General features: G+C 38.0%; 1 protein-coding gene, 1 long non-coding RNA gene and 2 other non-coding genes across 4 annotated transcripts; 3 read left to right on the top strand and 1 right to left on the bottom strand.

Moving 5' to 3' along the window:
- Nucleotides 1–21829: 21829 nt before the first annotated feature.
- LOC133297084 (small nucleolar RNA R71) lies at nucleotides 21830–21936 on the top strand. The gene has a single exon (XR_009749604.1). It is a non-coding gene; the product is annotated as a small nucleolar RNA R71 (small nucleolar RNA).
- Nucleotides 21937–55649: 33713 nt separating this feature from the next.
- Nucleotides 55650–58694, top strand: LOC133297078 (uncharacterized). The gene is made up of 3 exons (XM_061496143.1): nucleotides 55650–55787; nucleotides 55857–56425; nucleotides 58682–58694. The coding sequence occupies exons 1-3, from the start codon at nucleotides 55650–55652 to the stop codon at nucleotides 58692–58694; spliced, it is 720 nt and encodes a 239-aa protein (XP_061352127.1).
- A 2827-nt stretch (nucleotides 58695–61521) lies between these two features.
- Nucleotides 61522–64167, top strand: LOC133297075 (uncharacterized). The gene is made up of 3 exons (XR_009749601.1): nucleotides 61522–62067; nucleotides 63148–63219; nucleotides 63951–64167. It is a non-coding gene; the product is annotated as an uncharacterized LOC133297075 (long non-coding RNA).
- Nucleotides 64168–71473: 7306 nt separating this feature from the next.
- On the bottom strand, nucleotides 71474–71580 carry LOC133297082 (small nucleolar RNA R71). Its single transcript, XR_009749602.1, has one exon. It is a non-coding gene; the product is annotated as a small nucleolar RNA R71 (small nucleolar RNA).
- Nucleotides 71581–72089: the final 509 nt, after the last annotated feature.

The following is a 72089-nucleotide window of genomic DNA, read 5'->3' as shown; positions in this document are numbered from 1 at the left end:
CGACTTCATGGGTATTGGATACCGGTTGTGGTTCTAATAATCTGCAATGTGTTGCAGGTGCTTAGGAGCCCTAGAAGATTGGAGAAGAACGAGGTGGACCTCCGCGTTGGTGATGTAGCAAGAGTTGCTGCTCATGCTGGAGGAGATACCGACCTCATTAGCCTACAGGCCTCTTATTGCATTTGAATAATTGTCTTTATGTTCCCAGCATTCCTAGAAACATTATCTTGTTTAGAACAAGATGGTTTTGCTTTCACTATTAGGGATGGTACATTTTCTATCATTTTGAATGATATTATTTTTGGTACTGCTTCTTTAATAAATGGCTTATATGTTTTGGAAATGGAAACTGAAGTGCTCAATGTAAATGTGAAACAACCTAGGATAGATAATCAATCCTATCTTTGGCACTACAGACTAGGGCACATAAACAAAACAAGATTGTCTAGGATGCATAGAGATGAATACCTAGATTCTAAGGATTTGGAATCCTATGGACAATGTGAATCTTGTCTAGCTGGGATAATGATTCGTCAAAAGCCCAATGGGCTTGAGATTCATAGGGCTAGTGAGTTATTAGAACTCATTCATTCTGATATATGTGACCCAATGTCTATTGAGGCTAGAGGAGGATACTCCTATTTCATTACCTTTACTGATGAAGTAGAGAAACAGCGTGGTAAGATGATTAAGTCATTGCGATCAGATCATGGTGGTGAATATCTGAGCCATGAGTTTCAGGATTATCTAAGAGAAAATGGAATTCTCTCGCAGTTTACTACACTTTACACACCACACCAAAATGGTGTCTCCGAAAGGAGAAACAGGACCTTGTTAGACATGGTTAGGTCTATGATGAATGAGACTCAACTTCCAAAATCGTTTTGGGGATATTTCTTAGACACAACAACATACCTTCTAAATAGGGTACCATCTAAATCTGTTCAGACCACACCATATAAGATATGGAACGGTAAGAGACCAAACCTGAGTTACCTCAGGGTAAGGGGATCGCTGACTTATGTCAAAGCGTTGGCATCCGACAAGCTTAGTGCTGAGAGTACTAAATGTCTATTTGTGGGGTATCCCTAGGTTCTAAGGGATACTGCTTTTACTCCAAGAATGAACACAAGGTATTTGTGTCCAGGAATGCTGAGTTCCTTGAGAAGGATCTGATCTCTCAAGGAGCTAGTGAGAGTAAGATTGATCTTGAAGAAGTACAAGAACCACAAGAACAGATTGAGGAACCCGAGTCTGCTCCGCAGGCGATGTTCTCCAATGGAGAAGTAAACACACAACTCCGTAGATGTACGAGGTCATCCATCCACCTGAGAGGTATGGGTTTGTGATTGAGAATCAGCAAACCGTCGAGGATGATGAACCAAGTAACTACGAAGAGGCAGTCAAGGATGTTGACTCTTCTAGATGGCTTGAAACCATGGAATCTGAAATGGATTCGATGTATCAAAACAAGGTATGGACCTTGGTTCCTAAACTGCAAGGAATAGTTCCTATCGGTAACAAATGGGTCTTTAAAAGAAAGACTAATGCAGATGGCAACATTCAGACCTACAAAGCTAGGTTGGTGGCGAAAGGGTATCGTCAAAGCTAGGTTCTAGGCTACTACAAGCACATGACCATATATCATAGTACCTAGCCAAAACAACATCAACATTGTGCATTTTCAACACATCTCCCACCATAAGTTGCATATACTCCATAAGTCACTCTACCAGTAAAGCAAAGCTATCAACCTTTTATTTAACCGATTGCAATTCCAGTTTCCAGCTATTATTACACATTCGTACTTGACTCCACACAATTAACCTTTCATTAAAGGCTAATAGGTCACCTCCTTAACTTAAAATCCTGATCCTCACTAGCCTTCCTAGAAGGACATTTACTCAATCTGTCAATGCTTAATCAAGCTATTACTTCTTTCACATAGGGCGAGAATCCCATCAAACTTCATAACCGCACTTGAAGCCATCAATTATATCATCGTACTTAATCAACACACACAATAGTGTGCTTCAGAATTCACACCTCAGAGAATACCTCCTTATTATGCCTCACATCTTATATCCAATTTGACATATTATATTCCACTTACAAGTACATGACATTACATCTTGCATTATTCACATGGCACGATCTCAGTTGTGCACTTACGTACGACATCTCACTTATACCAGTCATCTCATCAATTTAGGATACTTCCAAGGATCATAGTCCTTACAGAAGATAATAATAGTCTCCGAGAACGTAATCCGAACAGAGAAAACAACAGTCTCATCTTCGGGCACATAAGCCGCACAGAGAAAATAACATCAAGTCATATAAGGTGCACCCAGTGCATAGGGGAATCCATATTTATAATATCTCCGTATATAACGGCAAAATGTGTTTTGTATAAACACATGAGGCTACCCTCATTATAGGAATAATGGTATACTACACATATTTCGCATATGCATAATTCACTATCACTTCCTGGGTATGTTCCTTTCCACAAATAGTCTACACACGAAGACACACCTACGATTTTACATTAGCTCTTTCGCTAACCACGTAATTTCACACTCTATTGCACATTAGCTCTTCCACTATCTATGGCAATTTTAATTTCTATTGCACGTTAGCTCTTCCACTAACCATGCAAATTTCAATTTCTATTGCACATTAGTTCATACACTAATCGTACAATTTCACATTAAATTATACATTAGCTCTTTCACTAATCATACAATCTCTTTCCTTTAATGGTACCTTAGCTTATTCATTAATCATAACATTTTCACTTTGTTGTTGTGAAGCAATAACTCACATTAATTAGACTAACATGAAGTTTATCGATTTTAACATGCATTAATTCTTTTACAAACATTATATACTTCACGCAAGTATATCCACATAATATACTAGATGAACAATTAGAAAAGAAGTATTTCTTCAATTCATACTTTTTCCAGTCTGAGGGTTTCCCCCTCTATTTAATGACTCTAGGGTATATATTTGATTTCCCTTCTGAGGTTCTACAGTCACTTGAACCATTGCAGCTAGCTCCGCCCTAGTAGTACACTCATTAGTAAAATGGCCTGGCTTGCCACATTTAAAACACACATTTTGTTTATACCAGCAGGTTCCTCCGTGGATCCTCCCACATGTATCACACTTAGACCAAGGAACTTCACTTTTATCAGTATTTTCACTCTTAGGGGCTCCACCCCTGTTGAACCTAACAGCAGATCGCTCGACAAGCCTTAATTTTAAGCGGTGTCCAACTGGGACTTCCAAGAGTCACTTTACTCCAAACCATGTATGTCATCATGTAACTTGTACACCAGGACTCCTTAATGAATCCCATACCAGTTGAGCATTCAATGACACTCCCAAGAGGCAATCTCTTCAGATACTTCCCATCATATGGGACCTCATTCGACATCATTGTCCTATAACCAAAGATTTCAATAGTTTATTACCATATGAACATATAGGCCTTACAGACCCTCCATTCGACATCATTGTCCTTAGGCCATCAAAGGATTATCATCCATCTATTCCTCAGAGTATGTATACTGGCCATCAGGCCATTAGATATCATTCCCTATCCATTATAGGTATTCCCTAGCACTTAGGCCATTTCAAAATATAATATTTATCCTTGGGGATTTTCCAAGACACATCCATCGTGGGTCAATTCTCTTATGCATCATAACACCTGAACCTCTACAAAGTAGCCATTTTCAAGGAAAATCGAACACATCAATGCATACATATAAGCATTTTACATCATAACAAAATTGCAACTATCCGACATTATAAATGCGTCTACTACTCTTAGTACATAACATTTCGTCATACTTTCTTATATCACATTTATTTACTTCATGGCATATCCTTCCAGTTAAACCAATATTTCATTATTGACAATCGCACTTTCAATGAACCTTGTCCAATGCCATCCATGGCAATTCTCTCAACTTTCTCTATTGTACTCACGGTACATCATGATATCCTCACCTATGTCCAATCAATATTGAATCATCTTGGACTAAAATTCCCTATTCCCACATTGAAGTGCCTAACACATCACTGTCATAGTCTTTCCAAGGTACTCATATTCCTCAACTCAGATTTCGAAAATTCAAATTATTTCTACATCCAAACATCTTAATTCATTCAAGTGTATGCCCTTCACAAGGGACTTATAACCTTCTTATCTAACCTTAATGTATCTAAACTTACATATAAGCATACCTATTCAAATTTTCAATAATTCATCGGGGGTTCCAAGTCACCCACCATGTCAAAGTTATACCACTAAATCCATATATACTCAATTATTTAACTACTCCATACACTTGGGGAATATTAACCAACACTATCATCATAATATCAACTCATTTCAATCATACTTACTAACCATAAGATCACACATTCAACTATGGTAGCATTCTACCAATAAAGGTTAGACATACCTCCAAATTGTTCTCACTAAGTCCTCAACTACATATAATTTACTTACAACATCTCTGTTTATGGAGCAGTCAACACTGCAACCACAGCATCAGTCTAAGGACCGACATTAGGTGCTCCAGGGTTGCCATGCAGGCTACTCATGATGACCACACATATAACACAAAGGAATGGGCTGATCAGACCCACACTAAGGAATCACATATGCAGTAATCAATAAGAGTCTACATACAATTATACAGCACTAAACACAATCATATAATAATCAGAGTTCCATAAGAAACTGCTCTGATACCATAAAATATAACACCCTGTTACCGGACCGGTGTGTTATCATCAAATATGATATTAAGCGCAGTTACAATCACAGTAGTTAATTGTAATTACGGGAAAACTTTTTCTTTTTAAAATCGTTTGTACCTTTAAAATAACTGTGATCATAACTCAAAACTTATTGCGGAATTAAGAACGCCATAGCTTAATACCAAGCAAATTACACTTAGAGATGCTAAGTGGTTCCCATAAACCAACAAAGCTTATAACTTATTTTGTTCATGTTCAGTGCTAGTGTATTCACTGTATTTCTTATTACACAATTAATTTAAAACTTCTCTTTTGACTCTCATCTCTTACTATGTTATAGCTCTCTTCGTTAGCTACGCGTGGGTTCAAATTAAACTCAAATCGAAGCTCTGTAGCTCGTGTTATGCCAATTTTACTAACTTATGTTCATGCTGAAAACGGTCTGCGCGCTGAGAGCGCTTACGCACCCTCTTCGAACATGTCATTTTCCCGGCAGAGTGCTTAAGCGCGCTCCAACGAGCTTAAGCGCACACAGGCAGAGGAAAATGGTATTTTTTTGGCCACAAAGAGCGCTTAAGCGCGCTCCAGGGCGCTTAAGCCCCCCTGCACGTGATTAAGCTCCCAACTTAGGCGCTTTAGCCCCCTGGCAGTAAGTTTCTCCACTCACAGGTGCACCAGGGCGCTTAAGCCCCCTGAGCGAGCTTAAGCCCCCTCCACTGGGCAAAATACTATATCTTTATTTTGATGTATCTTTCTTGGGGAATCAAATCTCACACACCATATGACCTAATTAACAATCTTACAACATTAGTGTTTCAATAATTACATCTTCTACACCATTTCATTGTGCAAGTCAAAATGACAAAACATAACCTCACATTCCTTTATTACATCAATATCCCTATTACATCCATGTTCTTCAAAATAAATACATCTCAAAAGACTTAGCTACCAAAATAAACACGATAGAAACAATTAGCCATTCACCATATACCAATTACCACTACAATGATCATGCTCTAAATCCTCCAAAATACATCATGTAGCCTCAAAATATACATATATAATTCTAAATGGCATGCAACTAAAAATGTCCATCTATCAGGTACAATCTACTCATGCTTCTTGTCTCGATCAACTTCAACTCGTCCACTAAGCGGGCCTCTTGCCCGGAGCTCCTCCATGCTCACTATAGCCTGAAATGATGTCCCCAAACGCAGAGTGAGATATACAAATATATCTCAGTAAACCAAGGGTACTAGAGGATCACTCCACCCCATGGCGCACTCAATGTGCAACAATAACATCATGTAAAATGCATAACATACAAAATCACAAAAAACCAGGCACAAATCCAAGAACATCCACATAAGGATTCCGTTCAAGGACCCCATCATATAACTCCCGGGAAGCTTGCTGGTGCCTCTCCCATGGATGAGACGGCCCCATGGCAAAACCCAACTGGAACTCCTCATGATCCATATCCAGCGGAAGTCCCACGTTTGGATCATCCTGGTACCGCTCCCAGAGTCGGCCCCACGGTATAACATCTCGTATTTCTAAATGTATAATTATATATGATAAAGTGATTTAAAATGGAAGGATTAGTGAAAATCCTGAAATTAGGGTCAAATTGCATAAGAAGGGCAAAATGGTAATTTACCAAACATGTGTCCCTAGGCAAGAAAAATTGAGTAGAAGGTCTCAAATGGTAAAAATAATGTCGAAAATGGATTCCAGACGAAAAATCGAGTGGATAGGCAAGTTTCGAAAAATTTGATGAATAATGATTTTTCTTGTGTAAAATACTGCGGTAGAATTGTACCGATTGAAAATAAAATGGCCTTGAAGGCCGTAGCATGTGAGAGGGAAAAACAAAATTTTTCATATGCGGAATTACACATGCAATCAAGAATCATGCTTTATGGCATGTGATGTTACCTTTGTTTGTGAGGTCAAAACTCCAAGACGATCAGTGTTAGGTTTGAAGGGTTCAAACCCTCTAACGTTGATCCACACCACCCACGTCAAGATGCAAGAACGCTTTCTTGAAAGCCACCAATTGACCACCACAGAGAGGCTTGCTATGCGCTTAATAGGTGAAGAAGGAGGCTAGGTATATGTGTTTAGAAGAGTGAAGTCTCCAGCATGAAAACTTCACAAGAGTGGGAATGGTATATAGAAGAATTGGCTAGGTTTTTTTGAAAAACCTTAAAGAGGAACTCACCAACTAGGCGCACAAGAGAGGGAGAGAATTAGTGTATTAAATCAGAATTTTTACTTTACTTATAATGAAAGTGGCGCACAAGTGAGTGAGACAAAGGTGGAGTTGTTGCAATTCAAAAATCCCAACAACCTCCCCTTTGATTCCTCATAAGACTAGGTCTTTATTTAGTCAAAATTTTGACCAATGGTCATCATATGACCAACAATTCATGCGCCCCTATTCAGCCCAAAAAGGGTCCATATACATTTGAGCTGTTGCATTCAAGTTTGAACCAACTAGCTCACTGATTCTCTCAACAACCAAATCTGATTGGAGCTTGTTAGTTTGACAAGATGACAATTATCTCCCACCAAAATGGCGCCCCAAATCAGCCCTTGGAGATCTCCATAGATCTTCTCTTGATACAAGGAATTTGTTCCAACAAGATCTCATCTTATCCTTTTGTTATGAAACAACTTTTCATAGCCAATTCAAATTTGAATTCAAACATTTAAATTCAAACGTTCAAACATTTAAATTCTAAATTCAAATTCAAATTTCAAATTCAAATTCAAATTTCAAATTCAAAATTCAAATTTCAAAATTCAAATTCAAAATTCAAATTTCAAAATTCAAATTTCAAAATTCAAATTTCAAATTCCAAATTTCAAATTCAAAATTCAAATTTCAAAATTCAAATTTTAAATTCAAAATTCAAAATTTAAATATTTGATAATTAATTTAACTAATTAAATTAATTAGTAATGTCTTGGACCATCCAAGCCCATTAACAATACCATGCGCCCTCTCCCTCTTAGGTGGGCTTCCAAACTTCATCTTGGGCTAACAACCATTATTAGGCCCAATAACTTTAATGCTATATCATCATGACATTAAGGTGTTAGTGTGTGACTCATTAGGTCCAACATAGCCACTGACATAAATAGGCTCGGGCCCAACAAGCCCACAACCCATTTAATGACAACACAGAGCACTAGTAATGTTTTGTTGCCCCAGAGCTAGTTAGATTAATGACTTGATCATCCTATTACACATATTTGGTTGCCGTATGTATTTCTTTTCGTCTCGGTTACCTTCCCATAAAACCTAGGGTAAGGAAGCGTATCAACCCTTGCGGTTTAGGGTAAGCTTTATTCGAAATAGGGAATCTTCAATTTACTGACTCTAAAGGCAGATCATCTCATTATCTCTTTTACTATGCATAGATTCCTGAGTCCCTGTAAATGTCATTCCTATTTCTCCGATTTACAGATAACCTAATCTCTCACAGAGATTTGACGAATTCCTTCAGCTTATCACCCTAGCCCTGTGCTCTTTCAGGACAAGCCCAACAGTATACCTATGAGTCTCCATGTTTCAGGCAGACGAGGTATACGGTCAAAGCATGCCTTCTAGAACACAGTCTAGGTAATAACTTCTGGTCTAAGGAAAGACATACCCAAATATAAAGAGACTACTCTAATGATACTCTCTGTGAGATTTCCTCATAGAGTCTCTTTTGTAGGTCTGTTCGGTGCCAGCTATACCCTTATAGATCCACCCACGACTTTAGCTAAGACATCTCCATATCTGTAGCTCATGAGTTCTTTACCTTGCATCTGAATACAAGTATATAAGTCATGCTAGTCTTACCCAAGATCACTGATCCCCATTCTGAGTGTCTCTAGACTAGGAACATAAAATTAGGAATAAATATCCAGTATCCTTGAATCCTCATGATCGTGATCTCATCACAGATACTCAAGAGATACCTATTTTATTCCAAGGGGTTTATCTAGTTACTCATATAAAATATTAACAGTAATATTGAGACAAAATATGAAACAGGATAAATAGTGCTTTTATTTATTTGCGACAATACAAAGGTCCACATATGTCCTAATCTAATTAAAAGATTGTCTCTAGGACATCCATATACTAACAAGCTCCCACTTGGCCTAGAGCCAATCAGACCTAAGTCATATACCCAAAGCCTCATAATGACTATCATGTTTTCTCTGAGAAACAACCTTTGTCCGAGAATCGGCTAGGTTATCATCTGTGGGAATATAATCCATCTTTACATCCATCCTATCAATGATTTCTCTAATCAGGTGATATCTGCGGAGCACGTGCTTAGATCTTTGATGAGACCTAGGTTCTTTTGACTGCACAATGGCTCCAGTGTTGTCGCAAAGCAACTGTATGGGCTCATCCACGCTTGGAACCACCCTAAGTTAAGATATGAACTTCTTGATCCACACGACCTCCTTAGCTGCTTCTGAAGCAGCTATGTATTCAGCTTCTGTCGTTGAATCTGCTGTTGTCTCCTGCTTGAAACTCTTCCAAGATACTGCCCCACCATTTAAGGTGAATACGAACCCTGAATGTGACTTGCAGTCATCTTTGTCACTCTGAAAGCTGGCATCAGTGAACCCTTTCACTGTTAGCTCATCAACCCCACCATAGACGAGAAACATATCCTTAGTTCTTCTTAAGTATTTAAGGATGGTCTTGACTGCTGTCCATTGACCCTCTCCAGGGTTCGACTGGTATCTGCTCGTAATGCTCAAAGCATATGAGACATCTGGTCTCGTACATATCATGGCATACATGATGGATCCAATAGCCGAAGCGTATGAAATTCCACTCATGCGATCCTTCTCAGGCTGTGACTTAGGACACATAGCCTTTGAAAGATGTACCCCATGACTGACGGGAAGAAAACCCCTTTTCGACCCTTCCATGCTAAACCTCTTTAGCATCTTGTCAACATACGTGGATTGAGATAAACCCAGCAGCCTCTTGGATCTATCTCTATAGATCTTTATACCAAGTATAAAGGCTGCTTCTCCCAAATCCTTCATGGTGAAGCTTTTTGAAAGCCACTCTTTCGTTATTTGTAATGTGGTGATGTCATTTCCTATTAATAATATGTCATCTACATAAAGTACCAGGAAGACGACATTACTCCCACTAACCTTCTTGTAAACACAAGGTTCATCCTCGTTCTTGATAAAACTGTTATTCTTAACGACTTCATCAAAACGAATATTCCAACTCCTTGATGCTTGCTTTAGCCCATATATCGACCTTTGAAGTTTGCATATCATATGCTCCTAATCTTTGATTTCAAAGCCCTCAAGTTGTGTCATGTACACTTCCTCCTTCAAGAACCCATTCAAGAAGGCGGTCTTGACATCCATTTGCCAAATTTCATAGTCGTGTTATGCCGCTATTGCAAGCATGATCCTAATAGATTTGATCATGGCAACAGGCGAGAAAGTCTCATCATAGTCAACTCCTTGTCTTTGACGATACCCTTTCGCAACCAACCTAGCTTTGTAGGTCTGAACGTTGCCATCTGCACCAGTCTTTCTTTTAAAGACCCATTTGTTACCGATAGGAACTATTCTTTGCAGTTTAGGAACCAAGGTCCATACCTTTTTTTGATACATCGAATCCATTTTAGATTCCATGGCTTCAAGCCATCTAGAAGAGTCAACATCCTTGACTGCCTCTTCGTAGTTACTTGGTTCATCATCCTCGACGGTTTGCTGATTCTCAATCACAAACCCATACCTCTCAGGTGGATGGATGACCCTCGTTGACCTACGGAGTTGTGTGTTTACTTCTCCATTGGAGAACGTCGCCTGCGGAGCAGACTCGGGTTCCTCAATCTGTTCATGTGGTTCTTGAACTTCTTCAATATCAATCTTACTCCCAGTGGCTCCTTGAGAGATCAAATCCTTCTCAAGGAACTCAACATTCTTTGACACAAACACCTTGTGTTCATCCATGGAGTAAAAGTAGTATCCCTTAGTACCTTTGGGATAGCCCACAAATAGACATTTAGTACTCTTAGCACTAATCTTGTCTGATGCCAACGCTTTGACATAAGCTGGTGATCCCCATACCCTGAGGTAACTCAGGTTGGGTCTCTTACCATTCCATATCTCATATGGTGTGGTCTGAACAGATTTAAACGGTACCGTATTTAGAAGGTATGCCGTTGTGTCTAAGGCATATCCCCAAAACGATTTTGGAAGTTGAGTCTCACTCATCATAGACCTGACCATGTCTAACAAGGTCCTGTTTCTCCTTTCGGAGACACCATTTTGGTGTGGTGTGTAAGGTGCAGTAAACTGCGAGAGAATTCCATTTTCTCTCAGATAATCCTAAAACTCATGGCTCAAATATTCACCAACACGATCTGATCGTAATGTCTTAATCATCTTGCCACGCTATTTCTCTACTTCATTCCTAAACTCCTTGAACTTTTCAAAGGCTTCGGATTTATATCTCATTAGGTACACGTACCCAAATCTTGATTTGTCATCAGTAAAGGTGATGAAATAGGAGTATCCTCCTCTAGCCTCTATAGACATTGGCCCACAAACATCAGTGTGAATGAGTTCTAATAACTCACTAGCCCAATGACTCTCAAGCCCTTTGGGCCCTTGACAAGTCATTTTCCCAGCTAGACAAGATTCACATTGTCCATAGGATTCCAAATCCATGGAATCTAGGTATCCATTTGCATGCATCCTAGACAATCTTGTTTCGTTTATGTGCCCTAGTCTACAATGCCAAAGATAAGATTGATTATCTATCCTAGGTCGTTTCACAGCTATATTGAGCACTTCAGTTCCCATTTCCAGAACATACAATCCATTTATTAAAGAAGCAGTACCATAAACATTATCATTCGAAATGATAGAAAATGTACCATTCTTAATACTAAAAGTAAAACCATCTTGTTCTAAACAAGAAATAGAAATAATGTTTCTAGAAATGTTTGGAACATAAAGACAATTATTCAAATGCAATAAAAGGCCCGTAGGCAAAATAAGGTCGGCATCTCCAACAGAATGAGCAGCAACCCTTGCTCCATTGCCAACGCGGAGGTCCACCTCATTTCTCTCCAATCTCCCTGGGCTCCTAAGCACCTTCAACATATTGCAGATATGAGAACCACAACTGGTATCCAATATCCATGAGGTAGGATTAGCACAAGAATAATTTATCTCAATCATGAAAGTACCTGAGGTAGAAGCATCACCATGCTCCTTGTCCTTCTCACTCTTCAGGTAGTCTGGACAATTCCTCTTCCAATGGCCTTTCTTGCCACAATGGAAGCACTCAGCATCGCTTTTGTCCTTGGATGCACTCTTACCCTTCTTTTTTCCTTTCTTCTTCTTGGGTTTTCCTTTGGGTTTAAGGGAGTCTCCTTTTGCAGGCTCCTTGCCCTTACCCTTTGCCTTGCTAGGCCCACCAATCAGAGGAGCATGTGTCCTATCCTTCTTGATAGACACTTCAGCAGTTGTTAACATGCTTAACAATTCAGGCAAGCTCACAAGAAACTCATGCATGTTGTAATTCATAATGAATTGACTGAAGGAAGGTGGAAGCAAGGTTAGGACTAAGTCATTACTTAGCTCGACATCCATCACGAAGCCTAGATTTCCTAGCTTCTCAATGAGCCCGATCATCTTAAGAACATGACTGCTCACAGACATGTTCTCAGACATCTTGCATGAGAACAATTCTCTAGAGGCCTCATACCTCTCATGCCTGCCTTTAATGTCATATAACTCCTTGAGATGTAAGACAATAGAGGGAGCATCCATATGCTCATGCTGCTTTTGCAGTTCAGGCGACATGGATGCCAACATGATGCAGACAGTCAACACATTGTCATCCATGTGCTGTTTGTGGGCCTCGAAATCAAATTCCGCGAACCCATCTTCCCCTTCCCTAGGAGCTACGGGTAATGCAGCATCCAGGACATAAGCTATTTTTCGGCCCTAAGAACAATTCTTAAGTTCCGATACCAGTCCATAAAGTTTGAACCGGTCAGTTTGTTCGTATCGAGTATTGAGCGCAGTGACAGTGGATTAGTCATACTAAAAACTGAAAAAGATGTAAAGATGATTTAATTAATATATTTAGACATGTTGTATAAACAAATTATTAAAGACTTTAAATAATTTGCCCCTCCCACTATTTTATCTAAGTCAATGACCCTTCCCATTTGACTTAGGGTTAATCTACTTTTAGATTTTACCTTAGTGAGATTAAGAGTGCGATTATCTATTTTAACCCCCGTCTGTGACCGCAAGATTAATTTAAATAATGGGTTGATCCTCATCAACAGTATCTCATACCCTCTCTTAACATTAGGTTGACAACTCCTTGTCACTTAGTGGTGCATCTCATGCAACCAACCTAGCATTATTACCCTAAGCACATAAGCCCGGCTGAGCCTGCAACTTATGTCTCAGTTAAGTATTAACCAGCACCCTAAGTGTCTAACACTTCTAATACTACTCTTACTCAACGAAACAGTGGGTCCCAATTGAGTTTTGGAGCACCACTATGTAGAGGAGGTTCGAGTAATATTGGTGGTGGGAGGTAATCATATGCTTAATAATTTATTCCATTAAGGGTTCTTTTTATTTGGGGTTTATTAGGTCTCATCAAACGCATTTATATTAGTATCATGCTAGTCGTTATCCTATGTCAAACATCTATTAGATTACACTAGTCGTAATTGGACATGCATAATAATACATACAAACGCGATTTGTCCAATTCATGCATATTAGTCGTTCAAAACATAAAAGCATACATGCATATAAAATAGTTTTATTTGAGATGGTCATGGTGCTCGTGCATTTGTCCATCTTGCTTCTTAAGCATCGGCTCTTCGTCGTCTATACGCCACTAGCCTAATTCTCTAATTACATATAATTAAAGAAACTCCAAAACATCTTTGGAGGGACAAATAATAAAAATACAAAATTCAAAATTCAAATTACAACTCTAATTAAAATAGAGCAAAATTACACATTAATTTAAAATTTGAAATTCGAATTTCGGGAACCATGACCATCCCCTTCCAAATTGCACCTGAAAATTTAAACATCTTGCAAGCACATAATATCAAATATTATATAAATATTTCCTCACATATATTTTGATAATTTAACAATTAAAATATCAAAACAAGAATCAAAATTCAAAAAATTTCCAATTTTCTCCCAATGGTCGAATTTTGCATCTTTATGCATAATTCAAATCTTTGTCAAATCTTTCTCAAAGATCACAAAAATTAAACCATTTATTCAACCATAACTCATATGGCCGAACCATACATCATCATATACAAAAATTTTATTAAATAAAATCATCGAGAAAATAATGCATTTGAATATTCACATCATGGCAGAATCATATTTCCTTTTTAAAAAAAAATGTTTCTTTTGAAAACTTTCACAAAGAATCAAAACAAACAAAACTATGAGGTCATGTAGATATATGAACACCATAATCATATTAAACATGTTCATAAAAAAAATCCACATGCAAAGAATTAATCTTTAACAAAAAGACATTTTGACCGTGAGAAAATTAATTTCACAAACAAAGTACCATCACCCGCCGATGGTAAAGCGAACGGGCTCTGATACCACTTCAAAGTAAAATGGCCTTGAAGGCCGTAGCATGTGAGAGGGAAAAACAAAATTTTTCATATGCGGAATTACACATGCAATCAAGAATCATGCTTTATGGCATGTGATATTACCTTTGTTTGTGAGTTCAAAACTCCAAGACGATCAGTGTTAGGTTTGAAGGGTTCAAACCCTCTAACATTGATCCACACCACCCACGTCAAGATGCAAGAACGCTTTCTTGAAAGCCACCAATTGACCACCACAGAGAGGCTTGCTATGCGCTTAATAGGTGAAGAAGGAGGCTAGGTATATGTGTTTAGAAGAGTGAAGTCTCCAGCATGAAAACTTCACAAGAGTGGGAATGGTATATAGAAGAATTGACTAGGTTCTTTTGAAAAACCTTAAAGAGGAACTCACCAACTAGGCGCACAAGAGAGGGGGAGAATTAGTGTATCAAATCAGAATTTTTACTTTACTTATAATGAAAGTGGTGCACAAGTGAGTGAGACAAAGGGGGAGTTGTTGCAATTCAAAAATCCCAACAACCTCCCCTTTGAATCCTTATAAGACTAGGTCTTTATCTAGTCAAAATTCTGAACCAATGGTCATCATATGATCACCAATTCACGCGCCCCTATTCAGCCCAAAAAGGGTCCATATACATTTGAGCTGTTGCATTCAAGTTTGAACCAACTAGCTCACTGATTCTCTCAACAACCAAATCTGATTGGAGCTTGTTGGTTTGACAAGATGACAATCATCTCCCACCAAAATGGCGCCCCAAATCAGCCTTTGGAGATCTCCATAGATCTTCTCTTGATACAAGAGATTTGTTCCAACAAGATCTCATCTTATCCTTTTGTTATGAAACAACTTTTCATAGCCAATTCAAATTTGAATTCAAACATTTAAATTCAAACGTTCAAACATCTAAATTCTAAATTCAAATTCAAATTTCAAATTCAAATTCAAATTTCAAAATTCAAATTCAAAATTCGAATTTCAAAATTCAAATTCAAAATTCAAAATTGAAATTTCAAATTCAAAATTGAAATTTCAAATTCAAAATTCAAAATTTAAATATTTGATAATTAATTTAACTAAGTAAATTAATTAGTAATGTCTTGGACCATCCAAGCCCATTAACAATACCATGCGCCCTCTCCCTCTTAGGTGGGCTTCCAAACTTCATCTTGGGCTAACAACCATTATTAGGCCCAATACCTTTAATGCTATATCATCATGACATTAAGGTGTTAGTGTGTGACCCATTAGGTCTAACATAGCCACTGACATAAGTGGGCTCGGGCCCAACAAGCCCACAACCCATTTAATGACAACACAGAGAACTAGCAATGCTTTGTTGCCCCAGAGCTAGTTAGATTAATGACTTGATCATCCTATTACACATATTTGGTTGCCGTATGTATTTCTTTTCGTCTCGGTTACCTTCCCATGAAACCTAGGGTAAGGAAGCGTATCAACCCTTGCTGTTTAGGGTAAGCTTTATTCGAAATAGGGAATCTTCAATTTACTGACTCTAAAGGCAGATCATCTCATGATCTCTTTTACTATGCATAGATTCTTGAGTCCTTGTAAATGTCATCCCGATTTCTCCGGTTTACAGATAAGCTAATCTCTCACAGAGACTTGTCGAATTCCTTCAGCTTATCACCCTAGCCCTGTGCTCTTTCAGGACAAGCCCAACAGTATACCTATGAGTCTCCATGTTTCAGGCAGACGAGGTATACGGTCAAAGCATGCCTTCTAGAACACAGTCTAGGTAATAACTTCTGGTCTAAGGAAAGACATACCCAAATATAAAGAGACTACTCTAATGATACTCTCTGCGAGATTTCCTCATAGAGTCTCTTTTGTAGGTCTGTTCGGTGCCAGCTATACCCTTATAGATCCACCCACGACTTTAGCTAAGACATCTCCATATCTGTAGCTCATGAGGTATTTACCTTGCATCCGAATACAAGTATATAAGTCGTGCTAGTCTTACCCAAGATCACTGATCCCCATTCTGAGTGTCTCTAGACTAGGAACATAAAATTAGGAATAAATATCCAGTATCCTTGAATCCTCATGATCGTGATCTCATCACAGATACTCAAGAGATACCTATTTTATTCCAAGGGGTTTATCCAGTTACTCATATAAAATATTAACAGTAATATTGAGACAAAATATGAAACAGGATAAATAGTGCTTTTATTTATTTGCGACAATACAAAGGTCCACATATGTCCTAATCTAATTAAAAGATTGTCTCTAGGACATCCATATACTAACACCGATAAGTGTGAAATTATGATCAGTATTTCTATAAAGTAAAAATATGACGTGAACGAGAAAAATATGTAGGTTATGAATTTGTGGGTTAAAATGGATGATGTAAGAAAGTTAAGTGACGTGTGGGACCCACTTAAATGATTTAAGTGCCAAATGGACAAAGTGAGAGACAAATTCTGATTTTTCTCTCTCCTCTTCCTCCCATGGGTTTCTCCGTTGTTAAGGGTTAGAGAGCCTTTCAATTGCAACTCCCTTTTCTAGCCATTTTTGAAAGAAACTTCCAACTACAAAGTTGTTCCCCTTGAGATTGTGAGTGACTTTCATGTAGAGTTCACCTTGTGGGGAGCATTGTGGAGGGGGATTTACCCCTAAAACAACCACGAAAATATTGGGTTTTTGGAGAATCTTTGGGAACTTTTATGTTGAACCATTGGAAGGAGATCATTACCTTGGACCCTAAGAAGCTATTGGTGGTAAGTTTTCTCATTCTAATGGAGTTTTGATTGAGATCATAAAATTAGTGTGGGTTTTGATGAGGTGTGTTGAGTTATGGTAGTTAGAAGCATTAAATGGTATGTCTCCTTTGGAATTAAATACTTAGAATGATAAATGGTGATGATTGATGCAATAAAATTTATGGTGATTTGTAAAATTGTAACTTAGTGAATTTTGAGTTGAATTTCAATACTTTGTGATTTGAGATAATGGTATGATTGAATATTTGAATTGTAGAGCATTGGTATGAGTTAATAATAGGATTGTATGGTATGTGTGAGTGTTGAATTGGATTGAAAACCTTGGAGCATGTGTCATTGAGCAATTCGAACCATAAAGGGTTTGGAGAAAAAAATGATGTAAAAATTTTGTAGTTGGGGTTGTAAATGGTGATTAAATGGATGGTAGGTTGGTATGATGTAATGAAATGGGAAGGAAGAAAGTTGGATGTATTGTGTGTGTGGGATTTCGACCATATGGAAAGAAATAAGGAAAATGACGTGAGAATGTGGTACAACCAATGAGTGATGCCTTGGTGCATAAACGATGAATTGGTTGAATGACTAAAATAGTTGTGGTGATCGAATTAAAGATAAGTTGGCCATTGGCCTAAGTTTTTGTGTTGAGAATTATTTTCTTGACTTGTATTGGTGGTATGCAAGTATTGATGATATTGGTTAATTGTTGAATATAGGTTACCTCGCACGGAATCAATGGAAGTGGAGTAAGCTTGGAGCTTACGTGGAAGAGAAATATTTGCGGAGTTGAGGTAAACCTTTGGAACTTAGGTTTCAATCCCTTGTGTGCTCTACCACACCTAGTGGAAGGTTGTAGTTGGATTTTGTGCCTTTGGCATTGTGTGAATATGTATGTTCATGCATTATTGTTTGATTGTGTGACATGCTTGGAGCATGTTGTGTGTTAAATTTTGTGATCTCTGGCCAGTAGATGTGTGTGGTTTGGACTTCCGCTGGAGATATCCTTTGGGGATTCCGGTCAGGTTTTGCCGTGGGGCCGGCTTTGGGAGCGGCACCAGGTTGATCCAAACGTGGGACTTCCGCTGGATAGGGCTCATGAGGAGTTCCAGTTGGGTTTTTCCATGGGGTCGTCTCATCCATGGGATATGCACGAAGAAGCTTCCCAGGAGTTATATGATGGGGTCCTTGAACGGAATCCTTATGTGGATGTTCTTGGATTTGTGCCCAGTTGTTCTGATTTTTGTATGTTATTCATTTTACATGATGTTATTGTTGCACATTGAGTAAGCCATGGGGTGGAGTGATTCTCTAGTACCCTTGGTTTACTGAGATATATTTGTATATCTCACCCCGCGTTTGGGGACATCATTTTAGGATATAGCGAGCATGAAGGAGCTTCGGGCAAGAGGCCCGCTTAGTGGTGGAGTTAGATCATGAGGAGCATATAGATAGCATGGCATTTTGGAGGAGTTTATTTGATGCACACAGTATGACATGTAGCATCTTGGACTTTGATCATGAGCATATTGCATGTTGAGGTTTCCATGCTTTTGAGGTGTTCATGATTAGATTCTAGGTCTATGTATTTAATGTACATTTATGCCGCTTGTTTCTATTTGTATTTTGAGTGAGCATGGGACATGTCCATGGCCACCTATGTTGTATTTTAGGCATTGGAAAACTTGTGTTGTAAATAGACCATTTGATGTGTAAAATGGCTATGATATTGAGAATATTGTAAATGATGCATTGATTAATGAATATGCATGATGGAAGGGCCTAGAGCCTACATTAGTACTAGTGTAGGATGTATATTAAGTATTAAGGTGTTAGGAGTAAGTCACATCACCCATTTAGTGCATTAAAAGCTGTCAAAATACAATTCTGCAGTTAAGGAATCGATTCCCTCTTGAAAGGAATCGATTCCCAACATCACAGTGGCTTAATTCTATGTTCTTTGCTTCAAGGAATCGATTTCTTTTTGGGAGGGAATCGATTCCTCAAAACAGGGGAGTCAAATTTTAGCTTCCGTGTGTTACTGTAGCTCTGGGAATCGATTCCTTGAGGTTGGGAATCGATTCCCACTGTGCAAGATTTTGAAAAAGTGTTATTTTACAACTTAAAGTGATGGTATTGCTTAGAGGGGTGATAATAAATAAGTTTTATGCTTCCGTGAGTTTTGCATTTATGATTACGGTGATGTTTTATTAATTACGGATATGGTTAATGTTTAAAGTTAAGGATTTAATTAAAGAAAAAGTTTACCCGTAATTTAATTAACTCAATTACTGTGATTGTAACTGTTATGCAATGATAACAATACTGGTACGTAACGGGTTGTCACACACGGCAAAACCCGACCGGAGATCACAGATTAGTGTTCCTCATAATGCAGTAGATTTTCACCTGGAGTACCCACTTGACAGTGGCATCGTGGGTGGAGGGAGTGAGGTTAAAGTTGGAAAACAGAGCCCAGAATCTGGCTTCGTCTCTCATGCTTCCCTTGTAGAGGGATCCTTTTGAGTAGACGGGATTGCTAACGGCGATCAGGTCCTTAACATCCCTTGTGAATGTCAAAACCTCTTTGTTGTCTATGTATTCTTGGTACGGGCAGTTGGAAATGGTGGGGAGGTTGAGTACTTCCTTGATGGCTGAAGGGGAGAATGATACTTTCTTCCCCCTCACCGTCACCTCATCCTTGGTGTTCTCCTTAGGCAGCCTTTTTGCGTGATACAGGAACTCAGCTACCAATGAGATGTTGACTTCTCGTTCGTCAGTGGCAAACGCAAGCCATTTGAGGCTGATCAAGGCTTTCTTCACAAAGGAGAGAAGATGGTCCTTATCTTGTAGGAAGATGTTCCTCCCTGGGTAGAGATGAACAACTTCCTTAGTGATTTCGGGCTCCTGGCCACAGGAATAACAGATACTGAAAGTCTGGTCATGGTTGAAGAAAGAGAAGGTTAGGGCAAAATGTAGAGGGAAGTGAGAATTAGAGCAAAAGTTTCTAAGTTAGCAGAGAATGGTAAAGATTAAAGAAGAAAGGAAATGATTTTAAATAAGCATGCAGAGGAGGGAAAATGAGGAGTTTTTTAGGACGCGGAGGTTGAAGCTAGGGAGTTGAAGAGGTAGTGGTAGGGGAACTTATGGAACGAGTGATGAGGGGTTAGTGGTTTTTAACTGCTGATGATGGTTTTAAGGAGGTGGAACAGTATAGGTTAGAAACGTGGGAGAGAGGGAAATAGGGTAGGAGCATTTGCATTAATGTCTGAGAAGACAGTTGCTTTTTCAGGGCACGTTTTCAAAATTTGCAATGAGTGCAGATTTGATAACGGCTGCGTATATGTAAGTGACTCAGCAGGGACAGGTGTCCTTGTCACTCTTATCTCCTAAGCCAGTGAACGTTCCCTTTGTCTTTTACCTATATTCTAAAATAACAATAATAATATATTAATTCCTAATAACTAAAATGTAAACCTACTTCACAAAAGAACTCGAAAGATAAATTGCATTGTAAAGAAATACTACTTATTTATTAAAATTGCAATAAAATATATATATAAAAAAAGATAATAATTTTTTTTTAAATATGGGAATGTGTGATTATTGAACCACCCCAAAACTACGTTCCTGGAACGGAAATTATTTTATTTGGATTTGGAGTTGAACATCAGACGTTCCCTCAATTTTGGGAGATGTGTGGTTAAGTTTAGCCACCCCAAAACTTTGCTCTTTGTTAAAGGGCAAAAGTATCCACTATGTTGCCTCCCAGTCAGCGCTTAGTTTAATGTCTTTAGCTAGACATGTTACTATCCTCTCATTCTTCTGGAGAAAAGGTTGAGGGAACTTCAGTATCTCCTGGTAGTTTTTCTGGTGTTCTGGTATCGAGGCTAGCAGCTATCTGTCCCAGGTGGGATTCAATATTTCTGACCACAACATCGTTCCTAGTGACATATTCTTTGACATAAATTTCCAGGGTGTTGATGTGTTGGTCATCTCTTTGGAACGGAGCATAATTGGTTCTTCTTTGTGGTTCATATGCTCCATTTCTACTGCCTTGTTGATATTGCTGCTGATTATTGTATGGACCCTGGTTCATGGGTGGTCTCCATTGTGGATTATGGTTATGATCTTTCACTATGGTTCCTCTGGGGTTTTGATTGTTGTTGGTTACTGCATTCTGATTGTCTCTGGCCTAGGTGAAGTTTCTGCTCCCAAACTTTTCTGCATAACACACCAAGGCAGTAGATGGACAGTTTGTTGAATCATGAAGGTCACCACAGGCTGAGCATGGTTCACTCTCAGTTTCTGTGAGTTGTAAGACTTCCACTCTTGGTTGCTCTTGATCAGCTTTCAGATTCTTCACCTCATTCATCAATGTGGCCAGTTGGGATTCCATGGCAGTTTGTTTGTCTAATTCTAGCATGCCTAGCTTCCTTACTGGGCTCATCCCTTCCAGTGGCCATTGGAGACATCTTTCTGCAGTGCCTTCTATGATTTCATACCTGGATTCAAGGGTTCCTGTAAAGAAATATCCTCCTGCAGCAAAGTCTAAATGTGATTGAGAAGTATGATCTATGCCTTTATAAAAAGATTGTAAAACACCCCAACTCTCCACCCCATGGTTTGGACATTTTCTGATGATGTCCTTGTATCTTTCCCAAGCTTCATAAATATTTTCACCATAAAACATTATGAAGTTAGAGAGTTCTTCTCTAACATCAGCTTGGCAAGACATAGGGAGAAACTTTTCTATGAACTTGTTAGAAAGTTCCTCCCAAGAGAGTATGGATCCAGGGGTGAGAGTTTTCATCCATGTTTTTGCTTTTGAGCCTAGGGAATAGGGGAACAGCCTCATTCTCATACTTTCCTCTGTCACACCCTCAGCTTTGAAGTTATCACAGATGTCTTGAAAGTTTATGAGGTATGTGTAAGGATCTTTTGACGGGAGTCCATGAAAGACTCCAGCTCCCCTTATCATGTGGAACATGATGGGTTTTAATTCAAAATTGGGAGCTATAGGAAGGAGGATTACTCCCCTTTCTGGTCTGTTCATGAAAGGAGCAGCCAAAGTTCTAAAGTTCTGTTCAGGAGGGATTCCTTCATTGTTATTGTTATGATCAGCCATGTTTTCAAAAATATTTTCCTTGAGATTTCTTCTCCTTCTATGTAAAGTGTGTTCTAACTCAGGATCAAAGAAAACCTCAAGTATTTCAGTGCAGTGGTGAGAATTTGTTTCAGACTCTTCACTCATAAACCATAAAACAGACAGTATATATCAGCAGAATATGTGACAAAAAATAATAAAATGAAATATACAGAGTATATATGTACTTAAAAGAGTAATAAGGACAAAATTTAGTGTATCTATCCCCGGCAACGGCGCCAAAAACTTGTTGGGTCAAAAGCTGTTGGGTGAAAAATATATATGTTGTAGAAGGTTCCTCATTTCATTAAGAGAAAACACATTTGCTCTCTTAATTTCAACCCAAGTGCGCTTAATTTCAACACATTTGCTCTCTTAATTTCAACCCAAGTGCACGCATCAAGTAATAAATGGAAGTATTAATGCCCAGATTATCGTTCCCACGAGGATGGAAATCTAATTAATGCCTTATACTATTTTACAAAGAATAAAAATGAAAAGAAAAGTTAGTAAGTGACCTATTTGGTCAAACGTTCCCTTACTATCTTGACAACGTTCCTCAAGGATAGTAGGTTCAGTCCGATATGACACCTCACATTTCTAAATCAAATATTAAAATATTAAGTGAGTAATTAAGTGAAGGATTAGTGAAAAATCCTGAAGATTAGGCTAAAATATAAAGAAAGGGCAAAACGGTAATTAGCCAACACGCAGCCCTAGGAAGATAAAAATTGAGTAGAAGGTCTCAGATAATAAAAATAACCCTGGAAATGGATTCAGAACGAAAAATTGAGTGGATAGGCAAGTTTCAGAAAAATCAGTGAATAGTGTTTTTCGCAGGTAAAAATACCGCGGTACGATTGCACCGTAAAACGTGCCAGTGGAGTTTTGAGCTCTAGGTTTCAAATATGAGTTATAAATGGTCTATTGAGTTAGGAAATATGATTTTTGATAAAATCTGATGGAATTAAGTCATTTTGGGGAAGCATGCCAACGCGCATTAGCTTAAAACAGTGTTTTCTCCGAATGACCGGAAAACTCCGAACTCACCTAATCAAGTATAATTAAAGGAGAATGGTTAATGTTAAAAATTAGAGTTTCTAAATAGGTTGTGAATTTACGGACATTTAGTGGAATCGTAGAGAAACCGGATGAGTTTTAAGTCACGTGAGGTGGCGTGGGATCCACCCCACTTGAAATCCACTTAATCCACCTCATCACCACTATTCATCATCACCTTCTCTCCTCTCCCTTCAGCAAAAATCAAGCTGCCCCTCTCCCCTTAGCCATTTTTGGTTCAAACTTTCTTCCTTGCTAAATCAACCAATTCTCAACCACATCATGTGATTTTTGTGTTGAAATTTGTTGGAAACAACCTTCCAAACACATTGGTGGTATCCATTATCCTTGAAACCCTCTCATTGGCGAGTTATTGCCCAAATTCAGCTGCGAAATTTTGAGAAAAATGGAGCTTCATAGAGTCATTTGAGCTTCCATTGCTTGGAGGAGTCTTGGGGTAGCTTCTAGCCTTTGTTGTGAGTATGTTTCCATCCCATTTACATGGTTTAATTGTGATTGAATTTTTGGAAACCTAAAGCTTGATTTTATGATTTGTGATGTTAGAGAGCTCAATTGGAAAATGTGTATTAGATGATAATGCCTTAGAATGATGTATTAAAGCTAGAAATGCAATGAAAATTTTAGGTGAAAAATGTTGATTTTAACTTAGGAAAATTTTGAGTGCTTAAGATGTGGAAATTTAGAGATGTGTTGAGATGTTAGTAATGAGTTGTTGAATGATTGTATGATAAAAATATGAGATTGTAGGTGAAGTGGAATGGTTGAAAATGGAAAGAAATCCTTTGGGATTCCCTAGGGCATAATTCGGCCATTGTGGGAAAAATGAGTAATTGTGTTGGAAAAAATAATTTGAATGGTGTAATGTGTAACTAAATGGTCTTTAGATGGGTTGTGTGATGGATTGATAGTGGAAGAATCAATGGAAATTAATAACTTGTGTTTAGGGACATAATGAACCTAGAGTATGCTATTTGGTAAAACGATGATTAAAAGACGTAAAACGACGAAACAACACTTGAATTAGCCTTATGGCAACCTAAGGATGAGTAATAAAATGAGAAAGAAAATTTAGAAAAATAAATCTCAAATTAACACTACTATGGCCGAACCATCAAGGAGGATGGGGAGGAATTTTGTGATTTTGCATTCTGATGTTATTGGACGCATACTGATGGCTGTACATGGTTGTATAGGTTGTCGTACGTCGACTTGAATCCCGAACCGTGAGTCGGTGGATTGCCCTTGGTCTTGGACCAAGTGGATTGAGGTAAGTGATTGTATTATGCATGTGAAATTGAGAATTGGCATGCATTTTGTGAACTTTGAGTAAGTGGGAACGTCCTATATGTAGGAGTTCTGTTGAGTAGCAGACTTGGAACTTAAGCTGCTGCGGAGCTAAGTGAAGGAACGAATTAAGGTAACCTCTTGGTACTGGGGCTTGTTCCCCTTTTCTGTTCCACCTTGCCAGTTGATGGCAACGGTAGGAAGTGTATATGAGTAGTGTAGAACAACATGAGAATGCATGCATTATCACAGTGGGTACTTATGTACCGAGTCTCTGGCCAGTAGACAGTTTTAGCCTTCGGGCAATTTCGGACTTCCACTGGATAGGTCTCCGAGAGGGAGTTCCAGTTGACCTAGGGTCGTGGTGTGTGATCCGGATATGAGCACACTAGGAATGTCTCGGGTGTTATGGTTGGTTTGGGCATCATGGTTGTGGTTCTTAGAACACACCTTGGATGATACCCGTAGGCTTATATATGCCCAGGGCGTGCGTGGTATTGGTAGCTACCATCCTGCATCGTCGTATTTTGTATCCCGATATTCCCCAGTTTCTCTAAATCCCATTCTATATCCCGTTTCGAAAGTGGTTGTTTTATACTATTTATATGCATCGAAGTGAACCATTGGGCGGAGTTTTCTCCAGAACCTCTGGGTTACTGAGATATATTCGTATATCTCACCCCGTCTCAGGGCATTTATTTCAGGAGGTAGCAGTGGAGCTGGAGCAGCGGGCAAGAGGCCCGCAGAGTGAGCAGTGGAGTGCTTAGTATTTTGCATTTTGTTGGCCATGTGGCCTAGGCTAGACTTAGGGCATGAACATCTCATATGTATGTAGGATGAGTTTCCTTAGCATATTTGTTCATGTCATTTTGCCTAAGTCTAGTAGTTATGTTATTCAGTTTATGTTGTAATTTGTATTTAAGGTGTAATATTGGAAGATTGTAAGTTTAAGTTTAAGTTTTAAGTTGTAAATTGTAAATTGCAAAGCAAATATTGTAATTGTACTTAATGCATGACATGATATGATGGAAGGGCCTTAGGCCTATTTTAGATGATGATTACAAGCATGATAAAAAATGCATGAAAGTGATGTTAGTGATTGCAACTATTTAAGAATGATTAAAGTGAGCTATGTATCTAATAACTATAAACTGGATTGGGTTGTAAGTGCCCCAAGGCGTTGTTGGTCCTTGTGTGTGCCACCCATTGGATTATTACTGTATTATTATGTGATTATTAGGTACATTTGAGGCATAAATGAGCTCGTACAAATTGGGGATTTTAAGGAAAAATAAAGGAAACTCTGGCGAATTTTCTGTAAATTTGGCAGAATTTAGGCGAATTTCGGGAGAGCGTATCTCCCTCTATAGAGGTCTGATAGGGACATTCCATACGCCATTTTGAAGGTTGAGATGTTCTCTACCTTGTGTCAAAATTTGGGAAAAATCTGGGTTGGTCTTCAACCTGAAAAAAATTGAGGAACGCAGACTGCTCATGTGCCTACTGCACATGTGGCAGTTCTGGGCCAGTTTTGGGAAATTAATTCCTGCTTCGTTTCTCTATCAAATTAAGCGTATGATATATCAAATAACAGATTGAAGTGTCTTGTTTATGGTGTAAAAATTTGAGGGCAATTGGATTAGTTGATTCAGTGCAGTAATTCAGAGAGTGAGAGAGGTTTTGAGCTATTTTGGGGTTGATTGGCTGTTTCGCTTATTCAACTTCAAACGGCGATAACCGGAGCAAATGAGCTTCGAATTGAGCGTGTGATAGCTTGTTGAAAAGGGAATTAAGTAAGACAAAAATATAATTTGAGAAGAAGGTCTGGTTGTGAGCGGTGTGTTCGCAGAAAATTAATGAGTGAACCATGTTCGAAAGGGTAAAAACGTACAGTTTAGTAATTGGATAAGTGGGTTTATGGGAACCCCTTAGTAACTTATATTGAGTAAAGTGTAATGTAAAAATAGTTGAAATAAATATTCCGCAAGAGTTAATAGTTATAGTCACAACTTTTAATTATTACGCGTTTTTTTGTTTTAAATGCTCGCGTAATAATCGGAAAAAGTTTATTCGCATTTTTATAAATGAATTGCTGTGATCGTAACTGCGCTCAATATTATATTAATGTTAACAATACCGGTACGTAACAGGATATTACATTTTATGGTATCAGAGCAGTTTTGTTAGGGAACTCTGATAGTGTATAGTTGTGATATGTGCTACATAGTTGTATGTAAATTCTTATCGATTACTACATATGTGATTCCTTAGTGTGGGTCTGATCAACCCATTCCTTTGTGTTACATGCGTGGTCATCGTAAGAAGCCTGCGTGGCAACCTTGGAGCACCGAATGTGAGTCTTTAGCCTGATGTTATGGCTGCAGTGTTGACTGCTCCATGGACATGTGATGGCAATAAGTAAAATAGAAATATTAGAGGACTTAAGGAAAACAGACCTAAATATTTTGTCTGACCCTTTTGTTGAGATTTATAAAGTTGTATTATAAGCGAAAGTTGTGAACAAAACTATGATATGTACGGTATTAGCATGGGCGAACCTTGTAGTACTACGAATGATAAAGATATATAATTGAGATGAGTCCATGGTATGGAAATGGTATTGGTGAAACTTCCAAGTATGTGTGTAGTATAGTATGTACAATGGACTTGGTGAATAGACTTCATCAAGGTGAGAGATTTAGAACCTGTTGGATTATTGAAAATGGGGAACAGGTATGCTTAGATATGAGTTTGAATATTCTATGTCTGATTAGAAGTTATACGCCCCTGATAGATGGTGCACACTTGAAGGAATTAGAATGGTTATGTAGCGAAGTAAATAGAATATTTGATGATTAATCCTATGGGATTTGACCACTTGAAATTATGATGCTGGTGAATTGGTAAAGTGAGAGATATTGAGATATGGGATTGAAATCCATAAGGATTTAGTGTTGAGCAAACATAGGTGAGATGAAATAATTATGTAGTATGAGTAGAAGGAAGAAATTGAGAATATCGCCATGGATGACATAAGATAAATGTACGAGGAAGGCAGTATTGTAATTAATGGGTTCTGATGCAATTTGGCAGACGTGTCAGTGATAAATGAATAGTATGGTTGAATTGTATAGTCAGGTGTAAGACAGTAATGAGAATTGTAAAGAAAGTATAATCTTGTGGTCTATATGTAGATACTACTAATAGTAGTGTGTATGTGAAAGTATTGGTATTTGACATGGATTGATAGACTGAGTAGAGGTATTTTCAAGGTAATGAATATTCTACAACCACCAAGGGTGGAAGTGATCAGGAAAATTGATGGGTTGCTATACAATATTGAGTATATGTTTATGTGAGCCATAGCGGGCAATGGATTAAAACGGTGGCATGATTTCATGGGTTATTGTTGTATAACAATAAGGTGAGATGGTATGATTAGAGAATGAGCTAATGTACAAACTGATGGGAAGTCATGTGATTAGTGTATGAACTAAGTTACAATAAAGTGCAGAATTAAGTGGTTAGCGAAAGAACTGATGTGTAAAATGTGTAATGTCAAAATGAAAATAGATTAGTTAATAAGCTGATGTACAAGTATCAGTGTAAGGACTAATGTAAAATTTTCCAGTGCAAGGATTGAGGTGAAATTAGTCCTCTATGATAGGACAGATATGTTTAGAAGATCCCTGTGTGATGGGAATTATAGGTGGGAAGTATAATACATTATATTTGAGATGTGAGATGTGTACAGAACTTTGAGAAAAATTCCGGATTCACGGAATCGAGATTGTAATATGAACCAGGTCAGGTGACTAGTCTAAGTAAAAGAAGTAAACAATCTTTGAAAAGAATAATCAAGGAAGAATTAAGGGACTATATGTATATGAGATGTGAGTATAAAACTACTGCTACTATGATTATGGGGGACAACCCCATGTGGATATACAAAACATTTTGCCGTTATATACGGGTATGATACAGACACTAAATGGACAGGGTCCAAGTGTGATATGGTGTGTACTGGGTACACGTTGGTTGTGATATACAGATATATTAGGAATATAAATTTCTCTATGCACTGGGTGCATGTGGTACGACATGATATTATGGATATCTCTGTGTGGCTTATGTGCCCGGAGAGTATGGTTATCTCTGTGTGGATTACGTTTCCGGAGACAATTATTATCTTATATGAGTAATGGGAGATGAGGAAGTGTTCCGCATTGATGTGACTGTTACTATAGTTGAGTTGATTTATATAAATGCACAAATAAGAAACGTTGGGAATGCTAATAGAACAGGGTCAGCTGGTGGTAGGTTATCATTACTGCATGGATCATATGGGTGAATTCTCTGATCGGTGGGTCATTACATCTGGGGCCCTGAGGACAGCAAGAGCTCGAGCGGTTAAAACCTAAGAATGTTTTTACCCACTGCATTGGGAGAGTTTTGCCATATGATTAACGCAAAATATGAGGTCAGATATTTGTAAATGGACAATAGTATGTCAGAATTGGATATAAGAGGTGAGGCATAGTGTGTAAGAAATTTGAAGTGTGATAGTGAAGCACTATTGTGGGTGTAAAGTAAGTCTGATGAAATAATTTCGGCTCCAAGTGATGTAGTAAATTTGTTGGAATTCTCGTCTTATGATGAATGAGATAATAGCGAGATTGATGTTGACAGATTGAGTGAGTGTCCTTCTAGGAAGGCTAGTGATGATTAAGAGTTCAGGTTGAAACGGTGACTTATTAACCTTAATAAAAGGTAAATGGTAATAGAGTCAAGTATGAATGGGTAATAATAGCTGAAAACAGGAGTTGTAATTGGTTACCTAAAAGTTGATAGCCTGACTTTACTGGTGGAGTAGAGTGAGGAGTGTTATATATAATCGCATATGCCATTCATAGTGGAAAGTGTGTGGAAAATGCACAATGCTGACGTTGTTTTGGTTAGGTACTAATGATGTTTGGTCGAGTGCTTCTGGTAGCTTTGAATATTCCAAGAGACTGATATACCAACCGATGGTAAATTGTAGAAGTAGTGTCAATGATGGATATAGTTTTATGTGACTTGACAATTAAGTTTCAAAGATTCCTACAGGATGTGACTTGTGTGTGAGAGATATGGCATTTTTAGTGGGCCATCAGTTACTAGTGAAATGGGTTTGGAAAATGATTCGTCCCAAGGTGTTTGGTGAAAGCTGATAAAACTGTAAGGTGATATTGTGTTGAGTTTGACATCCAGGATCAAGTGACGATGATTACGAAAAAGTAGTATAAATAAGTGGAACAAATGGTTAAGTTACAACACCGGAGTGGAATGAAAGTTGAAAATAGTTAGTGGGAGAAAATATTAAGCATGAGGCCTTGATGTGGAGGTCAGTGATGAGTGTTGTGTTTAGATTGTGAGGTCTCTAAATATGGAGTTGAACTGACTGAGTTGATAAAGTTGAGATGGTTAAGTTAATAAAGAGAGTAACAATGAGTGTAAATTATGAATATTAGTTTATAGATGGAAAAATTCAGGAGTGTGTTTGTGGCTAAAGGACCTTAAATGTTTAATCGGAAACATAAACTATTGTGAGAATTGTTAGTTTTGTATCACAAAGAGAAAGATATAGTTGTGAGTACCTAAGAAGAGGTGAAGACACGTGACAAGGAAAAATAAAGTATATGAGTATAGAACTTAATGTGAGTCGGAATTGTAGGACACGACAAAGTGCCTTTGAACTAGAAAGTATGTGCTTAGGTGAAAGCCAAGAAAACAATGAAATGATAAGAGTAGTAACAGTAATGGAAAGAAATGGTTGTTGGGGTATTGTCAAAACAGTGAGGACAACGAAAAGAGTTAAGTACTAAAGAACGTGTGAGTTGGAAATACTCCAGGAATAACTTGTGAATGTGCATGAGAACGGTTAGAGCCTAGTATAAAAACAATTAGATGCTTTTGAGAACGACCATGGGTCAGAAAGATAGATAGAGATGAGAATGAGGTGAATTGATACCAATAAATCTGTAATATGGTTATGTTATTACCTAAAAATCAGCGAAAGTGAAACGGTAGACCAGAGAAAGTTTAAAGTATTGTGAATTAAAAGGTCACAGAACCATGAGAGACGTGTAATTGTGAAGGGTCAAAGGATAATGAGTATCACGAAAAGGAGACTATTTTTATGATAAAAGTAAAATGGTAAAGATACACACTTGAGGTTGCTACTTGGGAACGGGAGGATGAGGTTCTCCGGCTGTATCTTGAGTTAGCGGACGGGCATGAGTTAATTTTTCGGACAAAATTCTAAAAGGTGGGGTGAATATAACACCTCACATTTCTAAATCAAATATTAAAATATTAAGTGAGTAATTAAGTGAAGGATTAGTGAAAAATCCTGAAGATTAGGCTAAAATACAAAGAAAGAGCAAAACGGTAATTAGCCAACACGCAGCCCTAGGAAGATAAAAATTGAGTATAAGGTCTCAGATGATAAAAATAACCCTGGAAATGGATTCAGAACTAAAAATTGAGTGGATAGGCAAGTTTCGGAAAAATTAGTGAATAGTATTTTTCGCGGGTAAAAATATCGCGGTACGATTGCACCGTAAAACGTGCCAGTGGAGTTTTGAGCTCTAAGTTTCAAATATGAGTTATAAATGGTCTATTGAGTTAGGAAATATGATTTTTGATAAAATCTGATGGAATTAAGTCATTTTGGGGAAGCGTGCCAACGGCGCGCGCAGTAGCTTAAAATAGTGTTTTCTTCGAACGACCGGAAAACTCCGAACTCACCTAATCAAGTATAATTAAAGGAGAATGGTTAATGTTAAAAATTAGAGTTTCTAAATAGGTTGTGAATTTACGGACATTTAATGGAATCGTAGAGAAATCCGGATGAGTTTTAAGTCGCGTGAGGTGGCGTGAGACCCACCCCACTTAAAATCCACTTAATCCACCTCATCACCACTATTCATCATCACCTTCACTCCTCTCCCTTCAGCAAAAACTGAGCTTCCCCTCTCCCCTTAGCCATTTTTGGTTCAAACTTTCTTCCTTACTAAATTAACCAATTCTCAACCAAATCAAGTGATTTTTGTGTTGAAATTTGTTGGAAACAACTTTCCAAACACATTGGTGGTATCCATTAACCTTGAAACCCTCTCATTGGCGAGTTATTGCCCAAATTCAGCTGCGAAATTTTGAGAAAAATGGACCATTTGAGCTTCCATTGCTTGGACGAGTCTTGGGGTAGCTTCTACCCTTTGTTGTGAGTATGTTTCCATCCCATTTACATGGTTTAATTGTGATTGAATTTTTGGAAACCTATAGCTTGATTTTATGATTTGTGATGTTAGAGAGCTCAATTGGAAAATGTGTATTAGATGATAATGCCTTAGAATGATGTATTAAAGCTAGAAAAGCAATGAAAATTTTAGGTGAAAAATGTTGATTTTAACTTAGGAAAATTTTGTGTGCTTATGATGTGGAAATTTGGAAATGTGTTGAGATGTTAGTAATGAGCAGTTGAATGATTGTATGATAAAAATATGAGATTGTAGGTGAAGTGGAATGGTTGAAAATGGAAAGAAATCCTTTGGGATTCCCTAGGGCATAATTCGGCCAATGTGGGAAAAATGAGTAATTGTGTTGGAAAAAATAATTTGAATGGTGTAATGTGTAACTAAATGGTCTTTAGATGGGTTGTGTGATGGATTGATAGTGGAAGAATCAATGGAAATTAATAACTTGTGTTTAGGGACATAATGAACCTAGATTAAGCTATTTGGTAAAACGATGCCTAAAAGACGTAAAACGACGAAACAACACTTGAATTAGCCTTAAGGCAACCTAGGATGAGTAATAAAATGAGAAACAAAATTTAGAAAAATAAATCTCAAATTAACACTACTATGGCTGAACCATCAAGGAGGATGGGGAGGAATTTTGTGATTTTATGTTCTGATGTTATTGGACGCATACTGATGGTTGCACATGGTTCTATAGGTTGACGTACGTCGACTTGAATCCCGAACCGTGAGTCGGTGGATTGCCCTTGGTCTTGGACCAAGTGGATTGAGGTAAGTGATTGTATTATGCATGTGAAATTGAGAATTGGCATGCATTTTGTGAACTTTGAGTAAGTGGGAACGTCCTATGTGTAGGCGTTCTGTTGAGTAGCAGACTTGGAACTTAAGCTGCTGCGGAGCTAAGTGAAGGAACGAATTAAGGTAACCTCTTGGTACTGGGGCTTGTTCCCCTTTTCTGTTCCACCTTGCCAGTTGATGGCAACGGTAGGAAGTGTATATGAGTAGTGTAGAACAACATGAGCATACATGCATTATCACAGTGGGTACTTATGTACCGAGTCTCTGGCCAGTAGACAGTTTTAGCCTTCGGGCAATTTCGGACTTCCACTGGATAGGTCTCCGAGAGGGAGTTCCAGTTGACCTAGGGTCGTGGTGTGTGATCCGGATAGGAGCACACTAGGAATGTCTCGGGTGTTATGGTTGGTTTGGGTATTATGGTTGTGGTTCTTGGAACACACCTTGGATGATACTTGTAGGCTTATATATTCCCAGGGTGTGTGTGGTATTGGTAGCTACCATCCCGCATCGTCGTATTTTGTATCCCGATATTCCCCAGTTTCTCTAAATCCCATGCTATATCCTGTTTTGAAAGTGGTTGTTTTATACTATTTATATGCATCGAAGTGAACCATTGGGCGGAGTTTTCTCCAGAACCTCTGGGTTACTGAGATATATTCGTATATCTCACCCCGTCTCGGGGCATTTATTTCAGGAGGTAGCAGTGGAGCTGTAGCAGCGGGCAAGAGGCCCGCAGAGTGAGCAGTGGAGTGCTTAGTATTTTGCATTTTGTTGGCCATGTGGCCTAGGCTAGACTTAGGGCATGAACATCTCATATGTATGTAGGATGAGTTTCATTAGCATATTTGTTCATGTCATTTTGCCTAAGTCTAGTAGTTATGTTATTCAGTTTATGTTGTAATTTGTATTTAAGTTGTAATATTGGAAGATTGTAAGTTAAAGTTTAAGTTTTAAGTTGTAAATTGTAAAGCAAATATTGTAATTGTACTTAATGCATGACATAATATGATGGAAGGGCCTTAGGCCTATTTTAGATGATGATTACAAGCATGATAAAAAATGCATGAAAGTGATGTTAGTGATTGCAAGTATTTAAGAATGATTAAAGTGAGCTATGTATCTAATAACTATAAACTGGATTGGGTTGTAAGTGCCCAAAGGCGTTGTTGGTCCTTGTGTGTGCCACCCATTGGATTATTACTGTATTATTATGTCATTATTAGGTACATTTGAGGCATAAATGAGCTCGAACAAATTGGGGATTTTAAGGAAAAACAAAGAAAACTCTGGCGAATTTTCTGTAGAATTGGCAGAATTTAGGCAAATTTTGGGAGAGCGTATCTCCCTCTATAGAGGTCCGATAGGGACGTGCCATACGCCATTTTGAAGGTTGAGATTTCTCTACCTTGTGTCAAAATTTGGGAAAAATCTGGGTTGTTCTTCGACCTGAAAAAAATGGAGGAACGCAGACTGCTCATGTGCCTACTGCACATGTGGCAGTTCTGGGCCAGTTTTGGGAAATTAATTCCCGCTTCGTTTCTCAGTCAAATTAAGCGTATGATATATCAAATAGAAGATTGAGGTGTCTATTTTATGGTGTAAAAATTTGAGGGCAATTGGATTATTGGATTCAGTGAAGTAATTCAGAGAGTGAGAGAGGTTTTGAGCTGTTTTGGGGTTGATTGGCTGTTTCGCTTATTCAACTTCAAACAGCGATAACCGGAGCAAATGAGCTCCGAATTGAGCGTGTGATAGCTTTTTGAAAAAGGAATTAAGTAAGACAAAAATATAATTTGAGAAGAAGGTCTGTTTGTGAGCGGTGTGTTCGCAGAAAATTAATGAGTGAACCATGTTCGAAAGGGTAAAAACGTACAGTTTAGTAATTGGCTAAGTGGGTTTTTGGGAACCCCTTAGTAACTTATATTGAGTAAAGTGTAATGTAAAAATAGTTGAAATAAATATTCCGCAACAGTTAACAGTTATAGTCACAGCTTTTAATTATTACGCGTTTTATTGTTTTAAATGCTCGCGTAATAATCGGAAAAAGTTTATTCGCATTTTTATAAATGAATTGCTGTGATCGTAACTGCGCTCAATATAATATTAATGTTAACAATACCGGTACGTAACAGGATGTTACATCTGACAGCAAAAAGTTCATCTCTTCGTTATGTATGAAACCCTTCTTGTTGAGAGAAGGAAAAGCAATATTCATGGGAGATTTATAGATACAAGATTGAACAAATAATAGAAAAAATAACAATAGTAATAACAGTAATTAAGAGACAACAGTAGGGATGGTGTAAAATAGTTTTAACAGAAGAAACGGATCCACTGTTCTATTGTTAAATAATTATTTTCTCTACTCAAGACTTATCACTTTTGTCTTTGTTCCGGTCGCTTTACTGCCAACGTCTGATTCCTCAGCTTATGGACTGGATGGCTCACAAGATTCCATACTCCTATGGCTCCCTGGACTGCAACAGGTACTGGGTACAGGACCTTAAAATGAATCAGGTGGCCCCTTATTCCTAAGGCAACCAGCAGCGTTGTTTCCACAACACTACCTTCCCCCTCTGGTTAAGCTGTCTGAAATTCCTTCCTTATGAAAGTTCTTTTCTCAGTATGTGTTCAATTTCCATTGATACATAATGAATATAGCTTACTTAACCAGAGAAATACAAAAGCTTAAATACAAAAGTTTTGAAAAAAAGTCTTTAAGAACTTTGCAGTTTTTCTGTTCCACAGATAGTTTAGCCCATGGCTGCTAGTTTAAACATAATTATTCCAAACTGAAATCCCATAGACCCGAGATTCAGTTCACACATAACAAATGGAAAGGAGAGAAATAACACTTGTATTTAAATGAAAATAACTTGATTACAACAAAATGAAAAGTGGAGAATATGGTTATTGTTCGTGAGGAGTCTCAAGTGGGTGATATAGAATGAAGAAGAAGTGTTGTCACTTAACTAAAGTTAAAACTATACAAAAATACAAAGAAAACTATAAAATAAACTAAGTGATCTCTTCTTAAGGAATTCGATGGTTGTCTTCGTGCTGGAACGCCCTATTTATAGGCAGAAGAGTGAAGGGGAAAGTGGGTAATTCTCTTGGAGTTGTTTTCTTGACTGCATGGAAGGGGCGGTGTGAACAGTGCTTTGAGGGGCGCAAGTGGCTGGATGAGACAGTTATTGTTGAGATTTGTCTTTCCTTCTGATCATTCACATGCCTTGCTTTCCTCTTTAACCAATAGGAACTGTTTATTCCTTGCTGCGCACGTTTCCTCTTGCTTGATTGGTGCACCGCTTATGCTTTATGGAAACTTCTTTCCAACGTTTCCTGCAAAGTGGTCAGAAATATTAAATGAGTGGAGCAGGTGTATTTAATGTTCCAAATCAGTTCCCCTTTTTATATATTTTCCAAAGACTTCCGTCACCATCCGTTCCCCACTGTGTTTTTGTCAAAAAGATATTAAACATGTGCTTTTACTGCTAAAGTTGCTCATCAGTTGAGGGAACGGGCTTGCATTTTGCCGTCAAAATGGGCTTAGATGGGAACAAATTTTTGTCCCATCAAACACCCCAAAACTAAACTGTTGGTTGTCCTCAAACAACTCAGAAATAGTGGCTTATGCTGCTCAATTTCAAAGAATAGCTCAACTTCAGAAACTTAAGCCAGTAAGTAATCATAAACTTTTCAAAGAATGAACTACTTCCCATAGGTGATCAGTAAAAAGAATTCGTTCCAAGGTAAGTGAAGGTTGCTGATCTTCTGTCTCACTATCACTCAAGGTTTGGTGTTTCTCTGTCCATTCCTGGATGTGATTCTTCAAACTTGCTTATATGCTGCTTTCCTAAGAAGTGCATGTGTCTTCCATATCAAGGATCTTTGTGAAAAGGATTGATGGAGGTTTTAGAAATGGAATAGTTTACAGGTCTTTAGTCAAGGAACAGTTCTTTCTGTTTCAGAGCTGAACTTTTTTGTTAACAGAACACCTTGTCTTTTTGTACCTTATTTTCTTCCCTTGGAGGAATCTTTTCTGGTATTTTCTTCTGAATTCTTTTGGATGGCTATTCTCATTTTTCTTTGTTTTCTTTTCTTCTTGTCCTTTTGCTCATTTTGAATTTGTTCCTTGGCCCTTGTAGTTGACCATGGGATGAGTGTGTGGGATTGGGCTGTGGTGTGAATGGGAATGGAAGTGTCTTGGTTGATTGTGAGGGGTAAGTGTTTGAAGGTTGATCCTTGTCAGTGAAATTCACCTGTTCTTCAGCAGTACTTACAGTATCAAGGTAAGTTATAAGTTTCATTGTGGTGACACCTCAGGAACGCTCTCATGAGTAAGTGTTTGGCATTTTTCGTTCCTTACCAGCTTTAGTTCACACAGATCAGTTTCCATCAAAAATCTGAAGATTAAATTCACTTCACCTTTCCTATTTCAAGCATTCAGAGTAAGAACAAGAATGATTACTTATTGACTTTGTGCTTCATGCTATTGGTTTATTCAAAATTTCACAGCCACAATACTATAACTGAAATGTATGTCCCAAACAGTTTGATCAAAAAAAGATTTTTCTATTTCAAAAAGGAATTAAAGTTTTACATTAAGGAACGAAAAGGAAAACAAAAGGGAAATAACAGAAATCAATAAATTGGAAATAAGCAAAATAGGAAGATCTTTCTCCTTTCAATGAGGACGTCTCTTGCCCAGCTCAGAATTCTTTTCAGCATCTAGTTCCTCATGCGTGGGTGGTCTCCTGCTGAGCTGTTCTCTTAATCTTCTGACTTCAGCTTCAGGGAGCCACTTCTCAGCATCCTTCAGTAGATCGCTGATCACAGCAGTGAGGTGCACAATGGTGGATCTCATCATTATCCTACCATTATGAATGTGCAGTATCTGTCCTTCAACATCTAGCAACCTGTGTTCCAGCTGAGTGATTCTCCCTTCTAAATATGTACCAAAAGCTTTGAGAGCTTCATTGGTTTCTGTTTGTTCTGCAGTGTTTTGGGGGTAGAGTTTTCTCAGCTGTTTCTCAGCTCTGGTGTTGTGCATGGAATGAGCAAACTGCAGGGACTCAAATGCCTTTTTGATTTCATCCCTGGCAACTTGAATGGTAGGTGCAGAAGGTGAAACATTGTTGCTGTTGATGCTGTCTCTAATGGTATTGAGAAGCTGCTCTCTATATGTCTTCTATTGTTCCTGGAAGGTGGTGAAGGCATATGAGAGTTGGTTCAATCTGTTCCTTAGAGCCTTTAGCTCTTCATTAGTGCTGGCCATGTCCAGCTGAGGAACAGAGGGGATTTCAGGTAGCATCTTCTCCATCTTCTTTCCCATCATTTCAAAAATCTCAGCAATCCCTATCTAAGATTTTCTTCTTGATCCAATGGGGATTGCCGGAATGGGGGAAGACGGCTTCTTCTTCTTCTGGTTATTGTTGCTGCCAAAAGCTGGAGGTTCTTCAGGTGCTTACCTGACTGCAACCTCTTGTATTTTTGAGGAAGAGGGGGATGTTGTAGCTTGTTCCTTCATCAGTGGAGGAACTTCCATGCCTTCCTCTTCTGCTAGAGCCCTAGCAATGGTCTCGTCCCCAGAAGTATCGGGATGGATGATGGGGGCAAGAGAAGGGCCCACCCAGGCTGATTTGCCTGGGCATAGTTGGATTTTTCTTTTTCTTAGGGGATTCAACAAGAATCCCCTTCCCTTTGTCAAGGTTCTTGTGTGGCTGAGCCTCTTGCTCAACCACTTGTTTTTCGGCAGCAAGTGCTGCTTCTATTTCTGCAATCTCTTCTCCTTGTTGTTTCCTAGGAGAGGGTTGTTATGTCAATGATGTTGGTGAAGAGTGAGCAGGTGATGGTGGAGGGGACAGAACGTCAGACGAAAAAGTAGCAGAGCTACTTGGGGACGTCTCCCTAGCAGCTGGTGTAGGTTTTGACGTTCCTCCATTTTTCAGCCTTTTGGCAATAGGCTCATTGTCTTCACTGTCCTCCTCCTTGTCAGAGAGGTGATGAGTTTCTCAGAGGATGCTCCCTCTGGCCTGTTAGAGCTACTGAAGGTTCTCTTCAACCTCTGACTGGAACATTCTCTCTTTCTTGGGGGGAGCTTTGGCAGGAGATTTCTTTTTGCCCTGTTTGCTCTCAGTAGCAATAGAGGCTTCCTTCTTTACCTTGGTGGGAGGGGGAATGGTTCTTCTTGCCTGGGTGTAGGTAGAAGTGGTTTCTTTTGAAGGGGTGGTCTTCGTGGTTTTCTTCTGTGGGGTTCAAGCCCCTCTTCTTCATCATCATCAACAACAACAGTGCGCCTAAACTTTTCAGGGACTGGTTCGGTTGTCTCAATGTAAGCGCTCCTCAGACTATTCCAGGTCTTAAAATTGATGACAGATGCCACCACCATCTCATCATATTTGTGAGTCTTCATTCCAGCTCTTAAACAGAGCTTTGTAATCAGGCAGGGAAGACAGACAGTAGTCTTTTTTATCTTCTTCTTCAGACTGTCATAGATAAGGGGTACTGCATCAAAAAGAATGTTCCTCATAATGCAGTAGATTTCCACCTAGAGTGCCCACTTGATAGTGGCATCGTGGGTGGAGGGAGTGAGGTTAGAGTTGGCAAACAAAGCCCAGAATCTGGCTTCGTCTCTTATGCTTCCCTTGCAGAGGGATCCTTTTGAGTAGACGGGATTGCTAATGGCGATCAGGTCCTTAACATCCCTTGTGAATGTCAAAACCTCTTTACTGTCTATGTATTATTGGTATAGGCAGTTGGAAATGGTGGGGAGGTTGAGTACTTCCTTGATGGCTGAAGGGGAGAATGATACTTTCTTCCCCCTCACCGTTACCTCATCCTTGGTGTTCTCCTTAGGCAGCCTTTTTGCGTGATACAGGAACTCAGCTACCAATGAGATGTTGACTTCTCGTTCGTCAGTGGCAAACGCAAGCCATTTGAGGCTGATCAAGGCTTTCTTCATAGGGGAACAACGTCATTCTCATACTTTCCTCTGTGACACCCTCAGGTTTGAAGTTATCACAAATGTCTTGAAAGTTTGTGAGGTGTGTGTAAGGATCTTCTGCAGGGAGTCCATGAAAGACTTCAGCTTCCCTTATCATGTGGAACATGATGGGTTTTAATTCAAAATTGGGAGCTACAGGAGGGAGGATTACTCCCCTTTCTGGTCTGTTCCTGAAAGAAGCAGCCAAAGTTCTAAAGTTCTGTTCATGAGGTATTCCTTCATTGTTGTTGTTATGATCAGCCATGTTTTCAAAAATATTTTCCCTGAGATTTCATCTCCTTCTATGTAAAGTGCATCTGGCTCAAGATCAAAGAAAAACTCAGGTATTTCAGTGGAGTGGTGAGAATCTGTTTCAGACTCTTCACTTATAAACCATAAAACAGACAGTATGTATCAGTAGAGTATGTGACAAAAAATAATAAAATAAAATATACAGAGTATATATGTACTTAAAACAGTAATAAGGACAAAATTTAGTGTATCTATCCCCGGCAACGGCGCCAAAAACTTGTTGGGTCAAAAGCTGTTGGGTGAAAAATATATATGTTGTAGAACGTTCTTCAGTTCATTAAGAGAAAACACAATTTGCTCTCTTAATTTCAACCCAAGTGCGCAAGTGCACGCATCAAGTAATAAATGGGAGTATTAAAGCCCAGATTATCGTTCCCACGAGGATGGAACTCTAATTAATGCCTTATACTATTTTACAAAGAATAAAAATGAAAAGAAAAGTTAGTAATTGACCAATTTGGTCAAACGTTCCTCAAGGATAGTAGGTTCAGTTTGCCAGCTAACAGTTCATCGCTTCGTTATGTATGATACCCTTCTTGTTGAGAGAAGGAAAAAGCAATATTCATGGGAGATTTATAGATACAAGATTGAACAAATAACAGAAAAAATAACAATAGTAATAATAGTAATTAAGAGACAACAATATAGATGGTGTAAAACAGTTTTAATAGAAGGAACAGATCCATTGTTCCATTCTTAAATAATTATTTTCTCAACTCAAGACTTAACACTTTTGTCTTTGTTCCGGTCTCTTTACCGCCAACGTCTGACTCCTCAGCTTATGGACTGGATGGCTCACAAGTTCCCATATTCCTATGGCTCTTTTATTCCTAAGGCAACCAGCAATGTTGTTTCCACAACACTACCTTCCCCCTCTGGTTAAGCTGTCTGAAGTCCCTTCTTTATGGAAGTTTCTTTCTCAGTATGTGTTCAATTTCCATTGATACACAATGAATATAGCTTACTTAACTAGAGAAATACAAAAGCTTAAATACAAAAGTTTTGAAAAAAGTCTTTAAGAACTTTGCAGTTTTTCCGTTCCACAGATAGTTTAGCCCATGGCTACTAGTTTAAACATAATTATTCCAAACTGAAATCCCATAGACCCGAGATTCAGTTCACAGATAACGAATGGGAAGGAGAGAAATAACACTTGTATTTAAATGAAAATAACTTGATTACAACAAAATGAAAAGTGGAGAATATGGTTGTTGTTCGTGAGGAGTCTCAAGTGGGTGATACAGAATGAAGAAGAAGTATTGTCACTTAACTAAAGTTAAAACTATACAAAAATACAAAGAAAATTATAAAATAAACTTAGTGATCTCTTCTTAAGGAATTCGATGGTTGTCTTTGTGCTGGAACGTCCTATTTATAGGCAGAAGAGTGAAGGAAAAAGTGGGTAATTCTCTTGGAGTTGTTTTCTTGACTGCATGGAAGGGGCGGTGTGAATAGTGCTTTGAGGGGCGCAAGGCTGGATGGGACAGTTATTGTTGAGATTTGTCTTTCCTTCTAATCATCCCCATGCCTTGCTTTCCTCTTTAACCAATAAGAACTGTTTATTCCCTGCTGTGCACGCTTCCTTTTGCTTGATTGCTGCACCACTTATGCTTTATGGAAACTTCTTTCCAACGTTTCTTGCAAAGTGGTCAGAAATATTAAATGAGTTGAGCAGGTGTATTTAATATTCCAAATCTGTTCCCCCTTTTTATATATTTTCCAAAGACTTCCGTCACCATTCGTTCCCCACTGTGTTTTTTTCAAAAAGATATTAAACATGTGCTTTTACTGCTAAAGTTGCTCATCAGTTGAGGGAACGGATGGCATTTTGCCATCAAAATGGGCTTAGATGGGAACAAATTTTCGTCCCACCAGCCAACGTCAGGCTCAAGACATAAAACAAGCGCTAATGGGTAGGCAAAACCACACTTTACTAAATAAAGAAAAATACAAAAAGATAGGAGAAGATGAATTGAGACTAATGGTTTACCAATGATTAGAAGTGCAGGTGTTGATGAGGAAACAAGCACCCAGGTATAGTATTTTTCTAAGTTATTTTGGAAAGTTAGAGTGCTTAAGCGCTAAAACCCGAGTTAAAGCACATGTAATAAAAAAATTTGGCTCGAATAGAGCGTTTTAGCGCGTATAAGTGCGCTAAAACACGCGCAGACAGAGAATTTAATTGTGTAAGATAGGTTAGAGCATTTTAGCGCGCTTATAGAATGCTAAAGCGCGCTTAAACCTGCAATCAAGGGAAATCTCTGCCTTTGAGCGCCAAAGTGCTAAAATGTTCAAAGCAAGTACAAATTAGAGTTCGAAAAGCGCGCTAAAGCGCTCTGTTGAGCGCTAAAGTACGCTCATGCATTTAAATCTTCTAATTCTCTGCCAAAGCACGCTTTAATGCGCTATAAGCGCGCTAAAGCGTGCTTCGATGGGCCTAATTTCTAAAAGACCTTTTCTTCCCTCCATTCCCCTCACTTAACACAGATCCCCCCCAATTCTCACTCTCACTCTCACATATATGACACTCATTCTCTTTCTGCCACATCCCCCAAAACACAAGGCGAACAAAGTAGGAGTTCTCCTGCACCCAAGGCAAACAAGGTAAGAGTTCATAATCTCTTTTAGAATTCAAATTTCTAACACTAGGGTAAATACCTTAAATTCCCTCAGTTTTGCACCAAACCCTAAGATTCTTGACAATGTAAATCAAGGTTAGAAAATGGTAATGATAGGTAATGGTGCATGTCGTTAATACTCGAAGAATCAATATGGATAAATTTTGATTGTTGATGTATGATGGGTGCAAGCCTTTTATTAATTCAATCCAATTCTTGCAAAAGAATAATGGTGCACATCTCCTATTCGATGAAATGCTTAAAAGGAAGTTAGGAGGTGTGAATTGTGAATGAAATAGTTCTACAGGAATTGTGTACTTCATAGTTGATTGATGTCTTCCCATTATATAGTAATGAGTTGTGAAATTAAAAGAGGCATATACACAATTTGATATTCTATTTAGATCCATGATTTAGAAAACCAAACTTTAATAAAAAGGTTGGAATTAGGTAAGAACTTGATTACAACAATAGTGATGCAAATAGGGAACTTGTAATTCTTCAATTGTACATTCAAACTTGCAAGCAAGGTAAAAAAATAAATCCTCTCATTAAGAATGACCAGAGTGCAATACATGAGAGATGATTGATATGATTTGGGTGAGAAATCTTAACTTAAGGAATCATGTACCATAATTAACTATGCATGTTAATAACTGCTGATGTATCTTGAGTAACTGAGTTGAGACCTCCTAAAAGATGAAATATAGGAATTTTGTTGTTGAATCTTTTTTTATATATGACTATGGTAATCTTCTGGGTTTCAGGACATGTCGACAAGGAACGAAAACAGCAAAAGACCAAGAGTTACAAAGGCCGGATCCAGTTCTCAACCAGCAGCTGCAGCTGGTTCTGAAGATCACAGATTTAGGTCTCCAGTTCATGCTGACAGGTTCAAGGAAATGACTCAGAAGAAACCCTTCGTTAGAGAAAGGCAATTATTTCTAAAAGAGGGGGAATACCCTGACTTCCTAAACATGTTTATTTCTAGAGGATGGAGACAATTCGACATGGTTCATGTTGAAAGCTCAGAAGAGTTATGCAAGGAGTTCTATGCCAATACCTACACAATTGAGTAGGGAGTAAACAGGGAATACATAGCTATGTAAGAGGAAAGGCAATTAGATATGATTTAACTACTATTCAAGACCTCCTCCGCACAGCCCACCATGACAGAACCACTGAAACCACTTGCAGATTTCAAAAAAAAAAAAAAACAGAATACTATAGAATATGAAAGAGAGGATCCATTTAGAGTGGTTGAATCTGTTCTCCAGGGTATCACAATCCCTGGAGAACACTGGGACCCAACAAAAGATCACAACCGCTCAAAAAGATTATGGTTGAGGCAACTGAATGAAGTGGCCAAAGTTTGGTACCACTTCATTGTCAACAATATTATGCCTACTTCCAACCAGACTGAGGTGGTAGTGAAAAGAGCAGTACTAATCTACACAATCATGAAGGGTTTAAACATAGACCTTCCTCAAATACTAGCAGACAACATATATAATATGGCGCACACAAAAGTGAAGAAAGTTGCCATTGGCCACAGCTCCTTGATCCAGCGTTTATGTCAGGAGGCTAGAGTAGAGGTTCCCATTGAAGGGAAACCAGTGACTATGCATCCACATATGTAGGACCTCCAGCTCCAAAGGGGGAGGCCACCACAACACCACCACAACAGCAAACACGAAGGAGACTGAGATGCGTACCAGGACCTTCCATGCTAACAGAGAGAGCTGGGTCAGGCAGTAGAGAGTCGGTTGACTGCACTAGAGACCCAGGTTGGATTTATTCGGCGTAGGAACAGGTACATGCAACAGAGGCAACAGGATTTCCATACCTATATGAGTGCACAGATGGCATATCTCTGCCTTGGTAGACCAGACAGACCTCCTCTATTTTAGGCAGAGCCATATGATGGATCAGAAGAGGAGGATGTTTTTGATGCTGTTAAGAGGGACACCACTATTTTATAGGCTGTTGCTGACTCGACTGATGATGTGAGGATGACCACCAGGAGGAGGCTAGGGATGATACAGAGAAGATTCCACCGATAGTATGTGACGCTGAGGACGAGCAGATGGATGATTGAGCACACCATTAGCTCACCGTCGAATCCACATTCTGCACTTTTCTTATTTTCTTTTCATTTACTTTTATTTTGCGACTTGATTTGAGACTATAGTTATTTTGATAGGGTGATGAGCTAACCCTGTGACATTCATTTTAATTTCGCTCTAATGACTGATTAATTAGGTTGATTTATGTCGTTTCAGAGAGAGCAACTAGTTATTTTTATTTCTCGACGCAATTTCTTTTTAGACTTAAATCTGTTGTTGAGGACAACAATATTTAAATCTGGGAATGAGGAACGCTCGATTCATCTAAGCACAATTGAGTAAGCCAGAGGAACTTTATGAGCATACACAGAATATCCAGCTAAAATAGGGAACTATCTCAAATTCCTTCTTCTTTGCTTTATCGTAATTCTTTTTGAATTAAATTTTTAATATCTAGTTAGAATATTGAAAAACCTAGAACCCGTCGAAATTGTGAAAATTTAAAAGATTTTTTTACTCAGTGCAATTAAGTGATTTGATTTAGAGTATACTGGTGCACTTACGTAATTTTTGATAATGAGCATCAATTCAATAATTGGCATGATTTATCTAATATATTTTTTAGTAATAAATTTTATTGAGATGAAGAATAGGAAAATTATTGTGCATTTATAGCTGTGAGATTTTTTAGCCTATATGAAATTTTTCATTGAGTGTGCATTTCACTATATGAGAGACTTTAGAACTTGCTTTGTTTCTTGCTCAAAATGGTCTGTGATATATTTTGTGGATATGATTGAGGCATGTTCTTTCTTTAACTAGATGGCCAAATAGCCAACCCTTTTTATATTCCTTTGTTAAGCCCTTTGAGCCTAGACCTGTTGTTTATTGAAAACCTATGAATATGAATAGCCACTTTGCATACAAGTTCTCACCTTAATTGAGATTAAATTTCATATTTGAATTGAGGAATATATGTTAATTGTTGTTACGTAAATTGTTGATGTATGGGAATACTAGTAAAAACGGCAAGGGAAAAAAGGAAGTAAGGTTGGTTAGAACAAAGAGGAAACAAAGAAAAATAAATTTACTCAAAAAAAGAAAAAGGAAAGAAGTGAAAAAATTGAAAAAATTGAAAAGTGAAATGTTCTGAGAAAAGAGAACGATAAAAGAAGAAAGAAAGTTCGAAGGAAGGAGAAAAAGAATGAACTAAAAAGGAGAAGAAAAAAGTGCTTACAAATTGTTAAACAATTACGCTTATTCCTCTTTGAATATGAATTTTAATCTTGGAACTCCTTCTCTAAAATTTTCCTTTCCCTTAACCAAGCCACATTACAACCCTAATGAAGACCTCTTGATTTGCTTGATATATTACAACAACTGTGGAGACCGAGAATATAAGCAAACCTATGATAGTGTTGATTCAGTGGAAGAAGAGTGAAACACAAAACCCTTAAACAGTTGAGTGTGAGTGAATTGAAATCCTAGTGAGGGAGTGTTTCAGAAATTTTTCCTTATTCTTAATCTTAAGAAATATTATTACAACTTTTAAATGATGAATTACGAATCTTGTTGATTGATGTATCATTCATTACAGTCTGAATGCTCTGTAATCATATCTCTGATTGAATCTTTCCTATAAAAACTTCATCCAATTGAGAATTCCAGCTCTAATATTTCCCTTAGTTTATTCTAATTGATTACTGAGGACAACAATATTCAAATCTGGGATTGTTTGATAAACCATTGGTTTACCATGTTTTTAGCTTAATTTATACAAGAATTATATAGTAATTTGCATGGAAATTAGGGTTTTTCATTATAAAATCATAAACATTGGATTTTTAGCTAACATGGTGTAATCTTGCTTAATTTGAAGGTATTTTGACATAAAAGGATGCTTAGTGAAGCAAAGGGATGAAAAGAGATGTTGTAATACCAAAAGAGGACCAAAGAAGGCAAGTTACAAGCAATTCAGGGACTAATGGAGAGCGCTTTAGCACTCTACAGTGCGCTAAAGTGCACTAATGAAGCAAAACAGTCAAAATCCACTGGAAGAATGCGTTTTAACGTGTTACAGAGCACCAGAACATGCTAGCAACAACAAACTTTCCTCTCGAAGAGTGTGCTTTAGCGCTGTGTTGAGCGTTAAAGCGCGCTAAGGGAGATTGTATTAAATTACATAGAGCGCTTAAGCACTCTATTGAGCGCTAAAGTGCACCGATACGTTAAATTTCAGGCCCATATTAGATTCAATATCTCAATTAAGATATGAACAAAGATTTCAGATTTAAAGGGGAATTAAAAGATACAGTTTCATCGCTATAAATAAAGGGTCTTGTAACAAAGAAGGGGGAGTTTTTGGGAAGAATCGAATAATGGAGTCCTATTGCGGAGCAGTGGAGCACTGAAGATTCAAGACAACATCACATCAATGGAGTCTTGGAGAATTATTTTATTTCTAATTGTTTTTTATTTCAATATGCTAGGCTAAGTTTTTATGTAGTTAGGGGAGATGAAACCCAATTGAATATTTACGTTATGAATTAAATATTCTCTGAATTCTTCTCTTTTTATAATCGAATGAATTTATCTGTTTTTCATGCTTTCTATGAGTTTGCTCCTTATAGATTGATTTAGGGGAATTGTATGACAATAGGGATATTGGTGCATGAACCCTGATTTAATAAATTCTTCAAAATCCTTGTGATCTAGGGATAAACATAGGGCAATTGTGCATTCTTCGAATTCTTGATTTTAATGCGTGTTTTCTTAATGAACAACTGGGGAACTAGGATTCTTTCAAGATCACATAGAATTAGGGTAACAAGGATTCTCTCCGATGAACTAGTGCTTGAAAATCAATCCTCGTGGGAACGATCTCGTACTTAGTACACTTTTATTACTTTTATGACCCGTGCACTTGCCGAAGTCGCAACAACGAATGTTATGTTTGTACGACTAGATTAATAGTCATTATGGAAATTAATTCGTATTTCAAATTCTAAATGTAATTGTTATTACATTTGATAGGCTGAAATAATGGTCATTATGACATTAATTCTAATTTTTGGAATATGTGCATAACAAATTTAATAATTTAATGATCGTTATGAAAATTATTTTGATTTCAAATTATCCTCATAAATGATGATTATTATGAATGCTGAAATCTATATTAATAATTAGATCAGTTATTTGGATGATTTAAATCTAGAAAAATAATTTTGAAATACGTGCATAATGAATTTAATATTTTAATGATCGTTATGGAAATTATTTTGATTTCAAATTATCCTCATAAATGATAATTATTATGATTTCTGAAATCTAGACTAATAATTAAATTAGTTATTTGGATGATTTAAATCTAGAAAAATAATTAAGAAAATTTCCTAAGAGAATAGTTTATTTTGCGAGTAATTTGTGGGTCTTCTAAAATGGTCATGTGTTAAACACACGCTGCATACCACAATAATGTATCATGATTGTGTGAAGCACACGCTACCTATCATGATCAGATTTTAGGGCCTTAATGATTTCAAAGTTCAGATAAGCTAAGTAATGCATGTTTATCGGCGCTCTTGTTTACATAGTTTTTGAAATCAAACAAAGGTTACTCTCAATTAAACAATTCCTAGAAATTGGAAAAATTACTTATGTTGAATGGGAGGAGATTTAAATTAAGAAATTAATTTAACCTTCAAACGCATTATAGGACCATTAATAAAATAATCATGTGAGGTCCCAACGGATAAGCGTGATTGGATTTTATTAGCTTGAACCTAAAAAATTATGGGAGGAGATTTAAATTAATTAATTTAACCTTCAGGTGCATTATGGATCTATCAATAAAATAATCATGTGAGGCCCAAACATATAAGCGTGATTGGATTTTATTGGGCCTTAATAATTTCACATTTTTAAAAAAGTATTGTACGACCAATCGTCGGCAATACTAAGTTATTAAAGATAATTTTGAAATTAAATAATGAATTCAACAGAGCTTATGAAAATGCTCAAATAAAAATATTGAATGAGTGAAGGTTTTAAATTAAGTATTTAATTTTAAAACCTGCGGGCTCCGTTTGTGGGTTCATTAATAAAATGGTCATGTGAAACGCCAACGGATAAAAATGAAGGGATTTTGTTTGATTGGACCTTAATAATTTCAAAATTTTCGTAAAGTATTGTACGGTCTAATGTCGATAATTATAACACCTCGCAATTCTATATTAAGTATTAAAATATTAAATGAGTAATTAAGTGAAGGATTAGTGAAAATCTTGAAGATTAGGCCAAAATACAAAGAAAGGGCAAAACGGTAATTAGCCAACACGCAACCCTAGGAAGATAAAAATTGAGTAGAAGGTCTCAGATGGTAAAAATAACCCTAAAAAATGGATTCAGAATGAAAAATTGAGTGGATAGGAAAGTTTTAGAAAAATCAGTGAATAGTGTTTTTACCGGGTAAAAATACCGCGGTACGATTGCACTGTAAAACGTGTCGATTGAGTTTTGAGCTCTAGGTTTCAAATATGAGTTATAAATGGTCTATAGAACTAGGAGATATGATTTCTGATAAAAAATTGATGGAAACAAGTTAGTTTGGGGAAGCGCGCAAACGGGGCGCGCAACAGCTTAAAACAACATTTTCTCCGAACAACCGAAACACTCCGGATTCATATGATCAAGTATAATTAAAGGACAATGGTTAATGTTAAAAATTAGAGTTTCTAAATAAGTTGTGAATTCACGGACGTTTAGAGAAATTCGGATGAGTTTTAAATCGCGTGAGGTGGCGTGGGACCCACCGACTTGAAGCCACTTAAACACTTAAGCCTATTACTATTCATCATCACCATCTCTTCCCTTCTCTCTCATGAAACCCGCTCCTCATAGCCCCACCATAGCCTTTTCCTCCCAAAATTTCATTTCTCCATAACTACACCATTTCTCCACCAAATCAAGTAATCTTTGCTTTAAACTTGATGGAAAACACTTTCTAAACACATTGGTACTAGTTGCAAGCCTTGAATCCAGCTATATTTTGCGAAATTTCCCCCTCAAGGCCGCGGCTCACTTGCTTAGATTTGTGTTCATGGAGCTTCTAGGTGCTCTAATGGTGGAGCCTTGTGCCTTGCATTTGGGTGAGTTTCCTTGTATTTTAAACGGTTGAATCATGTGATTGATTTCATGAACCCTAAAGGGGGATTTTGTGATTGATGTGTTTAGAGAGCTCAATTGGAAAAAGTTTGTACATGAATGTGTCTTAGAATAATGTGTATTAGCTATAAATGCAATAAAAATTATTGAGGAAAAATATGGATTTGTAACTTAGAGAAATTTTAGGTTGTCATGCCTTTGAATTTTGAAAATGTGTTAGGATTTTATTGGTGAGTTGTTGTATGATTATATGTTGATATAATGAGATGGTATGAAGTGTGGAATGGTTAAAAATTGAATGAAAATCCCTTGGGATTGCATAGGTAACAATTCGGCCATTTAGGAAATTTTAGGGATTTGATGTTGTTTGTGACACCCTCCCCTGTATACATCCAAGGGAGTTGTCTGCTAAGCGGATTAGAGTTGAAATGCTAACGAGTAAGTTCTGAAAATTTGGTTTTAAGCCTCCTAAAATTTTTCGTATTCAAATCTGGTCTAAAAATAAACCGTGTGACATTTAGACAAAAATTACATTACTTGCTGAAACATTAATTTTCCTGACAGACCTTGCTGCCTTGTAAAAATCTTATAAAATCGAGTTTTCAAAATTCCATTGTAAAGTTTAGATAATCTGAAACTAGACACGTGGGGCTTCGCGTGCATATAAATTATAAGCAAATCGGAGGTCTGTAGCCCCACGAAACATAACTCGCAAAGTGCTCGCAAAACAGTTTTGAAAACAGCTTTTAAAACGTTAAGAAATTGTTTTTCGCAAAACGTAATCAGAATCTTCCAAAATTCAAACTGACCATAAAACCTTAAAACAGCAGATTAAATCATGTTCCAACAGTAGTCCATGTTCCCCAAAATATTACATCAATATAACAAAGTCAGCTAGCTTCCAACAAATAAAATAGACAACAGCAGGAATTCCAAACAGCAGCAATCAACAACAAATATCCAAAATAATAACGTCATCAAATGGTTTTTTGTCCTCCTGCAATTTTATAAAAATTGAGCTCCAAGAGGGGTGAGAAAAATCCCAGTAGTGTGATAGAAAAACCAGTAATGCAACAGTACTAACTAGATACAGAATAACAAAACAGTCGCATCATCAATTTAATCCGACAAATACTAATAATAATCATAGTGCATATATAACGCCAAAGGGTACGTCTATAACGCCAAACGTGTACGTTCATAGCACTATAATGCACGTACTAACAAGCACAGTGGAGATTCCATAGTGGCTCCTCAAGAGGATTCCAACTGCGACCTATGCGGACTGAAGCCAAGTGTCCCATACCCTGGTACCGGAGGGATGCCTATATGATGCGTGCTCAAACGTATGCTTAATTTTCATAATTATTTTCAGAATTCAGTATGAAATTTATGCATGTATGCTATGATATGGTCCGCACAAAACAAACAGCTAAAATTATGATATGTGTATACATGACTAGATAATAATCAAGATAGCATTTATCCCATGGATTTCCAATATCAAGATGCTGAATATTTTCCAACACAGAATATCCCGCATGTCATGTCCAAGGGCAGAGTATAACGAACATAAAACAGAATGCGAATCCAAAGCATATGAGAGCAACAATTCACAATCCCATAAACTAGCTAGTAGTCACAAAAGGTAATGCCACCTAACACTTACCTCGCGTGCCACAAATAAATTACCAAACGGCAGCGAAATAGTCCACGACCTTAAGGGTATAGCGCACCTAATATACCATTGTACCAAGTCAGAATTTCATACAATTACTCCTATACGTCACAAATAATTTCTAGTCTTCTAGTCCTTATGTCTTAGCCGAGTTATCTTACTTCTAGTGCCAATTATTTTTCTGCCCATAAAGTATTTCATCAACGGTTATCAACTAGAATTTCCCATGGTTCCCACATGCATATCTATTCAGTTTCACCATGCTTTCTTCCCTAACAGATAAGGTATGGTCCCAAGTACGGCGGACTCAACTTCTTCACTCCCATTCTCCTGCCGAGTCCCGATGTGGGTGTGATTCTCAAAAACACGCGGTCTCCCACTTCAAAAGATAAGGGCTTATGACGATTGTTGTAATAACTTTTCTGTCTCGCCTGGGCCTGCTGCATGTTTTCTTTGATCTTCTGCACCTGCTCAGATGTTTCTTGAATCATATCGGGCCCCAAAATACTCCACTCACCAACTTCTACCCAACATAACGGGGATCTGCATTTGCTCCCGTACAATGCTTCATATGGTGCCATTCTGATGCTTGAATGATAACTGTTATTGTAAGCAAACTCTACCAAAGGAAGATACTTATCCCAACTGCCTCCTTGATCTAAGATACAGGCTCACAACATATCCTCCAGAACCTGAATAGTACGTTCAGTTTGACCATCGGTTTGCAGATGATAAGCAGTGCTCAACCTCAAATGGGTTCCGAGAGCTCGCTGAAAAGACTCCCAGAACTTAGAGGTGAACTTGGGATCACGATCACTGACAATACTGGTGGGAACTCCATGCAGCTTCAGAACCTCCTGAAGATAAATTCGGGAAAACTTTTCTGTATTATACGTTGTTCGGACGCTCAAGAAATGGGCTGATTTTGTCAATCGATCAACAATTACCCAGATGGCATCAAATCCTTCTCGCGTCCGAGGAAGTCCGACTACAAAGTCCATGGCAATACTGTCCCATTTCCATTCAACACATGCTTCCCTATTCCTCATAGCAATTTATATATTTTCCTAATTATGTGGGATGTTACATTGTTGGCATGGATTGGTTGATGTATCATGTCTTGAATGGTATTTAGATGGGTTGTGTGGTGGTTTGAAGGTTGAAGGATTGATGAAAAATAATTGAGGTTTTTAAATGCCATAAAGGATCCTAGAGTAAAATATTAGGCAAAACATTGTTTAAAAAACGTAAAGTGAAAAAGGCACTTAGTATGGCCTTTTGGCAACCTAAGGAGGTATAATAAAATGAGAAAGAAAATTTAGAAAAATAAATTGAGAAATAAGCCTAAGAAGGTCGAACCTACAAGGTGTAGGGGTGATTTTTGGTGTTTTTCGTATTTTGATCGAATTGTCGTGTACTGATGATTCGTACATGGTGGTGTAGGTTGCCGTACGTCGATTTGAACCTCGAACCGTGAGTCGGTGGAAATTCCTTGGTCCTGGACCAAGTGGCATTGAGGTAAGTGATTGAATCATGCTTGTATAATTGTTAACTGGCATGTATTCGTATGAGTTTTGAGTAATTGGGAATGCCCTCTGTGTAGGCATTCTGTTGAGTGACGAGCTCGAAGAATATACTGACGTGGAGCTAAGTGAAGAGGCTTATTGAGGTAACCTCTTGGTACTAGGGCTTGTTCCCCTTGTGTGTTCCACCATACCCGTTGAGGGTGATGGTAGGAAATGTATATGAGTAGTGTAGAATAACATGATCATGCATTTATTATGTATGTTACTGGTACACTAGATGTACCAAGTCTCTGACTAGTAGACAGTTTTTGCCTTCGGGCGTTTCGAACTTCCACTAGATAGGTCTCCGAGAGGGAGTTCCAGTTGACCCAGGGTCGTGGTGTGTGATCCGGATTGGAGCACACTAGGAAGTCTCAGGTGTATGTGGATGGGAGGGGTACCTTGGTTAGTTGTTCTTGGAACACGCCTTGGATGAGACCCGTAGGTTTATATGCCAAGCCATTAGGCAGGGCGTTGCATGGTATTGGTAGCTACCATTCCAGCTTCGTCGTATTTTGTATTCCTATATTCCCCAGTTTCTCTAAATCCCTTACTTTATCCCGTTTTTAAAGAGGTTATTTTATATTATTTATATGCATCGAAGTGAGCCATTGGGCGGAGTTTTCTCCAGAACCTCTGGGTTACTGATTTATATTCGTATATCTCACCCCGTCTTGGGGGCTTTATTTCAGGAGGTAGCAGTGGCACAAGAGCGGCGGGCAAGAGGCCCGTAGGATGAGTGTTGGAGAGCATTTCTACTTTTTGCATTTTGATGGCCATGGGGCCTAGGATAGACTTAGGGCATGAACATCCCATATGTATGTAGGATGATTTTCATGTCATATTTGTTCATGCTATTTTTCCTAAGTCTAGGTACATGTTGTATATGTCATTTTAAGCTTTATGTTTCAAGTTGTAATTTAAAGTTATGCATTTGTAAGTTGTAATATGTAATTGAGATGTTGTAATTGTACAATTAATACTTGATGTAATATGATGGAAGGGCTTTAGGCCTATTTTAGGATTATGATTATGTGTATGTTTAGAAAATGCATGTAAATGGACATTGGTGATTGAAATAAGTCAAGGATTAATAAAGTGAGCAATATGATATGAATTTTGTAATAACTTTAAACTGAGTTGGGTTGTAAGTGCCCCAAGGCATTGTTGGTCCTTGTGTGTGCCACCCATTGGTTATTAGGTACATTTGAGGTATTAGAAAACATTTGCAAACTTTGGGATTTTTGTAAAAACAAAAGAAACTCTGGCGAATTTTCTATAGAATTGGCAGAATTTAGGCGAACTTCGGGAGAGCATATCTCCCTCCACAGAGGTCCGATAGGGACGTGCCATACGCCATTTTGAATATTGAGACGTCCTCTATCTTGTGGTAAAGTTTGAGAGAATTCTGGGTTAGAAACCGGCCTGGAGAAGGCAAAGAGTGTAGACTGCCCAATTGCTCACTGCACTTGTGGCAGATCTGGACCAGTTTCGGAAAATTAATTCTCGCTTATTTTCTTGGTCAAACTAAGTGTATGATATATCAAATTGAAGCTTGAGGTGTCTATGGTATCAAAATTTTAGAGCAATTAGGTGAGTTTTGTTTCTGCAGTAATTCGTGGAGTGAAGGATGTTTGGAGCTACTTTGGGGTTGGTTTGCAGTTTTGCTTGTCCAACTTCAAACGGCGATATCCGGAGCAAACGAGATCGAAATGAATCGTGTGATGGCTCATTGGAAAGGTATTTAAGTAAGAAAAAAAGATACCTAAATATGAAGGACTTTTTTGTGCGGAGTGTCCGCAGAAAAATAATAACCGAACCATGTTCGGATGGATGGAAAACGTAAAATCGAGAAATTAGCTAAGTGGGTTTATGGGAACCCCTTAGTGTCTTGTATTGAGTAAAATAAGATATAAAAATAGTTTAAACAAGTATTCCGCAAGAGTTTACAGTTATGGTCACAGCTTTTAATTATTACGCTTTTTATTGTTTTAAATACTCGCGTAATAACGGAAAAAGTTTTTTCGCATTTTTATAAATGAATTGTTGTGATTGTAATTGCACTTAATATCATAATTAATGTTAACAATACTGGTGTATAACGGGCTATTATATTTTATGGTATCAGAGCATTTTTGTAAGGGAACTCTGATAATGCATAACTGTATTTTGTGTTGCATAGCTATCTGTGAACTGTTTATGATTACTGCATATGTGATTCCTCAGTGTGGGTCTGATCAACTCATTCCTTTGTGTTACATGTACAGATATCATGAGTAGGGAACGTGGTCGTCGTGGAACTCGAGGTGCAGGTCGTCTAGTAGCACCAGATCCTATTACTGCAGTTCTAAATGCTCTGCAGGAAGAGACTGCTGCAAATAGAAATATGACTGAGACCCTGATGAAAAATAATCAGGATATGATGCATGCCATCATGAATGAGATGAGGGCGGATAGGGCTCAGAAAAAGAGGGATGATTCTCCTCCACATACGGCTACGGAGACTCACACTCGTACGCCATCTGTTACACCTCACCAGGAGGGGAGTGGTGCTAGTCGTCAGTCTGGTGAGGCTAGTCACCACACTACTGATCCTACTTATATCCCAGAGCCTTCTGTGGATCCTTCTGTTGTTGCTCAGTCGTCTGGGGTTGCTGGGCAAGTATTTGTTGGTACTGATGAACAGAGGCTCATTTCTTTCAGAAAGCATAAACCACCCGCATTTCAGGGGTCAAGGGACCCGAAGGTTGTGACTACCTGGTTGATGGGCATGGAGAAAATACTCCAGGTTATAGGGTGTCAGGATCCCCAGAGATTATTGTATTCTGTCTACATGCTTGAGGGGGATGTCCACGAATGGTGGTATAATGCATCTCGCCCTTTTACTATTCAGGGGGAGGAAATTACTTGGGTTTTATTTGAGAGGCTATTCCATGAAGAGTACTTTCCTAGGGATGTCCGGGAAGCTGAACAGGGTGAGTTTGAGAAATTAGTACAAGGTACCATGACTGTTGATGCTTATGTGGCTAAATTCAATGAATTAGTGAAGTTTGCAAATTATGGGGGTGTGCTGACGAATCCTAAGTTTTTGTCTGCTAAGTTTCAGAGAGGTTTGAATGAGAAAATTGCTAAGAGGATGTCCAATACTGCCGTGAGGAATTTTGCTGATTTAGTGACCCAGTGCAAACGGGTTGAAAATGTTTATAGCAGGTATCCGAAGTCTAGCGCTTCGAGGACATCTGGTCCTCCTGGTAATAATGACAGAGGTGGCTACCATCAGAATAATAATAGAGGTAGGGGGTTGCAGGTAAGGCAGCCTCCGGGTCAGTTCAAGAGGGGTGGTGGTCAGAGGAGCGGATTTAATGACAGGAATTCTAATTCTCGATGTGATAAGTGTAAGAGGTTTCAACAGGGCCCTTGTACTTCGGTTCCAAATGCTTGTTTTAAATGTGGTAAGGTTGGGCATTATGCCAACAATTGTTACAGTAATACTGGGCAGGCTGCGAATCTGCAGGCCTTGTCATCTGTCCCTACGGTTGGGCGTGTCTATACTACCAATTTGCAGCAAACAGATAAGGCACCTAATCTGGTTAAAGGTATAATTTTTATCTCAAATATTGAATTGTCTGTTTTATTTGATTCGCGGGCGACACATTTGTTTGTGGCTGAATATGTTGCAAAAGGATTAGGGTTAAGAGTATCACAGATGTTTCCCCCTATGCGTATTACTACTGCTACAGGAGAGGTTAGTGATTCCTCCTTTATTTGTAAAGATGTTGGGTTTATCTACGAAGGAAGGGGTTACACTATGGATTTGATTATCTTGCCTCTGACCTTTGTCAATTTGATTTTGGGTATGGATTGGCTATCTCAAATCGCGCAATGATTGATTGTTGCGGGAAGAGGTTGATACTAGCACATGAGAGGCCCTTAGTGGGTCCGTTTGTTTTTCTGTCTATGTGTCAAGCTATTAAAGCCTTGAAGGCTGGGGATCAGGGTTATATTTTCTTGGGTGGATTGGTGGGTGGTAAGGAGGTTGAGATTTCTACTATTCCGGTGGTTAATGAGTTTGTGGATGTATTCCCTGATGAGATACTGGAATTTCCACCTGAGAGAGAGATTGAGTTCTCGATTGAATTGTTGCCTGGTGTGGGGCCTATTTCTTTGGCTCCATACCGGATGTCTCCGCTGGAGTTGGCTGAGTTGAAGAAACATATTGAGGAGCTGTCTGCAAAGGATTTTATCAGAACGAGTGTGTCCCCGTGGGGAGCACCAGTAATATTCGTGAAAAAGAAGGATGGAAGCATGAGATTTTGTACTGATTATCGGCAATTGAATAAAGTTACGGTTAAGAACAAGTACCCATTACCACGTATTGATGACTTGTTGGATCAGTTGAGGGGTGCCTGTGTGTTTTCTAAGATTGATCTCTGGTTCGGATACCATCAGATTCAGATTAAGCCAGAGGATGTGCCTAAAACGGCATTTCGTTCTAGATACGGACACTACGAGTATCAGGTGATTCCTTTTGGGCTTACTAATGCCCCGGTAGTGTTCATGGATTATATGAATCGTATCTTCAAACCGTATTTGGACCAGTTTGTAATTGTGTTCATTGATGACATTTTGATATATTCTAAGAGTGAGGAGGAGCATACAGAGCATCTGAGGACTGTTTTGAAGATATTAAAGGATAAAAAGTTGTATGCGAAACCGTCTAAATGTGAATTTTGGTTATCTGAGGTGCAATTTCTGGGTCATGTTATCTCTGCTAGGGGTGTTGCTGTGGATCCAAATAAAATTGATGCGGTAATTGACTGGGAACGACCGAAGACTGTTACTGAGATCCGGAGCTTTCTAGGTCTTGCTGAATATTATCGAATATTTATTGAGGGGTTTTCCACAATGGTACTGCCATTGACCCGATTGACATGAAAGGATACTCCTTTTGTGTGGACCCAGGAATGTGAGAGGTGTTTTCTGGACCTTAAAGAGAAATTGACTACTGCTCCTGTGTTGACCCTCCCCGATCCGGAAGGTGAGTTCGAATTGTACTGTGATGCTTCCAAGAAAGGTTTGGGGTGTGTGTTGATGCAAGAGATGAGAGTGGTTGCTTATGCTCTGAGGCAGTTGAAGCCTCAAGAGGAAAATTATCCGACGCACGACTTGGAGCTTGCTGCTATTGTATTTGCCTTGAAAATCTGGAGGCATTTTTGGTATTTGCTGTATTCAATGATCACAAGAGTTTGAAGTATTTTTTTTATTAGAAAGAGCTGAATATGAGACAGCGGAGATGGGTTGAAATTCTAAAAGACTATGATTTTGAGCTGAAATACCATCCGAGTAAAGCTAATGTGGAGGTAGATGCCTTGAGTAGGAAGTCTGTTAGTGTGTCCCAGCTGATGTTGTGGGATAATGAAGTGATTGAACAATTCCATGATTTGAAATTGACGGATGTCTTTGTAGGCAGGATGGATGAATTTGAGTGTTTCCGGGTGGAAAATGAACTACATGAGAAAATTAAAGAAATGCAGGTACAGAACGACAGTGTTAAGTATTTGAAAGGGCAGAGTGGGATATCTTTGAATGAACAGGGGTTATTATTGTATCAGGGAAGGATTGTTGTGCCCAAGGAGTTAGCAGAGGAGGTAATGACTGAGGCCCCTAAGGGTCAGTATGCTATACACCCAGGTGCCACAAAAATGTATCAAGATCTGAAAACTAAGTTCTGGTGGCCTGGGATGAAGAAGGATGTTGCTGAGTATGTGTCGAGGTGCTTAATTTGTTAGAAAGTCAAGATAGAACATCAGAAACCTGGTGGTTTACTTCAGCCGTTAGATATACCAGAGTGGAAATGGGAGAGCATCTGTATGGATTTTGTTGTTGGTTTGCCTCGGACTCAGGCTGGTCACGATTCGATTTGGGTTATAGTGGACAGGCTTACGAAGTCTGCACATTTTCTGCCAGTGCGAGTGGACTTCTCTATGGAGAAATTAGCAAAGTTATATGTAAAGGAGATTGTAAGGCTCCATGGGATACCAGTTAGCATTGTTAGTGATCGGGACCCGAAATTTACTTCTCGTTTTTGGGGAGCCTTGCAGCAGGCTTTTGGCCCTCAGCTCAGGCTGAGCATTGCGTATCACCCGCAGACTGATGGTCAGACTGAGAGGACCATACAGACACTCGAGGATATGCTGAGAGCTTGCATATTGGAGTAGGGCACTGCTTGGGACAGGTATTTATCACTGGTGGAATTCTCGTATAATAATAGTTTTCACTCCTGTCTGGGCATGGCACCATATGAGGCATTGTATGGACGGAGATGCCGTACTCCTACTTGTTGGACTGAGGTAGGTGATAAAGAGAGATTTGGGCCGGATTTTGTGAAAGAAACTATAGCACAGATTGAAATGATCCGAGAGAAACTAAAACAGGCACAGAATCGGCAGAAAAGTTATTATGATAATAGACACAGACCGCTTGAATTTGAAGAAGGTGATCATGTATTTGTGCGGTTATCTCCAGTTACGGGTGTTGGACGTGCATTGGGCGTGAGGAAGCTGAGCCCTCGGTTTATTGGGTTGTATCAGATAATGAAAAGAGTAGGGTTAGTGGCTTATCAGCTTGCCTTGCCCCCACAATTGTCAAATCTGCACGATGTTTTTCATGTATCGCAGTTGCGGTGCTATATTCCGGATGAATCACATGTGGTGATACCAGATGACATTGAAATTAGAGAAAATTTAAAGACTCCTGTAGGTCCTATTGATGTTCTTGACCGCAGTGAAAAGAGGATTAGAAGCAAAGTTATCCCAATGTTAAAGATTCAGTGGGAAGGACGTACGCCTGAGGAGGCTACTTGGGAACGGGAGGATGAAATTCTCCGGCTGTATCCTAAGTTAGCGGACAGGTATGATTTAATTTTGCAGACAAAATTCTAAATGGTGGGGTGATTATAACACCTCGCAATTCTAAATTAAGTATTAAAATAATAAATGAGTAATTAAGTGAAGGATTAGTGAAAATCCTGAAGATTAGGCCAAAATACAAAGAAAGGGCAAAACGATAATTAGCCAACACGCAACCCTAGGAAGATAAAAATTGAGTAGAAGGTCTCAGATGGTAAGAATAACCCTGGAAATGGATTCAGAACGAAAAATTGAGTGGATAGACAAGTTTCAGAAAAATCAATGAATAGTGTTTTTACCGGTAAAAATACAGCGGTACAATTGCACTGTAAAACGTGCTGATTGAGTTTTGAGCTCTAAGTTTCAAATATGAGTAATAAATGGTCTATAGAACTAGGATATATGATTTTTGATAAAAAAAATTGATGGAAATAAGTTTGTAACATCCCGCAAAAATTAGGAAATCACATAACTTGCAATTAGGGGTGTGAAGCATGCTTGAAATTCGAATTTCAATTGAGGTTTAAAGAGGAATTAAATTAAGTAGGAAAATTATTATTGTTGTATTATAAGCAAGTGTATGTATATGTTTTTAAAAGATTCTAGATACTAGTTAAAAAGGGATAGGATTGCATTTAATTACATTATAGGTAGGGACCCTAATCACTAATTAGAGGGAACATGAAATAATAATTAAAATATATCTATATAATTCATGTGTTAAAGGAACCATTAGGAAGTTAATTAAAGTGTCTTAATGAAGGTGAATGTTGGCCTTGGACTAAAAATCATAAAGCATGAAAATCTTAGTTAATACTTAGAAGTCATATAAAATATTAAGTAGTTGGTTGTATATGAGAGGGGTAAGTTTTTGGACATTTCTTGTTGAGACTCTTCTCCTTGTGGGGCGAAGGCCCAAGATCTATGTAGGAAGACTTGATTCAGCCCATATCTTGCTTATCTTGAAACCTTTAGTTATCTCTCATTAAATCTGAATGCATGAAAATCTATTGGTCAATGGCAACCCCACCACTCTAGAGCCCAACAGGGGTAAAAGACATCTTACTTTTCTTGTAACCTTGGATCAGAAATTGGGACAACTTGTTCCCTCCTAGGCGTAGCGGGAAGGAGCAATCTGCTGACTCCTTTTCTTATTACTTTTGGAATTAAATTCAGCCCCACATTATCCCCTTGATCCTTAATTTTTGAAAGCAAATTCAGCCACATTTCGTTTGCTAGCTCCTCAAGCGCTCATCAAAGGAAACTGTCTTGCATTTGAACTTTTACAACCAATGAATTTATGAAAGAAACCTGTACGAACATCCCATTCTCGGTTTAGAGAAAACCGTCCCTATCTCTATTACTTCCCTTGTGCGCTGAATAGAGGGGATCAAAATTAAGTTACTGAACCTTGATTCCTATAGTAGCCGATGTCATTCCCTACTCTTCTCACTTCATGCGCCAAAAAGAAGCACCAACAAAAATAAGAGGATGCTCCTCCTTCAACTCAGAATTTAATCCAACCTGGTCCTTCTCATTTACACACTCAAATCGTGAACTCTCAGGGAGAAAAACAGAATACTTGAACACATTCTTCTTTCTAGTTCAGCCGTGTAACCATTAGCAAGGAGGCTGAAGCTCAACACCCTTTCCCTTCCTCTTGTGCGCACAACCCACTTCAAGTAAGAGAAGGTAAGGTATTCTTCGCTGCCCTCTAGTTTCCCCTACTTGGATCGATTTCTGATCAAGCCTTTCTTTTGTTGGACCATGGTTCTGCCTTGTTGGAGTCACTCATTCCCTGCATGCAGCTGGTTCCTACGTTTTGGGGCAGTGGAGAGTGAAGTGGTTGCCCTTCACTCGAATGGATGACCCTTGGATGCAGCCAAGAAGTTAAATTTGAGTCCCAAGCTTTCCCTTCCTTCTCTGTTTCGGTCCCCCTTGCATGTAAGAGAGAGATATATGTCTTTATTTTTTTTTATTCCCTTCCCTTTGTTTTGTTCAACCACTGCATGTGTGATTTGGAAGATTAAATTTTTGTCTATTACATTCCCTTGCTTCTGCTCACTTGAACAACCGCCATTTTAATGCATGTATATCTGAAAACTGTTTTACAAGCTTGGAGCATGAATCACCATGAATTTTGGAGCTGTCCTTGGATTAAGAAAATAGGTTAGGCCTTGCATGTGCTCTAATAATCGAAGTCAGCATGTTAACAGGCTAATCACTAATACTTAAGTGATGTTGGTAGGAGTTGTTAAGGAAAAGATTATAATCACTTGTTTGGAGTCAAAAGACCGATTCAGTTTATATGGTGGACCTTGGGAAATTTCAAGTGTTAGCAATTAGTGAATTAGATTAAGGAATTTTATCTTGATTGTATTGATAATTTTGTAGACAGCATGTAACGGTCCAATAACGCACCCTTGAGCTTGAGAGAAAAGGTCATGTTGATAATTGACCTTTATGCACCTAGTTACTAGCCTAAAACCGAACCTGCATGTGTAGGTTCCCTTGGAAGTGTTGTCACTTGTTAACGAATGTTAGGATAAAATGTAGGCAGAAAAATAATAAGCAATTGAAGCATTAAATCTGGTTGGCACCAAACTGTGTATGTACCATAGCGTGTGTAGACAGCTTGAATTATGCCCCTTTAATGACCCCTAAACCGTATAGGTAATGTATGTACATGATAAATTAGTAGCCTCTAGTAGATGGTCATAAAAACCAGGGTACATGCATAAGGAATTTAAAGTTACGATACTAATTAACATTGGAAGAAAAATTAAAGCAATCAAGTAAGGAATTAATTTAGTATTTGAAGCTTGGCATTTCAGTTAAAACTTTAGGAATTGGCAGTGTGGAAAGTACATTTGATGTATAGTAAATAATAAAACGAAATTCTGATTTGGTAATTGATTAATTAGGTGCAAAGACCTCTAAGCCTCGGGAAACTCTATGTGATGTATATGGTGACATGAAATAAATTCTGATTGGATATATATATATATATATCTATTTGATTAGGTGCGCAAGATCCTAGCTCATTGGACTGTTTGATCGATATTTGGCTGTTTGATTGATGCTTGGATTCACAAGGTATGTGTTTGGTGGTGAGACCTACTGTGACTATTAGCTAGAGTTTGAAATTTTGAACTGATGCTCACATGTGCCTTATGATTGGTATTCTGTTATATGATATATGTATTCTGCTTTGGACTTGTCTTGATGGAAAATTCTGCCTATGGAAGTATTTGTTATTCGGCATCTTGGTATTAAATATACAAGAGATATATGCTATTATGATTATGATCTAGTCATGCATATGCACATCATGTTTCATTTGTTTCTGTTTGTGTGTGGGTCAAGCATGTCATTGCATACGACATTATGCATTCATCTTGGAAACCGAAGTAGATAATAAAAGTAAGCATACGTTTGAGCACGCATCATATAGGTATCCCTCCGGTACCAGGGTATGGTACACTTGGCTTCAGTCCGCATAGGTCGCAATTGGAACCCTCTTGAGGAGCCACTATGGGATCTCCACTATGCTTGTTAGTACGTGCACGACGGTGCTATGATCGTACACCTTTGGCGTTATATACGCATCTTGATTAGTATTCTGGCGTTATATATGCAATATGATTAGTACTTTGGCGTTATATACACGCTATGATTATTTGTTAGCATCTGTCCGGAAAATTAAATGTTGATGCGACTGTTTTGGAATTTTTTGCCTAGTCTAATATTGTTGTTGTACTGGTTTTATTGCCACACTACTGAGATTTTTCGCACCCCTACGGGGGCTCAATTTTCATAAATTGCAGGAGAACTTAGAAGCTTGTGAAGAAGTATTTGATGACATGATTTCATGGAACTGTTATGTTTAAGTTTTGCTGCCTGGGAAATCCTGCTGTTTAATTGATGTTACTGTTGGGTGTATATTGTATGTTCTGTCTTGATGTAGCCTTTGAGATTGGCATTTTATGATGTATAATTTGTTTTGACAAGAGTTGTGACATGATTTTTATATTCCGTCTGACTTAGGTGATTCTAGAAGTTAAAATGTCAAACCAAAATTCTGCTGTATTTAAATTCGGATTTTTGAACTATTTTTGAGAGCACTCTGCGAGTTGTCGTTCTAGGGCTACAAACCTCCGAATGAGGTATAATTTATATGTATGTAAATCCCCAGTTGTGTACTTTCAGATTATATATACCTTACAATGAAATTATGAGTTTCTGATTTACTACGATTTTTACAAGTCAGGAGGCTTTTAGAAAAATACACTAGATTTTTGAGTACTTTACGAGTTCTGTTTCATGGGGCTATTCTCGTCCGATTTGCTTATAATTTATATGTACGCGTAGCCCCAGATTTCTAGTTTCCTTGCGTCAAAGAATATTTTTTTAAGCTGTTGATTTCGAATTTATATTATTTTTACAAGACAGGCTGTTTTCAGGAAATCAGAGTTACGCAGCGGAAGCCTTTTAAAAATTTATTTGTTGTTTTTACCTTTCAAAGTCAGTTTTCTAGGCCAGTTCTTCTATTTGATAATATGAAAAAGTTTTTACTGAACAAGAATTTCACTCATTAACATTTCGACTCTAATCCGCTTAGCAGACAACTCCCTTGGACGCGTACAGGGGAGGGTGTCACACTAATTGGTATCAGAGCAGTTTTGATTCAAGGTGTTTGTGTATGATTGCTGCATTGGTTGCTGTTTGTTAATCATTTCTGCTTGTATATGTTTGTTTAATCATTGTTGTTTGAATTTAGTTGTTGAACTGTATGCTGGATGCCGGATGTTAGAATTAAACTATTGGACTGTCTGAATTATGATTGGCACGTGCTGAATTATTCTGTTAAATTGTGAAATTTAGTATAATTGAAATATTAGAATTATCATGAGATATTCTGAAGTCACTTTGTGGCATTGATTACTTAAAGCAGTTTGAAATTTATTACTTAGAGCAGTGTTGAGTCCTGAGAATTTTGTAAAGTACTGCTTGAATTTCTGAAAGGTAGACTGTATTGTATAGATTTACCTTGTTGTTGACTTGATAAGTAGAGGGCAGTTGTACAGTAATAAGTGTAGTCTGGTTGAGAAATTGAGTTTGACCTGTTCTATTGATTGACTGGTTTGCTGTTGATATTATTGATGTTGTTCAGGTTGCTGTATATTGTGTTCTGTTTTATTATATGCCCTGTTCGGTTGTGCTGTCCATATTATGCATTGAAATATTTGATTGGAAATGGTTGTTGTCACTAAATTGTGCAAGAATTGTCTGTTTGTACTATGTTGCAGTTGAATTGAAATGTTTGAGTTGTCTAGTTGTATAATTATTTATTTACGATTCTGTCTTGAAGTGGGCACCGTGTCTCAATCTTGAAACTATTGTCGTGTATGTCATGCAGTGAGTTGGATCTGCTCATTGCTTGGCATTACGAAAGTAGAATTAGTATTTATGAGACACGAAAACCTCCTAAAGAGAGAAGTCTGATGCGTGGTAGATTGTAATTGATTAATGCCTGAATGAAGAATAAATAATGAAGTATGGAATTTGACGATTCCCAGTGTATGATGAGGTGATACTCCAGCTGTGACTGAGAATGGGTCTGGCCAACAAATTCTCCGGTAACACGGTAGTATCAAACTGTCAAAAACCGAGAATCAATTAATGAAAAAGTCTTGGTTGGTGGTTTTGGTACTTATGCTTGAAATTGTGTAGGAACTTAATCTAGGAATGACTTGGATAATTAGAATAAGTGAACTAAATTTGATAGTACCGTATGAGTGGAAGTAGTAATGAATTGATGTTTAAGTTGGATTAAAAGTGAGTGATCTCTGTTTGATAAATTGAATACATGGAAACTTCATTTTGGTATTGGCTTGTCAGGATAGAAATTTAATGAGGAGTCCTCGGGTTGATAAATTGAAATTATGAAAATATATTATGAGCTTTGAGTATTAGTTTGTTGGGTATAGCAATTAAAAAGAAGTATTTGAGATTGAATTTTTCGTAATATGTTAGAATTTGAGTTTATGAATTGCTTAAATTGTTTCAACCGTCTAGAATGTAAACCCCATAGTGGTGATGCTTGATTAAAATTGGTTTGGGTGCTGTATTCAAGAATTTATATGTGTTTCATGATCTGAATGCGTGTGTTCGGTTATAATCTAACTACTACATGAAGACTTTTTTATTTTTGTGAATTTCATTTTATGTTGAAAGTTGGAGTTTAAGTGTGGTGTTGTGCACTCGAATTATGAAAGCGTAGTTTATTGGATGGATTATGATTGGTAGCTGTTTTAAATTCTAATGTGTGTAATGTTTGGAAAGTGCATAACATGGTTATTGGATCCTCTGATCTGTGGAGTCAATTACATCCGAGGTACCTAGGACAGCGGAAAGCTCGAGGAAGTTTCCTTATATGGGTGTTTTGACGAGCTGTATGAGAGGTACCACCGGACGTGATATGTACGAAGAGCATGCTGGAATTCATTAGCTGCATACATGACTGCTTGGTATCCTGGAATTGTTGTGTATGTTGTAAAGGATAGATTTGAGTGCAATTAATTTTAGAAAAATATTAGACAGTAGCTACAGAATTAACGGACAAGCTTAACATCTATTGTAATCATGGCAATTAGGAGTTAGTACCTTGGAATCTAGTTATCCGTACTCGTGCCTTTAATTCAGCTTCATAGTTAGAATTTTATTAGAAGTGCCTCGTAAACCCTAAGCTCTAGACAAAAGCACTACCCAGCAATGTAAATCCTTTTCCGCAAGATAGTAGCAAATATTGTGCTGTTAGATTAATTGATGCTGTAAATTTGTATGTCTCTATAGTGATGGACTAAGACCTTTAGAAAATAAGAACGTTTACTGGAATTCTGGCTGTGATGAAATTTTGTGATTTTACGAATACTCTTCTACATTGTAAATTGGAATCTGGTGCGTTCGGTTTTACCTACTCGTTGTTCTATAGACTATTAATTTGTGGAATTCTACTCGTGATGTTTGTCAAGTCAGGTAATTAGTTGTGAATTGAGTATTGAATTTAATTTTATCATATGTAAGGAGTAACTAGGGAGTGAATGAAATTATAATTTGTAACATGTAAACTGTAAAGATAAAATAAGTGTAATTGAAGGTCCTAGTCACTTAGTCCCCTGTTGTACAAGTAATAGGCGGACATGTTTAGTCGTTTAAATTGTCTAATTCGGAATTGTAAAATTTTGTTGGTGCGATCGATTGTGAAGTAACCTTGTAGACTAAATTGTTAACCACCCATCAACCATGCATAAAACTCTAGGGTCAATGTGTGTGGGTAATGACATGCATTGTCAGTATGGTAAGTATAGCAGTGGAATAAATAAAAGAATGACCGGTTGTTGATATGGATACACATAAGAAACGAGGAGCATAAATAATAATGTTAAGGGATAATCACAAATATATATATAGGCATGTAATAGGATTATTTCTTTGGGCCTTAAAGGAGGTCATGAAAGTAGAGACATAGGTGACTGTTTCTTTTTCGGTCAACCATCAAATATAGGATTTATATAGGGAGGAATTATTGTGCGAGTAGATCTGTTTAGCTACTAATTAACTAGGAATAACTGGAGTTCTTCGTTAATTAAGATTATATGTTGGTTTTTACCCCACCCTTATTGCAGTATGAATTTGACGTTGTTTAAATAGAAACCAGAAATTTGTTTGTTATGAATAAGCTTATGAAAGTTTCTACTTCCTTCCGTACGAGTAAGATTTTGATATATTATCTGATGAACTTGTGAAGTACGATTTATTTGTAATACTCTGAATTAATTGATGGTTGTGATAGCTGCCTGGATGTACGTGATAAAATGTCTTGCATGAATGCATGTGTGTTTGGCATTCACTTTGAGTAGTTAGCGGAAATGGTAGGACGAAGTTTGGGGACAAACTTCAAATTTGGTGGGGAGAGTGTAACATCTCGCAAAAATTAGGAAATCACATAACTTGCAATTAGGGGTGTGAAGCATGCTTGAAATTCGAATTTCAATTGAGGTTTAGAGAGGAATTAAATTACGTAGGAAAATTATTATTGTTGCTATTATAAGCAAGTGTATGTATATGTTTTTAAAAGATTCTAGATACTAGTTAAAAAGGGATAGGATTGCATTTAATTACATTATAGGTAGGGACCCTAATCACTAATTAGAGGGAACATGAAATAATAATTAAAATATATCTATATAATTCATGTGTTAAAAGAACCATTAGGAAGTTAATTAAAGTGTCTTAATGAAGGTGAATGTTGGCCTTGGACTAAAAATCATAAAGCATGAAAATCTTAGTTAATACTTAGAAGGCATATAAAATATTAAGTAGTAGGTTGTATATGAGAGGGGTAAGTTTTTGGACATTTCTTGTTGAGACTCTTCTCCTTGTGGGGCGAAGGCACAAGATCATTGTCGGAAGACTTGATTCATCCCATATCTTTCTTATCTTGAAACTTTAGTTATCTCTCATTAAATCTGAATGCATGAAAATCTATTGGTCAATGGCAACCCCACCACTCTAGAGCCCAATAGGGGTAAAAGACATCTTACTTTTCTTGTAACCTTGGATCAGAAATTGGGACAACTTGTTCCCTCCTAGGCGTAGCTGGAAGGGCAATCTGCTGACTCCTTTTCTTATTACTTTTGGAACCAAATTCAGCCCCAAAATTATCCCCTTGAACCTTAATTTTTGAAAGCAAATTCAGCCACATTTCGTTCGCTAGCTCCTCAAGCGCTCATCAAAGGAAACTGTCTTGCATTTGAACTTTTACAACCAATGAATTAATTAAATAAACCTGTACGAACACCCCATTCTCGGTTTAGAGCAAACCCTCCCTATCTCCATTACTTCCCTTGTGCGCTGAATAGAGGGGATCAAAATTAAGTTACTGAACCTTGATTCCTATAGTAGCCGATGTCATTCCCTACTCTCCTCACTCTATGCGCCAAGAAGAAGCACCAACACAAATAAGAGGATGCTCCTCCTTCAACTCAGAATTTAATCCAACTTGGTCCTTCTCATTTACACACTCAAATCGTGAACTCTCAGGGAGAAAAACAGAATACTTGAACACATTCTTCTTTCTAGTTCAGCCGTGTAACCATTAGCAAGGAGGCTGAAGCTCAACACCCTTTCCCTTCCTCTTGTGCGCACAACCCACTTCAAGTAGGAGAAGGTAAGGTATTCTTCGCTGCCCTCTAGTTTCCCCTACTTGGATCGATTTCTGATCAAGCCTTTCTTTTGTTGGACCATGGTTCTGCCTTGTTGGAGTCACTCATTCCCTGCATGCAACTGGTTCCTACGTTTTGGGGCAGTGGAGAGTGAAGTTGTTGCCCTTCACTCGAATGGATGACCCTTGGATGCAGCCAAGAAGTTAAAATTGAGTCCCAAGCTTTCCCTTCCTTCTCTGTTTCGGTCTCCCTTGCATGTAAGAGAGAGATATATGTCTTTATTTTTTTTTTATTCCCTTCCCTTTGTTTTGTTCAACCGCTGCATGTGTGATTTGGAAGATTAAATTTTTGTCTATTACATTCCCTTGCTTCTGCTCACTTGAACAGCCGCCATTTTAATGCATGTAAATCTGAAAACTGTTTTACAAGCTTGGAGCATGAATCACCATGAATTTTGGAGCTGTCCTTGGATTAAGAAAATAGGTTAGGCCTTGCATGTGCTCTAATAATCGAAGTCAGCATGTTAACAGGCTAATCACTAATGCTTAAGTGATGTTGGTAGGAGTTGTTAAGAAAAAGATTATAATCACTTGTTTGGAGTCAAAAGACTGATTCAGTTTATATGGTGGACCTTGGGAAATTTCAAGTTTTAGCAATTAGTGAATTAGATTAAGGAATTTTATCTTGATTGTATTGATAATTTTGTAGACAGCATGTAACGGTTCAATAACGCACCCTTCAGCTTGAGAGAAAAGGTCATGTTGATAATTGAACTTTATGCACCTAGTTACTAGCCTAAAACCGAACCTGCATGTGTAGGTTCCCTTGGAAGTGTTGTCACTTGTTAACGAATGTTAGGATAAAATGTAGGCAGAAAAATAATAAGCAATTGAAGCATTAAATCTGGTTGGCACCAAACTGTGTATGTACCATAGCGTGTGTAGACAGCTTGAATTATGCACCTTTAATGACCCCTAAACCGTATAGGTAATGTATGTACATAATAAATTAGTAGCCTCTAGTAGATGGTCATAAAAACCAGGGTACTTGCATAAGGAATTTAAAGTTACGATACTAATTAACATTGGGAGAAAAATTAAAGCAATCAAGTAAGGAATTAATTTAGTATTTGAAGCTTGGCATTTCAGTTAAAACTTTAGGAATTGGCAGCGTGGAAAGTACATTTGATGTATAGTAAATAATAAAACGAAATTCTGATTTGGTAATTGATTAATTAGGTGCAAAGACCTCTAAGCCTCGGGAAACTCTATGTGATGTATATGGTGACATGAAATAAATTCTGATTGGATATATATATATATATATATATATATATATATCTATTTGATTAGGTGCGCAAGATCCTAGCTCATTGGACTGTTTGACTGATATTTGGCTGTTTGATTGATGCTTGGACTCACAAGGTATGTGTTTGGTGGTGAGACCTACTGTGACTATTAGCTAGCGTATAGAATTTTGAATAGTTTGGGGAAGCGTGCCAACAGCGCGCGCAACAGCTTAAAACAACGTTTTGTTGTAGATTTAGCAAGTGTACTGATGGGATGTAAATATATACCCTGTGTTATTGGTTTATGAGTGAAGAGTTTGAAACAGACTCTAACCACTCCATTGAAGTACCTGAGTTTCTCTTTGATCCTGAGCCAGAATGCACACTCCATAGGAGAAGAAGGAACCTCAGAGAAAGATTTCCTGAAAACATGGCTGATCACAATAATAACAATGAAGAGGTTCTCCCTGAACAGAACTTCAGAACTTTGGCTGCTCCTTTCAGGAACAGACCAGACAGGGGAGTAATCCTCCCTCCTGTAGCACCCAATTTTGAATTAAAACCTATCATGTTTCACATGATTAGGGAAGCAGGGGTCTTCAATGGACTCCCTGCCGAAGATCCTTACACACACCTCACCACATTCCAAGATATCTGTGACAATTTTAAAGCTGAGGGTGTAACAGAGGAGAGCATGAGAATGAGGTTGTTCCCTCACTCCTTAATCTTAAATGCTAAAACATGGATGAAAACTCTCACCCCTGGATCAATCCACACATGGGAAGAACTCTCTAACAAGTTCATAGAGATGTTTCTCCCAATGTCTCGACAAGCAGATGTTAGAGCAGAAATCTCTAACTTCAGAATGTTTTATGGAGAAAATCTCTATGAAGCATGGGAGAGATACAAGGACATCATAAGAAAATGTCCAAACCATGGGGTAGAAAGTTGGGGAGTGTCACAATCTTTCTATAAAGGACTTGATCATACTTTTCAGTCTCACTTAGATTTTGCTGCAGGAGGATATTTCTTTACAGGAACACTTGAATCAAGATATGAAATCATAGAAGGGACTGCTGAAAGATGTCTCCAATGGCCAATAGACAGAGTGAGCCCAGTGAGGAAGCCAGGCATGCTAGAACTAGATAAACAAACTGCCATGGAAGCCCAGCTGGCATCACTCATGAATGAAGTAAAGAACCTAAAAGCCGACCAAGCAGCACCAAGGATGGAAGTCTTACAACTCACAACAACTGAAACAGAACCATGCTCAGCCTGTGGTGACCTTCATGACTCAACAGATTGCCCATCCACTGCATTGGTGTGTTATGCAGAAAATTTTGGCAATAGGAACTTCACCAGCGACAATCAACAAGCAGGACAAAATACACATTCAAGCCCTGGAGGAACTATCATTAAGGACCAGAACCACAACACCCAATGGAGGCCAC

Source organism: Gastrolobium bilobum, unplaced genomic scaffold (assembly GCF_033153095.1).
Source record: "Gastrolobium bilobum isolate Gb01-03AN ecotype WA unplaced genomic scaffold, APGP_CSIRO_Gbil_v1 utg26586, whole genome shotgun sequence".
Taxonomy (NCBI): domain Eukaryota; kingdom Viridiplantae; phylum Streptophyta; class Magnoliopsida; order Fabales; family Fabaceae; genus Gastrolobium; species Gastrolobium bilobum.
The sequence above is the reverse complement of the archived record's forward strand: the minus strand, read 5'-3'. Positions and strand labels throughout refer to the sequence as shown.

What these genes read in the sequence shown, in the direction of transcription:
- LOC133297078 (XM_061496143.1), top strand. Translation starts at nt 55,650, where the DNA reads ATGAATGAGATGAGGGCGGATAGGGCTCAGAAAAAGAGGGATGATTCT. An exon ending in CTAGTCGTCAGTCTGGTGAG is followed by an intron (nt 55,788 to 55,856) that starts GCTAGTCACCAC and finishes GTTGTTGCTCAG; the next exon opens with TCGTCTGGGGTTGCTGGGCA.